We start from the raw sequence: 72,089 nt of genomic DNA, 5'->3' as shown, positions 1-72,089 counted from the left end.
AACATCCTCAAAGAAGGAGTAGACTACCTGAATGTTCTCTTCTTAATTCTTCTCCACCCAGGGGATCAATTCCAACAACGCCAGTCTCAACATAGCTTCATACATGCACTTGTGTACTTGAACTACACATATAATCTTCTAGTACTGATGATATTGATCCTTCTACTATCATGTCTGCTTCAATGCAAAGGTCATGAAGGCCAATGTCATGAAAGCGTTTTCCAAGAATGGACATGAAATTGCAAATGGTGTGAAAGGTGCCCATTCAAAGACTGATTCTGTTGTATGTTTTTTTATGCTATCACACGATCTCAGTTGCTTTTGCATAGAGTGCTTGATCCATGACCACTACAATTTTCACCAAATGTGGTGATTCTCTTATCAGCTCTGACTGTTTCAAAATTTCAGAAACAGTTGTCAACTCAGTTACAGGGGCATTAAAGGTGGGAAAGTAGCCAATGGAATCCTGTGATACACTAACTAGGACGCTAGTACTGATGTTAAATCCTGTCCAACTTGGTGTTCTCTGTGCAAGGCTCACTTCTTGTCTTGTCACAACCCAGATTATGTTATTTTATGCAAGCTTCAACTGGGCAACACACTTCGGCATGACTTCGGTACTTGTCATCAATGGCTGATGCCCAACTTGTTCATCAGAAACATACATGAACAATTCTTCAGAACTTGTGGTGGTCAATATTCTTTTTTTTTGTTTCTCAATGCTTGGAGAGTAGCTTTACAATGTTGTGGTCGAAACAACATGGGCTGCACAGCTATACCGTTGACTTGACGAGTTGTCCCCTTACCACTAATAGTCTCTTCCAGCCTATCAGTGTTATCCCATGCTAAGTTAGTAAAGACATGAGGCTGAATGTTGGTTGGAAGAACAATTTGCTCATTTAAGTTCACAGCAAGTTTCTGAAGACACAAGGCAGTATAATTTTCTTCCAGTTGTGAGTATGAAATCCCATGACCAAGTCTGTTTAGAGTGCGAATTATTTCAACATTGACTGTCAGCGTTTCTACTGCTTATGTCAGCAACAATTGCTTTGGGGGGGTTTCTGCTGGCCATTTGTGACTGCATATAAAATGTGCTGACTGAATGATTGCATAAAGCAACCCTTTTGGACGGCTTTGTGTTTTCTGGATCTACAATCAGAAGTCCTAATAGGAACCGTTTAAGGTACTCAGGCACTGTAAATGAATCGTTATCAACGTCTGATGGATGATATGGTCATGGTGTTGATATCAAGTTTGTTACTAATCATTGTTCTTATGTGCGATGATATTTGATCAATGATCTTGTTCATGTCTGCTGCCTTAACCATTAAAAACTGATAATTCTCTTTTCAAATTCTGGTTTTCTCTTACAACATCCTGCAGCATGACACTATCAGGTTGGGCCAACAATTCTCCTTGGTTGATAGGGAATATGTGGAGGCTGTCACGGAAACCAGAGTCCAATTTTATTATAATATGCTTCTTGGTTGAGTCATCTATTTCCTGTATTCCTTTGCATGTCATGAGGGGTTCAAGCCTTTCCGTGAGAGTTATCACATGTATTACCTCTTTGTTAGGAATAACCACAGTTCTAATGTAATGACATAGTTTATCATATGCTTAGGGCCCTATTTATACTTTTTGGCGCACAACTGCGCCAACGCAGTTGTGCGTCAAAAAATCTAACGCCGGCTAATGCCATTCTGAAGCGCCATGCGGGCGCCGTATTTATTCAATGACGTTAGCCGGCGTTAGCCGGCGGCGCTGCCTGGTGTGCGTAAAAAAAAATGACTTACACCAAGCAGCGCCGGCGTAGGGGAATATGGAGCTTGGCCGTCAAAAACTGGGGTAAGTCAGGCTGAGGCAAAATTTTCGCCTCAACCCGATTTGCGCCATTTTTTTTTACTCCCAACCCCCATTGAAATGACTCCTGTCTTAGCAAAGACAGGAGTCATGCCCCCTTGCCCAATGGCCATGCCCAGGGGACTTATGTCCCCTGGGCATGGTCATTGGGCATAGTGGCATGTAGGGGGGCACAAATCAGGCCCCCCTATGCCACAAAAAAAAAAAAATACTTACCTGAACTTATCTTAAGTTCCCTGTGATGGGTCCCTCCATCCTTGGGCGGCCTCCTGGCAAGGGTGGCAGGGGGTGTCCCTGGGGGCATGGGAGGGCACCTCTGGGCTCCTTCTGAGCCCACAGGTCCCTTAACGCCTGCCCTGACCAGGCGCTAAAAAACGACGCAAAAGCGGCTGGACGTCATTTTTTTGGACCTGCCCACTCCCGGGTGTCATTTTTGCCCGGGAGTATAAATACGGCGCACATGCCTCGGAGTCATTTTTTAGACGGGAACACCTACCTTGCATATCATTAACGCAAGGAAGGTGTCCACGCTAAAAAATGACGCAAACTCCATGAACTTTGGCGCTAGATGCGTCTAACGCCAAAGTATAAATATGGAGTTCGTTTTGCGTCGAATTTGCGTTAAAAAAAACAACGCAAATCCGGCGCAAACAGAGTATAAATATGCCCCTTAATTTCTCAGATTTTTGTAGTGCTAGATGCATTATCTTCCTCCTTTGCTTTAACCGTTGTATAGATCCTATAACAAGATGCATGATAATGGGCTTCTGCAGCCACTATGTTCCTACTACAAACTGCTAAGATATTTAAAGCAAAATTAAAGGATGCACACTCTTTAAGCCATTTATCAACTCTAAGCTCCATGGCCTTGATTAATTTCTCACACGTTGATGTTCCTTTATAGCATTTTATCTTTCCACAAAATACACATTCTTCAGCAGACATGTTTGACTTTAATGATGTTCTTCTGTTAAAGCATTTACTGGTGCACTCACTCTTTCCAGCATCATCACTGACACTTGCTTCAGCTTTTCGTTTAATAATCTGTAAATCTCTCTTCATAGTAAACAGGCTGCTGTACTTCTTGTGGTAAAATATTTGGGGAACCCTGTTGCTTTTCACATTTCTCGCAATGTCTAACAGTGGAATGTGATTCCTTACTAGAGCTGCCTCCAACAAAGTTTTCCATGATGAGTAGTCCTGCTGGCTTGTCAGTGTAACTCCATGTTGGACATTTGACCATAAATGAATTATACACTGGGGATCAGAGGGACAGGGTATGCTTGTTTCAGCTTTCAGTCTTCTTCATGATGCTGCATGGTCATTCATCACTAGCACTGGAAAAAGAAAATAATTAAAAAATGTATACATTTTTCTTGGTGTATTTAATATAACCATAATTACTATTATATTTATCAATTTACATAACCACATTTACTATAATTATAGTTTTGTAATTTTTTATAATAAAATTCAAAATAATACAATTATGAAAAAATTCCATTTACATCAAGGTATTTTGGTAGTGGAGTGGTAACCCATAAAAGGCAAAGAGTTAGGACTTGCTATCACATATTTTCATTTTCCATCACTGGTTCCATACTTTGCCAATAAATCATATTAGAGCCCACACCCTCCAAGTGGTACCAATAAAATGGTTGGCTCAAGGCCAAATAGCTCTCCAGCACTGATGTTAAGTTACTTAACTTCAGTAGTGCCTTTTCTGGTTGAGACTGTCTAGCCGTAGATTCCTCACCTATTGAATATTCCTCAGGTGTCAGAACTGATCTGGAAATTTTTCAGCAGTTCTTCAGTGCGCCTTCAGGTGGTGCCATTCTCCAATTCTAACCAGAGAGGAGCCGTCCAAACCCCTTTCTAAGATGGCCGACATACTGGCAGTGAACTATTTGATGTTTTGCTAATCATTCGGACTTCATCAAGTCCGTTTTTCATTTTTATGAAGCCACGCCGTCGAAACGCGGAAGCAATTAGCTTCCATACCGCGTTTAAAATGTGTCGATCGAGCACCGGCTCTCTGTCTTCAGGGCGAGCACGACTGTGGGTAGGTGTCTCGAATTGAGGACGCCTATATAAAAGTAAGTGTGGGGAATCGTACTTCAAGGAGAGCGTTCGACAGAGACTAGCTCTGCAATTTTTCACTATGCTGAATATACCTCCATTGAATGGGACTGCTTTATCTTTAATGATGGTTGGTTGGAAATATGCTTTGATTTAAGATCTATCAGTATTATTAACTTGGTGATACAGTTACTCTACCAGACATTTGTTAAAGATAAGGAGGAATTTTTACATACGGCTATTTCTACAGATATTAGATTGATTACAAATGATGATGTCAGGATCATGTTATTTAATGGTGCTTAGCATGTTGACTTATTCCGGCATCAATACCTTTTGTTATAGGGGTTACTCTACTGCATATTTTGTCCCCTATTCAAGTTTTAAATGTTTCTCAATGTGCTAACAACATTTCACCCCTGCCAGAAGCTATAGGCTGGATCGTGCTACTCCCTAAGGGGCCCCCCAAAAGCAGAGGGCGGGTAAGCAAATGTTCTTTTATGTGTGTGACACCACTTGATGCACAGATTCACATTGGGGGTGAAGGTCATACAACCGTGCTCTCAGAATTGTTTGCATTATATCCTTTGTTTTCTAGGGCGACCTTTTTGTTTACGAGACAGTTCACAGAAATGCTGTAAGTGACTGCTATTTATCTCTCATACACGTAATTAGATAGTGTTTTCTTTTGTACACAGCCAGGAGAAGTCTAGTTTGCTGTAGGTCCTGATGAAGCGTTAGAGGATCTTTCACGACCAATATTACGCAAAACATGTTGACCATACCCTAGGGGACCGGTGACAATTTCCCAGTACTCCAGGCTTTCTAAAGTGGTTGAGCATCATTCTCATTCCCCAATTTATTATGTTTTTAATCTTGATCGTAACCCCTCTGGATAGATATTAAAACAGAACAAGTTCAGGGGTTTCTAATCAATCTTAATTTTATCACTCTCCTGCCATTCAGAGTGTCTGACCTTCATAAATCAACGGCAGCCACCACATATCAAAAAGATCTCCGGCAAAGAGCCCCCGAAAGGGGAGCCCGTCAGACATTGCACCAGCCGGTCTGACGAGGAGCTTCCCGATGATGAAGCATGACACCCTTTCGGGTGTGTGAGGGTTTTTAGCTCCTAAACTTTAACTGTTCACCCTAGAGTTAGGAACAGTGTACTTTTGTTATTGATTGCACGTATTGGGAGTATGTACACTGGACCTTTAATCCTCCCGATCCCTCTTTTTGTTGATATTTCTGCACAGTTTCTACTGTGGGATTAGCTATTAATACTCACCCAGTGTCTTCGACACTATGGATACTTTCCAGGGTTTGAGTTTTGACGATGAAATGGTTGCAGCAATCCTGCAAACGCCGTCAATTCTAACTAATGACGGGTCAGCTCCAACGGGTAGTCTAAAAGAAGACTGGGACAAATTGTCCACCTTGAAGCGTGATCTTATAAAAACTGTTATGCACGGGACTATAATGACCGAATATCTAAGAGCTAACATCGCTCCCAATGGCCTTTTAGTGTCTAACATACCCAGGATTTTCCTGCAAGATCTTGCATTTAGGAAAGACTGGGCACAGATAGCGTGGAAATGCACCAGAGACTGGTTAGTACTTATCATCAATACTTCCAGACGGTTGGCAGACTCTATTACCATCCAGATCAACTCCTTAGAAGGTACATTAAGAACCACCGTCACTCTGGCAGCATTTAAGACCCGGCTAGCCGAGATTAACACTGAACTAAACGAAACAAAAATTTTCCTAACAAATCAAAAGATTACCAAACTCCAAAAAGATATCTCCAGATTTAGTCGGGATAAAATCTATCCCTATACCCTTGAGGATTTTGAGACAGATGGCCAGTCACGTTCATCAGACGATTCCCAATCCTCTTACAAAAAACCACGCAAAACCAGCAACAGTTCTTCTTCTGATGGATGGAGTACGGATGATAACTCACCCACTCCACCATTCTACAATTATTCTCCTTACCCTGTCAACCATCATGTACCCTGGCAACCTCCCTACCCCTTCTACCAACCCCGCCCCTTTATGCCATTCAATCCTTTTTTAGGCAGAGGCCGGGGCAGAGGGAGAGGCAGGAGAAGAGGCAGAGGCAGGCGTGTTCAATGGGCCACAGAAGAACCCCAGATGATCACCAGAAGCCAGGGGAAAAATCAACCGGCGAGAACCTAGTAGTAAATCTTTCTACTAAACAACTCTCTGCGACAGAAACCAGGGTGCTCAATCGAGGTCTTGGCTTTGTCCCCACACCGACTGAAGACCTTTTTAGGTTGAACTGTGAACTATCACAATTGTTCCGTAAAATTAGATTACACTTTTACTTTTCAGATACACCATCTGACAATATTCAGACTGATTCGGGACTTAGGCCAAAATCCACATTCACCCCACCATCTACTACTATTCCTTGTGAGGTGTTAGCCTTTGAGAAAGCGGTCCTAGCAGACATAGCCACAATACACCCCAAGTGCCCTTTTATTAATATCCCTACAATTGAACGACAAGCCTTAAAGACATTGAGTGAAGATACAACCATCGTCATCAAACAGGCTGATAAGGGAGGGGCAATAGTGATTATGAACTCTGGAGACTATCGACATGAGTGCTTACGACTACTAAGTGATGATACTTACTATGCCAAGATCTCTAGGGACCCTACCCCTAGATTACAATCACAGATCAAGTCTATGATTCTTGAAGCAACCAATAATACATGGATTTCTCCCAAAGAAGCAGCCTTTCTGGATACTCTTCACCCTAAGGTCCCATACTTGTATTGCCTTCCTAAGATTCATAAAGGCACTTCACCACCACCGGGACGACCAATAGTGTCAGGCATTGGGTCTCTATTAGAACCACTGTCTATATTTTGCGATCATTTCCTACAGCCTTTGGTTAAAAAATCGTCAACTTATATACAGGATACCAAGGATGTATTAAATTTGATCGACTTGATTAATGACACGGTCTATGTCCACGGTTTGATTACCTTGGATGTGGAAGCACTGTATACAAACATCCCACAGGATGCGACCTTACGGGTAGTTGAAACTACACTTCTAGCAAATAGTGAAAATCTTACATCACCAGTCTCTTTTATCATGCAATGTGCTAATCTAGCAATGACTGAGAATTTTTTCCAGTTTGAAGACGATTTTTACCATCAGATAAGAGGTACATGCATGGGTAGCACCTTTGCTCCCAGCTTGGCATGTTTATACATGTACAACTTTGAGAAACAATTTATTTTGCCACCTACAAACCCGTTTTTTGCCAACATCAAACTATGGCGACGCTACATCGACGACATTTTTATTGTATGGCATGGTCCCCTAGAGACTGTTTCAACTTTTACAGAATGGGTTAATACACTCAACCCTTTCTTGAGATTTACATCGACAATGTCAACCACTGAGATTAGCTTTTTGGATTTACTAATCACTATCCAGAATGGCAAACTAACTACGAGTACATACCAAAAACCAACGGACCGTAACAGCCTCCTGACATACGACAGCCATCATCCAAATTCATTACGTGATAACTTACCATTTGGCCAATTCTTGCGACTAAGACGTAATTGTAGTTCAACACACACCTACAATACACAGGCTAATGACCTTCAAACCAAATTATTGGCACGTAATTACCCCCGGGAAATCATCAATCGAGCCCGGAAAAGAGCAAGGAATAATAATCGTGAGGCTTTACTCGAACCTAACACCAGGGATACCAACAAATCAATGACATGTGTGACTACTTTCACCCCTCTGTCCAATAAAATCAAGAGATTTATTTTGAAAAGATGGTCAATACTTGGCAGTAGTGGCTGTAATATTCCTAGAACACTCTTTGCCTTTAAACGATCACAGAATATCAAGGACTTGATAATTCATACTCGCCCTAGGAATACCACCCAGACCCAGACAACACTCTGGAATCTTCCTCCAGTATCAGGACATTATCCATGTGGACAATGCAACGTCTGTCCTTTGACACACCACACTAAGACACTTGATCTGGTACCCATCGGCCGATGGAACCTGACAAAACATACTAATTGCAATACAAAAAATTGTGTGTACATGATAACATGTCCATGCGGCCTACGATATATAGGAATGACCACCAGACCTGTCAAGATAAGGATCAATGAACATAGAAGTAACATCAGATGTGGCCGAATAACTACTAAATTATGTGCCCACTTTCTTGAGAAACCCCACCATCCAGACGATTTGCGCTGGGTAGTGTTGGAATCCCCCAAGTTTATCAACGACTCCTCCCAATCATTGTTCAGACTTGAACAACGCTGGGTGTTTAAATTACATACTAACATCATTGGGTTGAATGATGACATCCCCTGGGTATCTTTGTCTCGTTAAGAGCATGGATCACTGATTCGTTTGTACTAAATTAGGCGAATCCACCTATAACCATTTTTATGACCCCCAACGATGGGTATTTTTACGAACTTCCTGGTTTTTTGAACTAAAATAGCAATGAATCTCCTTCCTTTATCGCTAGTCTATAACTTGCCTGATACACCACTTTTTATCTGGTGCCATTATCTCATATGCTGGCAATGTATCATTTTTAAATTAACTCATTTTTGACGTTTGACACAATAAATATTTTACCAAGCGTTCTTCGTTTGTACTCTCCAATTCTAACCAGAGAGGAGCCGTCCAAACCCCTTTCTAAGATGGCCGACATACTGGCAGTGAACTATTTGATGTTTTGCTAATCATTCGGACTTCATCAAGTCCGTTTTTCATTTTTATGAAGCCACGCCGTCGAAACGCAGAAGCAATTAGCTTCCATACCGCGTTTAAAATGTGCCGATCGAGCACCGGCGCTCTGTCTTCAGGGTGAGCACGACTGTGGGTAGGTGTCTCGAATTGAGGACGCCTATATAAAAGTAAGTGTGGGGAATCGTACTTCAAGGAGAGCGTTCGACAGAGACTAGCTCTGCAATTTTTCACTATGCTGAATATACCTCCATTGAATGGGACTGCTTTATCTTTAATGATGGTTGGTTGGAAATATGCTTTGATTTAAGATCTATCAGTATTATTAACTTGGTGATACAGTTACTCTACCAGACATTTGTTAAAGATAAGGAGGAATTTTTACATACGGCTATTTCTACAGATATTAGATTGATTACAAATGATGATGTCAGGATCATGTTATTTAATGGTGCTTAGCATGTTGACTTATTCCGGCATCAATACCTTTTGTTATAGGGGTTACTCTACTGCATATTTTGTCCCCTATTCAAGTTTTAAATGTTTCTCAATGTGCTAACAACATTTCACCCCTGCCAGAAGCTATAGGCTGGATCGTGCTACTCCCTAAGGGGCCCCCCAAAAGCAGAGGGCGGGTAAGCAAATGTTCTTTTATGTGTTTGACACCACTTGATGCACAGATTTACATTGGGGGTGAAGGTCATACAACCGTGCTCTCAGAATTGTTTGCATTATATCCTTTGTTTTCTAGGGCGACCTTTTTGTTTACGAGACAGTTCACAGAAATGCTGTAAGTGACTGCTATTTATCTCTCATACACGTAATTAGATAGTGTTTTCTTTTGTACACAGCCAGGAGAAGTCTAGTTTGCTGTAGGTCCTGATGAAGCGTTAGAGGATCTTTCACGACCAATATTACGCAAAACATGTTGACCATACCCTAGGGGACAGGTGACAATTTCCCAGTACTCCAGGCTTTCTAAAGTGGTTGAGCATCATTCTCATTCCCCACTTTATTATGTTTTTAATCTTGATCGTAACCCCTCTGGATAGATATTAAAACAGAACAAGTTCAGGGGTTTCTAATCAATCTTAATTTTATCACTCTCCTGCCATTCAGAGTGTCTGACCTTCATAAATCAACGGCAGCCACCACATATCAAAAAGATCTCCGGCAAAGAGCCCCCGAAAGGGGAGCCCGTCAGACATTGCACCAGCCGGTCTGACGAGGAGCTTCCCGATGATGAAGCATGACACCCTTTCGGGTGTGTGAGGGTTTTTAGCTCCTAAACTTTAACTGTTCACCCTAGAGTTAGGAACAGTGTACTTTTGTTATTGATGGCCATTCGGCTCTGCGCAGACGCTGTTCTCTCCAGAAATGATGTGCAGAGCCTGTACAGGCGCCATCACTACGCGCTGACTACAGTTAATTTCTATGCTGTCCTTGCCCCCAGGTCAAATTGTTGTGACCAGTGTGCAGGTTCTTAGACTTGGGATCTTATTAATGGCTAGAGTATAATCACAGAATGGGGAGGATTGGTGAGGAATCTGCAGCTAGATAGAATCTGTACTAGAAAGAGCTTTATCGATTGTAAGTAACTTGTTCTTCTGATACAGACTTCTAGCCACAGATTCCTCACCTTTGGAATAGATACCAAAGCAGTACCTATTTGTAGACAGGTCTGTGAATGGACTCAAACAAGAAAATCCTACAGACCTGAGCAGGCCAAACGCCCCTTTTGTTGAACCTGAATGTCCAGACAATATTGCTTCATAAACATATGGAGGAAAGCCCAAGTAGCTGCCTAGCATATGTCTAAGCCAGGGACTGCGCATGCTAAGGCAATGGTAGCAGCTTTGGCCCTAGTAGAAAGAGCATGCAGTCCTTCCAGAGACTGCTTTTATGACAAATGCATAGACAATCTTTGTAGGAAGCTGGTTCTGTAAATACTATACCAAAGTAAGGTACAGTGTGCACAGAGTCCAGTGGATCCCCAGAGGCATTACAGAGCTAAAGTAGATGATACTAATGCTTTCTTTTGTGGTAGTGTGGTCGAGAGATTAGGCTTAACAAAGGGTAGTGCTAAGCATTTTTTTGTACACTGTAAGGAAATGGCTCCCTGTTGCAGTTACCCCCCACTTTTTGCCTGATACTGATGCTGACTTGACTGAGAAGTGTGCTGGGACCCTGCTAACCAGGCCCCAGCACCAGTGTTCTTTCACCTAAAATGTACCATTGTTTCCACAATTGGCACACCCCTGGCACACAGATAGGTCCCTTGAAAAAGGTACCAGTGGTACCAAGTGCCCTGTGACCAGGGAAGGTCCCTAAGGGCTGCAGCATATGTTGTGCCACCCTAAGGGACCCCTCACCTAACACATGCAAACTGCCATTTCAGATTGTGTGTGTTGGTGGGGAGAAAAAGGCAAAGTCGACATGGCATCCCCCTCAGGATGCCATGCACACAAAATACTGCCTGTGGCATAGGTAAGTCACCCCTCTAGCAGGCCTTACATCCCCAGGGTGCACTATACCACAGGTGAGGGCAAAGCTGCATGAGCAATATGCCCCTACAGTGTCTAAGTCTATTCTTAGACATTGTACGTACAGTTGTGGCCATATTAAGTATATGTTCTGGGAGTTTGTCAAAAACGAACTCCACAGCTCCCTAATGGCTACACTGAATACTGGGAAGTTTGATATCAAACTTCTCAGAATAATAAACCCACACTGATGCCAGTGTTGGATTTATCAAAAAATGCACACAGAGGGCATCTTAGAGATGCCCCCTGTATTTTACCCAATTGTTCAGTGCAGTACTGACTGGTCTGTGCCAGCCTGCTTCTGAGAGAAGAGTTTCTGACCCCATGTGGTGAGGGCCTTTGTGCTCTCTGAGGACAGAAACAAAAGCCTGCTCTGGGTGGAGGTGCTTCACACCTCCCCCTTGCAGGAACTGTAACACCTAGCAGTGAGCCTAAAAAAGGCTCAGGCTTTGTGTTACAATGCCCCAGGGCACTCCAGCTAGTGGAGTTGCCCGCCCCCTGGACACAGCCCCCACTTTTGGCGGCAAGTCCAGGGGAGATAATTAGAAAAACAAGGAGGAGTCACCCACCAGTCAGGACAGCCCCTAAGGTGTCCTGAGCTGAGGTGAGCCCTGCCTTTAGAAATCCTCCATCTTGATTTTGGAGGATTCACCCAATAGGAATAGGGATGTGCCCCCCTCCCCTCAGGGAGGAGGAACAAAGAGGGTGTAGCCACCCTCAAGGACAGTAGCCAGAGACTTTCCACTCTGCACCCGATGCCCCCGGCTCGACCTGTGTAAAACTAACACTACAGGGAGGACTCCCCGGGGACTGCAAGCCTGTGAGTAGCCAGAGTTAACCCCCCTGGCCCCCCACAGCGACGCCTGCAGAGGGAATCCAGAGGCTCCCCCTGACCGCGACTGCCTGCTTCAAGGAACCCGACGCCTGGTAAAGACACTGCACCGCAGTCCCCAGGACCTGAAGGAACCGAACTCCAGTGCAGAAGCGACCCCCAGGTGGCCCTTTTCCTAGCCCAGGTGGTGGCTACCCCGAGGAGCCCCTCCCCCGCCTGCATCGCTGAAGAGACCCCTGGGTCTCCCATTGAAACCTATTGCAAACCTGACGCCTGTTTGCACACTGCACCCGGCTGCCCCTGTGCCGCTGAGGGTGTACTTTTTATGCCTGCTTGTGTCCCCCCCGGTGCCCTACAAAACCCCCCCTGGTCTGCCCTCCGAAGTCGCGGGTACTTACCTGCTGGCAGACTGGAACTGGGGCACCCCTATTTCCACTGAAGCCTATGTTTTGGGCACCACTTTGACCTCTGCACCTGACCGGCCCTGAGCTGCTGCTATGGTAATTTTGGGGTTGCCTTGAACCCCCAACAGTGGGCTACCTTGGACCCAACTTTGAACCCTGTAAGTGCTTTACTTACCTGTGAACCTAGCAAATACTTACCTCCCCTAGGAACTGTTGATTTTTGCAGTGTCCAATTTTAAAATAGCTTATTGCCATTTTTGCCAAGACTGTACATGCTATTGTGATGATTCAAAGCTACTGAGATACCTGAGTGAAATACCTTTCATTTAAAGTGTTGTTTGTAAATCTTGAACCTGTGGTTCTTAAAATAAACTAAGAAAATATATTTTTCTATATAAAAACCTATTGGCCTGGAATTGTCTTTGAGTGTGTGTTCCTCATTTATTGCCTGTGGGTGTACAACAAATGCTTAACACTACCCTCTGATAAGCCTACTGCTCGACCACACTACCACAAAATAGAGCATTAGAATTATCTCTTTTTGTCACTTTCTTACCTCTAAGGGGAACCCTTGGACTCTGTGCACACTATTTCTTACTTTGAAATAGTATATACAGAGCCAACTTCCTACATACACACAGTCAAAAAATGAGGCATACACTCAATTACTAACTCCAGGTCAATGTTTTTATGTATCAAAAATAAACTTTGTTACTTTATTTCTAAAACCAAAAGGATCTTTGTTGCAGGTAAGTACAGTTTCAAGAATGTATCACTTTCAATATCAAATTCACTTTGTTTTGAATTCACATATGAAACAGTTTACAGGTAACACTTTTCAGTTTCAAAAATGGACACAGTGCAATTTCTCATAGAAAGCAATACAATCCTAGGGGAGGAAAAGTAACCTTACAATTCACAGGTAAGTACTTGACTTATGATCCCAGTTTTGGGGGGTTAAGGTGTCCACAGGGCAAAGTCTAGATAGACTGCAATAGTGCACCGCCAGCAACACAGGCCGGCCAGGTGCAGAGGTCAAACTTGGTGTCAGGCACCCAATCGAATGCTATGGAGACAGCGGACACTAAAAAAGATAGTGCTTCCAAGTAAGAACCCGTCACTTCAGGGCACAGACCTGGGGGGTTTAGATCAGCACCGAGGAGGCCACAAGTCAGCACCAAACACATATCCTCAGCGGCACAGGGGTGGCCGGGTGCAGGGTGCAAACACAGCTATGTTTTTCAATGAGGAAACCCCTGAGGTCAAAAAGATGCTGCAGGCATCATCCGGGGAGTCGACTGAAGAAAACCAACAGCTAGACAGGTATGTAGAGAGCCTACTGAACGTTGCTTGACCATCGGTTTGGGTTCCCCAAGGCCAGGAGGCTGCGGGTGCAGGGGTACCTTTAGGCGTCAGAAAATCTTTGCCGGTCAGGGAGGTCCTCTGGATTTAGCCTGCAGACGTCGTCGTGTTGATCAGGAGGGGTTAACCCAGGGTTGACTCAAGGTTGGAATCACCTGAGGACCTTCTCTGGGCCGGTGGGCAACCTGGACATGGGCTGTGGGCATTGGGTGCAGAGTGGGCAGGTCTTGAGGATCCAGGAAGGTTCTGGAGTCCTTTTGGAGGTTTCTTTGTGGACAGGGCCGCTATCCTCTGGAGATCTTGGTCCTTGGGCAGGCAGGCAGGCAGGCAGTCCTCTGGGAGTTTGTAGAGGTCGCTGGTCCTGCAGGATGAGTCGTCTTCTTGTAGCAGGTTTCTTGAAGCTGCAGACAGGCCAGTAGGGCTGGGACCAAGTAAATTGTCTGACATCTTCTCTGCTGGTGTGGTTTTTCAGTCCTTCTTCTTCTTCTTTGGTTGCCAGGCATCTGTAAAACAAGGTTCAAGGGTGCCCCTACATACTAGATTTAGGGGTATTACAGGGGTCAGAGGACAGTAGCCAATGGCCAGTGTTCCAGAGTCTGGCTACACCCCTCCTGTACCTACTCCCTTTGGGGAGGGCACATTCCTAGCCTTATTGGCTAACAACCTTGAAAGCAAGATGGAGGGTTCTGCTAGGAGGGGTTTACCTCAGCTCTGGGAACCCCAGGGGTGGTCTTAGCTAGGATGGACACTCCTCCTTGTGTTTATTAATTTTCCCCACAGGACCTGCTGCCAACAGTAGGGCTTGGTCCGGGGGGTGGGCATCTTCCACTAGCTGGAGTGCCCTGGGGCAATGTAACATGGGGCAGTGTAACATGAGGCAGGAGCCTTTGAGGCTCACAGCCAAGTTTTGCAGTTTCTGCAGGGTGGAGGTATGAGGCACCTCCACCCAGAGCAGGCTTTGTTCCTGGCCCTGGAGAGTACAAAGGCTCTCACCTAATGGGGTCAGAAACTTGTCTGTTAGAGGCAGGCTGGCACAGACTGGCCAGCCTTACACCAAGAGTTTGGGTAAAATGCAGGGGGCATCTCTAAGATGCCCTCTGTGTGCATTTTTCAATAAACCCAGCACTGGCATCAGTGTGAGTTTATTGAGCTGATAATGTTGATACCAAACTTTCCAATCTTCAGTGAAGCCATCATGGAGCTGTGGAGTTTATAAAGACAAACTCCCAGCCCATATACTCAATATGGCCACACTGCACTTACAATGTCCAAGAATGGATTTAGACACTGTAGGTGCATTTTGCTCATGCAGCTATGCCTTCGTCTGTGGTATAGCACACCGTGCCTTAGGGCTGTAAGGCCTAATAGAGGGGTGACTTACCTATGCTCCAGGCAGTGGTTTGTGGTCATGACACCCAAAAGATGGAAGCCATGTCAACTTTACCATTTTCTCCGCACCAACACACACAATCTGCAGTGGAGGTGTACATATGTTTGGTGAGTGGTCCCTTCGGGTGGGACAATACATGCTGCAGCCCTTAGAGACCCTCCCTGGGCATAAGGACCTTGGTACCACTGGCACCTTTTACAAGCGACTTAGCTGTGGCAGGGGTGTGCCAATTGTGGAAGCAATGGTACAAGTTTAGGGAAAGGACAGAGGTGCTGGGGCCTGGTTAGCAGGATCCCAGCACATACACAGTCAAGTTAGCATCAGATATCAGGCAAAAAGCATGTGTGTGGGGGGGGGGGGGAGAGGGGCACTGGGAGTACTGCAACTAGAGACCAGTTTCCTACAATTTTAATCCAGAGCATGATGCAGTGGGAGATGGTTCTCTGCTCTGCATTGCCTTTTATCTCTCGAGAGACCTCACAAAGAGCAGACTGTCCACCCGGTGTTCTTTTGTATGATCAGTGTAAAAGCAGAGCAGTCTTTTGGAATCAAAGCATTCGAGCTCCTCCTCCTCCTCCTCCTTAGAGGGGTGAAGTGGAGCATAGGATGCCAGGGGAGTGAGTCTGCCCAACTTGGAACAGTGTCACACTTTTTCTTACAAATGATGCCCACAGCTGCAGAACCAGTTTGTCTGGGAAGAATGTATGGTGGATTGACACAAAGAGCCTGATGCTCACTCACATGCCGTGATGGGGTGATGGCGCAGAGGAAGACCTTCTTAATGGTAAGGAACCCTAAGGGACAACTGTGAAGAGGCTCAAATGGAGTGCACATCAAGTGAGGACCAGATTAACATCTCCCTGGGACATTAAGAAGGGGAAACATTTGTTGTAGTGTTTGCAAAAATCACTTCACAAATGATGACAAACATAGAGGGTTAATCCAGGAACAGTAAAAATGGCAAAAGGTCTGAAAGATAACCCTTAACAGTGACCAAAGCAAAGCTTTGCCAGGCAAGAGACAAAAGAAAGAGAACATAGGAGCTTGGTCAGGAGGAGTTCATTCTGGTGAGTGCCCTACGAAACCACAATTTTGTCCCAACAACAACCTTATACTGTTTTTGTTGAGAGGTGCCTGCCTGTCAAGATGACTTGAACCAAACTGGAGGAAGGCTTAAAGTGCTTAGCAGTCGTCACTCAAACTCCAAGTATGAACGTGGAGATTGTGAAGGCTCAGGTGCAGAACCCAGCTCTAGGAAGCTGGCCCGGTGTGTGATGAGCACCTATGGTGTTATCACCTTATACTAGGTCCAGGGATCCCCTACTAGTGAAGTGTGGGCAGTATCTAGAAAGCCAGGGCTCTCTAGAGGTAGCTGTGGAGGAGCAGCCAAGACTTATCTAGGAGACATGCAAAGCTTATGCAATACCACTATAGTCACACAGCACTTACACACATGAAAGAATCACACAGTGTTGCAAAAATAAAGGTACTTTATTATGATAACACAAATACTAAAATATTGTATAGGCAATACCCCAACTGGAGGTAAGTAAACACACTAATATATTCACATTTGCAATCAGAAAATAGCATAGAAGGCAATAGACATTGGTAAAAGCAACAGCAAACAGTGAGGCCCTGTGGGGGACCAAACCATATACTAAGAAAGTGGAATGTGAAAGGGAGTCCCCCACCCAAGGAAGTTGAATCAAAAGGAGTGAGCTGGAGGAACTAGGAACCCCAAAAGGCAAGTAACAGGGTGCCCCCCAGCGACCAGGAGAGGATAGGGAAATACCTGTTTTTTCCCAAAACCAACAGGAGAACTTTGGAAAAGGATTGTGCAAGACCCAGACAAGACTGGAAGAACTCAAAGGTAAATCCTGAAAGAAGAGGACCTACAAAGGAAGGGGACAAAGTCCAGTTCGTGATGGAGTGTCTGTTTGTGGCAGGAGTCATTACCCACCCTTCTGTAGATGCAGGACCAGGTCGACGGTGAACGAAGAAAGTCAGCAGTGCAGCACAGGAGCAGAAGAGGAGTTCTGGAAGTGATGCAAGTGATGTCCCACATCGGCAGACATGATGCAGTCAGTCAGTGGTGCTGGAAACCCACCAACAAGCCTTGGCAAATGCAAGAGTTGCAGATGAAGAGTTGCAGAGCTGCTGGAAACCAGGAAGGTCGAGGGGGACTCAACCCACAGAGGGAGTCCCAGGTGACCCTCAGCAGTGAGTAAAGTTGAAGTCGAGGATAAAGCCCCCACAGGGAACTCACAGCTAGCAGGCACATGAGTCGCAGTGAGGCCCACTCAGCACACCTGGAGAGGAGTCCCACATCGCTGGAACAGCAGGCAGGAGACTGTGCTTTGCAGGGAAGAGTGCTGGATGCCGGGTCTACACCGAGCTTGAAGATCCCTTGGAAGAAGAGCCAACAAGCCTTGGTAGTTGCAATAATCGCGGTGCACAGGGGTTCTGTCCTGCAAGGAGAGGCAAGGGCTTACCGTCCCCTTAGTTGGATAGCTGGTAAAGAGCACTGAGGGGTCCTCTCCAGGCCACCACCTGTGTTGCAGGACCCACACAGTTTTGCAGGAGAGAAGATCCGGGCATCCGGATGTCGTTGCAGTTGGTGCTTGCAGATTCCTTTTTGCTTCTTGTGCGGGCTGAATACTCATTGCCCTCAGAGGATGCACAACCAGGAAAGTGTTGCAGTTACTTGTAGGAGCCAAAGAAACAATGTTGCAAAGCGGAGTCGTTGCTGGAGTTGCATGTTGTTGGTTCCTACAGGTTCCAGTTGCAGTCCTGGTAGCCAGAGGATGAAGTAAATGATGCAGAGAAGACCTGCTGGAATCTTGCATGTCGAATCTGAGGAACAACCCAAGAGAGAGACCCTAAGTATCCCAGGAAGGGGGATTGCTCACTTAGCAGGGTGACCACCTATCAGGAGGGGACTGCGACGTGAACTGGCCACTCAGATGCTCCCAGGGGCCTCTGCTCTCCTTGGATTCAAGATGGCATAATCATGTGGCCACCTGGAGGAGCTCTTGGCACCACATCTGGGGTGGTGAATGACAGGGGAGTGGTCACTTCCCTTTCCACTGTCCAGTGTTGTGCCAGAGCAGGGACTGGGGGTCCCTGGACTGGTGCAAACCAGTTTATGCAAGGAGGGCACCAAATGTGCCCTTCAAAGCATACTGGCGGCTTGGGGAGGCTAACCCTCCCAAGCCATTTAACACCTATTTCAAAGGGAGAGGGGGTGTTGCATCCCACTACCAAAGGAAATCCTTTGTTCTGAATTCCTGGGCTTGAGCTGGTCAAGCAGCAGGAGGGCAGAAACCTGTCTGTAGGATTGCAGCTGCATGGGCTGCCCGAGAAAAACCCTGCAAACTGGTAGGAGCAAAGCTGGGGGTCCTCTAAGGAGCCCCCTGAGTGCATGGAATCATACAACCAATACTGGCAACAGTATTGGGGTATGATTCTGACATGTTTGATAACAAACATGCCTAGGTTTGGAGTTACCATTATGTAGCTGGACACAGGAACCTGTGTCCAGTACCCGAGTAAAATGGCTTCCCTGCACTTACAAAGTCCAGGAAAATGGACCTGGAGGCTGTAGGGGCACCTCTGTTCATGAAAGGGTGCCCTCACACACAGCCCTCTGGGCTAGGAGGGCCTGCTATAGGGGTGACTTACAGTGACCTGGTGCAGTGACCTGTAGTGAAAGGGTGCATGCACCTTTTCACGCAGGCTACAATGGCAAGCCTGCAGACACATTTTGCATGGGCTCTCATTGGTGGCATAATACATGCTGCAGCCCATGGGGAGCCCACTGGTGCCCCTATGCCCTGGGTATCTAGGTACCATATACAAAGTGTAGGAGAATGGCTCCTTGTTGCAGTTACCCCCATACTTTTTGCCTGATATTGATGCTGACTTGACTGAGAAGTGTGCTGGGACCCTGCTAACCAGGCCCCAACATCAGTGTTTCTTCACAAAAAATGTACCATTGTTTCCACAATTGGCACACCCCTGGCACACATATAAGTCCCTTGTAAAAGGTACCAGTGGTGCCAAGGGCCCTGTGACCAAGGAAGGTCCCTAAGGGCTGCAGCATGTGTTGTGCCACCCTGAGGGACCCCTCACCTAACACATGCACACTGCCATTGCAGATTGTGGTGTTCATTCTAACCCTGGCGGTAAAAACCGCCAGGGCGAATGACCGCGGTAGCACCGCCAACAGGCTGGCGGTGCACCGCTGGGCATTCTGACCGCGGCGGTTCAGCCGCGGCCAGAAACGGAAAGTCGGCGGTGTACCGCCGATTTCCCGCTGCCCTTGAGAATCCTCCATGGTGGCGGAGCGCGCTCCGCCGCCATGGGGATTCTGACACCCCCTACCGCCATCCTGTTCCTGGCGGGTCTCCGGCCAGGAACAGGATGGCGGTAGAGGGTGCCGCGGGGCCCCCGTAAGAGGGCCCCAAAAAGAATTTCAGTGTCTGCCTAGCAGACACTGAAATTCGCGACGGGTGCTACTGCACCCGTCGCACTCCAGCAACTCCACCGGCTCCATTCGGAGCCGGCTTCATCGTTGCTGGGTCTTTCCCGCTGTGCTGGCGGGCGGCCTTTTGGCGGTCGCCCGCCAGCACAGCGGGAAAGCCAGAATGGCCGCCGCGGTCTTGTGACCGCGGTGCGGTCATATGGCGGTAACCGCATGGCGGGCGTTAGAATCACCGCCTGTGTGTGTTGGTGGGGAGAAAAAGGCAAAGTCGACATGGCATCCCCCTCAGGATGCCATGCACACAAAATACTGCCTGTGGCATAGGTAAGTCACCCCTCTAGCAGGCCTTAAAGTTCTAAGGCAGGGTGCACTATACCACTGGTGAGGGCATAGCTGCATGAGCAATATGCCCCTACAGTGTCTAAGTCTATTCTATTCAGCGTGGCCATATTAAGTATATGGTCTGGGAGTTTGTCAAAATGGCCTCCACAGTTCCATAATGGCTACACTGAACACTGGGAAGTTTGGTAACAAACTTCTCAGAATAATAAACCCACACTGATGGCAGTGCTGGATTTATTAAAAAATGCACACAGAGGGCATCTTAGAGATGCCCCCTGTATTTTACCCAATCCTTCAGTGCCGGTCTGACTGGTCTGTGACAGCCTGCCACTGACAGACGAGTTTCTGACACCCCTGGGGTGAAAGCCCATGTGCTCTGAGGCCAGAAACAAAGCCTGCACTGGGTGGAGGTGCTTCACACCTCCCCCTGCATGAAATGTAACACCTAGCAGTGAGCCTCAAAGGCTCAGGCTTGGTGTTACAATGCCCCAGGGCACTCCAGCTAGTGGAGATGCCCGTCCCACGGACACAGCCCCCACTTTTGGCGGCATGTCCGGGGAGCTAATGAGAAAAACAAGGAGGACTCTCCCCCTCAGCCAGGTCCACCCCAAAGGTGACTAGAGATGATGTGACCCCCTCCTTAGAAAATCCTCCATCTTGCTTTTGAGTATTTAGCCCAATAGGATTAGGGATGTGCCCCTCTCCTCATAGGGAGGAGGAACAAGGAGGGTGTTGCCACCCTCAGAGACAGTAGCCATTGTTTACTGGCCTCCAGCGCTAAACACACCCCTAAATGTAGTATTTAGGGGCGACTCTGAACCCAGGAAATCAGATTCCTGATGACCTAACAAGAAGAAGGACTGCTGACCTGAAAACCCAGCAGAGAAGGAGGAGACGACAACTGCTTTGCCCCCAGCCCTACCGGCCTGTCTCCTGATTCAAAGAACCTGCAACAGCTACGCATCTTGCGGGCCCAGCGACCTCTGCCAACTTGGAGGACTGCACTGCAACTCCAAAGGACAAAGACACTCCCGTGGACAGCGGCTCTGTGCAAACAACAAGAAGAAACCATCTTTAAAGGGACTCTCACCTCACTCCAGAAGCGTGAGTCCCCACCACTCTGCACCCGATGCCCCTGGCCCATGACCAGAGAAACCAACGCCGCAGAGGACACCCCATGTGACTCCAACAACGTGTCCACCCTAAACCATCCTCTCGGCGCCCCCACGACGATGCCTGCAGAGGGAATCCAGAGGATCCCCCTGACCACGACTGCCCGGTATCAAAGAAACCTGACACCTGGAGAAACACTGCACCGAAGCCCCCAGGCCTGTGAAGAACCAACCACTGGTGCAGCATTGACCAGCAGGCAGCCCTTACCCTTGCCCAGTCGGCGGCTGGCCCTGCATTATCTGAGTGACTCCTGGGTCCCTCCATTGATGCACAATGCACCCGGCCTCCCCTGTGCCGCTGAGGGTGTATTTTGTGTGCCTACTGGGGACCCCCCCCCCCAGTGCTCTACAAAATCCCCCTGGTCTGCTCCCCGAGGACGTAGGTACTTACCTGCTAGCTGACTGGAACCGGAGCACCCCTAGTCTCCATAGGTGCCTATGTTATTTGGGCCCCTCTTTGACTTCTGCACCTGACCGGCCCTGTGTTGTTGGTGCTGGGTATTTGGGGTTGACTTGAACACCCAATGGTGGGCTGCCTATGCCCCAGAGACTGAACTTGTAAGTGCTTTACTTACCTCAAAAACTAACCTGTTGTTACCTCCCCCAGGAACTGTTGAATTTTGCAGTGTCCACTTTTAAAATAGTTTATTGCCATTTTATGCCAAACTGTGTACATTACTGTTTTTATTCAAAGTCCTATCTTTATATTTTCCTTACTTTCAGAATTTCCTGGCATCAGCTTGGAATCAGGAACTTTTGCAGAGCAATAACCTTGCGCGTGCCCTCGGGTGGCGTTGTTTGGATGCGCGTAGCGTGGTTAGCATCGTTGGAGATGTCTGTGACGTCACAGTCGCCTATAAAGGCACTACCCAGGTATGCGCAAGTCAGTTCCTTTTCCACTAACTTCCACTCCAGAAAGCTCAGAACTATGGAAAGAAATGACTATTTGTGCCAAAAAATTAGGCATGTGAAAGGGACAACCCCTAACCCTAGCATGAGTGTCCTTGCTAGTATGCCTACGTCACTGCCTGACAGGTCCAGGACTGGAACGCCCTGTGCTAATGCAGTGGTAGCAGCCTTGCCCCTGGTGGAATGAGCTCTCAAGCACTCAGGGGACTGCTTCTTGGACAGCGCATAGCAGACCTTAATGCAGAGAACAACCCACCGCAAAATGGTTTGTTTATGCACTGCCCAACTTTTGTTTGCTCCCATGTACCCCACAAAGAGTTGGTCACCCACCCGGAACTCTTTTGTGCCGTCAAGGTAGAACGACAATGCTCTTTTTGTGTTCAGCAGGCGTAGTCGCTCCTCTTCTGTTGAGGGATGCGGTGGAGCAAAGGTGGGCAGGATGATGTTCTGACCCAGGTGAAATAGGGTCACCACCTAAGGACCACCTTATCTGGGAACATGGTGAGATATGGAGGTTTAGATGAGAGAGACAGCATCTCACTCACCCGCCTGGCAGATGTTATTGCCAATAAGAAGGCTGTCTTGATGGTGAGAAGCCAGAGGGAACAGTTGTGTAAGGACTCAAAGGGAGCACACATGAGAAATGTGAGGACTAGAATTAAGTCATACTGAGGCACAATAAAGGGCATAGGAGGATACATATGTACAAGCCCTTTGAGAAATCTATGTACAATAGGGGATTGGAATAATTAAGGCTGATCGGGCAGCCGAAGGAACGGTGATTAGGCACAAAGATAGTGCCTAGTGAAGAGCCCTGCTGGGCAAGGGATAAGACAAACTAGAAGAATGTCAGAGAGAGAAGCAGAAAGAGGATCAACCGATCTTTCTGTACAATAATATACAAAGTGTTTCCAGTAGCAGGCGTATAATGTCTTTGTGGAGGGACGCCTGGTTGCCAAAATAACTTTACAGACTGTAGCTGCTCAATCTCAATGCATGAAGGCGCAAAGTTGACAGGTTCTGGTGGGGAACTGTCCCCTGCTGCTATGACAGACAATCTTCCTGAAGGGACAGCCTGGTTGGAGGATTGATGCTGATTTTCAGAAGCTCAGGATTCCAGACTCTCTGTGCCCAGTCCAGAGCAATCAGGATTACATGGGCCCGGTTGTTCTTGATTTTCTTGAGAACTCTGGGCAGAGGTGGTAAGGGCAGAAAGGTGTACAGGAGGCCTGAGCGCCACATGCTTTGAAAAGCATTACCGAGGGAGTGCCGCCTTGGAAACTCCAAAGCGCAATTCTGCTGACATTGTGCATTCTCTGCGGGGGCTAACAGATCTAACCAAGGCTCTCCCCACTGATGAATGAGTCCTTGTGCCACCTCCGGATGGAGACACCACTCATGATCCGATAGGCATCATCAATGGCTGAGTTTGTCTGCCTTGGCGTTCAGAGAACCTGCCAGGAGTTGAACCACCAGGGTTATGCCTTGCTGTTCCAGCCATGTCCAGAGACACAAGGCCTCTTGACAAAGGGTCTATGACCCCACACCGCCCTGCTTGTTGCAGTACCACATTGCGGTGGTTTTGTCCGTGAACATCTGCACCATCTTCCCTTTGACAACAGCGAGAAATGCCTTCAATGCCAGTCGGATTGCCAGGAGCTCCAGTAAGTTGATATGGAGTTGAGATTCCGTGGGAAATCAGAGGCCTCTTATCTCCACCTCTCCAAGATGGCCTCCCCATCCCGGAAGTGACACATTTGTCACTACTGTCCACTCTGGTTGGGGAAGGGAGAGGGGTCTGCCTCTGACCCAGTAGCGTTTCACTAACCACCCCTGCAGATCTTTTGCAGTTCCCTCCAAGAACTGAACTGTGTCAGTGAGATTTCCCTAATGCTGTGCCTACTGCAGAGCCCTCATATGTCATCTGGAATTTTTTACTAAGAGGATGCAGGAGGCCATGAGGCCTAGCAACATCTGAGTCTGTATCACCAAAATCCACACTAGAGGCTGAAAAATCGAAATCATAACCTGAATATCCAGGACTCCCTGCTCGGGAGGATCGGCCTGAAACTGCACTGTGTACGGAACAGCTCAGATGAAAGGGAGCGTCTGAGAGGGAGTCAGGTTTGAATTCAACATGTTTATAGTGATCCCCAGCAAATGAAGCAGGTTCGCCGTAGTCTGAAGGCAGGTGACAACAGCCTGGGGCAAAGGAACTTTCAACCGCCAGACATCGAGGTAGGAGAAGACTGAAACCCCTTGCCTGGACAGATGAGCTGCGACCACTGGTGAACACCCAAGTGGCGCTGGCGAGGCCGAAAGGGAGCACGATAAACTGAAATTGCTCATGGCCTACCTTGAACCGCACGTAATGCCTGTGGACAGGGAGGATGGGGATATGGAAATACGCATACTGCAAGTCCAACGCTACCATCCAGTCTCCTTGGTCTAGAGCAGATAAGACCTGAGCCAGAGTGAGCATTTTCAATTTCTCCTTTTTGAGGAAGAGATTGACATGCCGCAAACCCAGAACAGGGCGAAGCCCTTTGTTCTTTTTGGGTTTCAGAAGGAGCTGGAATAACAACCACTGCCTACTTCTGATTTCGGGACCCTTTCTATGGCTCCCTTGGCCAAGAGAGCCACAACTTCTTGGCAGAGCAAAGCCAAGTGATCTTCCATCAGCTGTTCTTTTGAGGGAGGCACTGGGGAAGGGAAAGACTGAATGTGGAGGGAATAGCCCCTCTGTATGATCTGCAAGACCCGTTTGTCCAATGTTATGGACCACCAGTGAGGGAGATGAAATTGAATCCTCCCTCCAACTGGACATACATTGTCTTGCAAAATTACACTATGAGGGCTTGGACGTTGTGGAGGTGGGGGACTGGGTGGTGGACGACTTCTTGCCAGACTCTCTGGGTCTCAAAGCACCACGACCACATCCGCATGCAAGATGTTGGCTGGATGAGGACGGTGGCTGGTCTGTGGATGGGATAGTACTGCGCCCCTTCCGAAGTCTCCAAAGGGGCGATAGACAGACTGTTGGCGAGGGGTCACCCTGAGCCCCAAGGTCTTGGCTGTAGCCCAGGAGTCCTTGAAGTGCTAAAGCGCAGAGTCTGCCTTTTCCCCAAAAAAGTGGGTACCATCAAAGGGCATGACCATAAGGTTTACCTGGACATCTCCCGAAAAGCCAGAGGTGTTGAAGGGCCATTGTAGAGGAAATCGCCATGCCCAGCGAATCTGTTGTGTCCAAACCACACATGATAATAAACTTGGCTGCATCTCTCCATTCTTTGACAGCTTGTGAGACAATGGCTTGCACGACCGGAGGCAGCACGTGTATGGGAAAAACAGCTAAATAGGCAGGAAGTGTTTACTGACCTCAATGCCAGGCTGGAGGAAGAAAACATCTTCTTCCTTAAGTGGTCCAGCCTCTTAGATTCCCTATCCGGTGGAGCGGAAGGGAACGTGCCATTGGAAGTGGATGTTTGGGCCACCAAGCTCTCTGGGGTGGGGAGCTGCATGAGGAACCTAGGATCGTCTGGAGCCGGGTGATGGAGGCAACCAGTTGTCCTGTTTACAGGCACCCCTATGCTGGGCTTGGACCATGTCCCCAGGAGGACATCAGTGAGGACCTCATTACAGGACAGCATTGGTTCTGACGTGGAAACCCCCAGCTGAAGCACCTCTGTCAGTAGGTTAGTCCTGACCAGCACCGTAGGCAGATCTAGGTCCAGGACCTTTGCTGCCTTACGCACCACCATTGCAAATGATGATCCCTCCTCCCTAGCCACAGTAGGAGGTTAGAGCATGCCAGTATCTGGAGAGGTGTCCAGTCCACTGGTCTCTCCTAGCTCCTCCTACCAGTCCAGGGGTTCTAATTGGGACTCTAGAGGGTTCTGAGTTCCCTCCTATTCCTCACCAGTGCTTGGCTGTTCGTCAAAACGCTCAGGCAATGATCTGGCACATGTGGGCGTGGTTGGTGCCAGAATCTGCATTGTGCAACACCATTCCGGCTCAGGGTCATCGGTAATAAGAATGGGGCTCATGTCACCAGTCGGTGCTGGTGGCACCAGGAGCATCGACGTCGTGAGCGTCGGAGGAAGTCGACTGTGTGAACCTGGTGTAGTTCGGGAGGCTCAGAGTCGGCCCAGGCAACGGTTCGCACAAGCATGCCTGGAACATCAACGTTCCCGACTCACCCTGTTGGCCAATGGGCAAGGTGAAGTCGAAATCCACTTGGGCTTCTTTTGTGCCTGTTCCCTAAGTGCCCGGAGGACCTAAAGTGGGATAAAAAGGAGTTGGGGCTCCTGGAGCGGTCCTGCAACCTCCTCCTCGACCAGGACTGTGACCTCCAAGGAGTCTCACCCGCTGACGTCGACTGCTGGGCCACCATTAGCTTCAGGGACTGCTTCGTCAAAGCTTTCGGAGCCATGGGCCAACAGTCAAAATATGACAGAGTCGTGGTATCAGTCTAGGCACCAGAGACATACCTGGTGGGGGCTCATACGTGACATGGCACGGTGGCAGGCGCCACACAGCTTGAACCAAGTCTTCTTCAATGTTATACTGCACAGATTTAAAAAGTCTTGACAAAAAGGTCGAAAAAGGCCTGTCAAAAAAAACAGAGTAGCTCTGTTCCTGATCTGCGCTTTAACCTTACTATGTGACTGTGATGTCACAGACAGCTCCAACGACGCTGACTATGCCATGCGGATCTGAATGACGCCAACTGACATCGTGGCAATGATATTGCTCTGCAAAAGTTCCGGAATGCAACCTGACGCCAGGAAATTCTAAAGGTAAGGAATCTGCAGCAGGAAGTCTCCATCAGATAACTGAAAACAACTAATGAGCAAATCAGAATTTGTCCATAAGAGACAAACATCTTCCTAGGTTAACAGAGTGTCTTTTTAACTCATCACAGCTGTGGTGCCTGCAAACTTAGACAGAACAAAATTACAAATTCAAGACTGAAGCACCCGCCACAGCATTTTCATAACCTTCCTAAAAGAATGCCAATGTAACAAAATATATGTGGGCAGTACTATCATACCTGTGCGAACCCGAATACAAAAACACTAACGGAACATCATGAATAGGCTCTCTTCTAACAGAACATTTCCAACAACATCACCGCAATCATAAAAACGTCACCTTTTTAGGTCGAGCCTAGGCAGCGCACATGCACTGTCTCTCCACACGTTGTAATCTACATCTGTCGGCTTCCGACACTACCATCACTTTCATTCATTCTTTGTCCTGTCTTTCAAATCTTCCTAAGTCACCCTAATATATGTATTTAATCAGTTCTAAATGGACTGTCCCCAGTGCTTAATTTGTGCTTGTTGTTTCCGGTGCGGAGTACCAGCACTTATTTTTTAGGGCTGGGGCTTATTCTTCTGCCTCAAGCATTTGCTGTGTGCAAAAGACACAAATGGGAAAGACGGAGAAAGAGAAAAACGGAAAAGCGTCACAAAGGGAGGAAGTAGAAAGCTACAAGAGGGAGCTGAAGGAGCAGGGAGTGGCTGTAAATAAATTAAAGGGGCCCGAGATGGCTTCAGGATTACACTGCCTCAGTATTTCATGTTCGCACATTTAATTGCAGCAGCCGCGTGTTTAAGAGGAGGGCTTTGAGCACTGGCACGTTTTTATTTACAAATTAAGCACTGACTGTCCCCATAAGGGCCTGGGTCTGTACTGACTTGCATAAAGTAGGCCTTTGTCTGGAGTGGCACGGTGGTCGAAAAACAAAGAAATGCAATGCAGCCCAAGTGACTGCTAGTGGCTGACATTAATTCAAGCATTCAATACATCACTTTGTTGTTGTAGCAGAGACACCATACATAGTGCTCATGTAGATCAGTGACGGACATCTGCCCTGGATATGTTCCCTGCACTGTACCAAAAACAATTTGGAGACATAGGGCCTGACTACGACTTCGGTGGAGGGGATTACTCCGTCCCAAATGTGACGAATATCCTGCCCGCCGAATTATGAGTCCATTTTATCCTATGGAACTCGTAATTCGGTGGGTGGGATATCCGTCACATTTGGGACAGAGTAATCCCCTCCGATGAAGTCATAATCAGGCCCATAATCTTTTCACCACAGGGTTGAAGAGAGAAGCTCCAAAACCATGTCGAAAGGTGGGGAACAAAAGGAACTTACACCAGGGCGGGCGCTTTTTGGCTCCAGTGATGTCACCATGACTCTAATTCCAGTATTGTATTGGCTCTAATGCCCCCAAGCGAGGAATCTGCAGGTAGAAGTATCCATCAAAAACTTAGTATCCCAGCACACGTAAAAAATAAAATGACATCACTGGTACCTTCATGGAGACACTTCCTGACTTGCGGTGAGGACACGAGGCTGGCAGTTCTGAAGCTGTAGCTGCCACAGTGCCACCAGCACAGAAAAATGTCTATGTTCAGTATTCTATGAGAAGAGAGATCTACATCAGGGGCGGTGCCTCAGTGAGGGCACTGGTGCATCGCCCCACAGATTATTTTATTTTGGGCCCTACGCCCCCCAATAAGAAGTGCATAAGCTAAAAGAATTAAACTTTTTATATATACAAAACGTTCAGCAGCATGATGCTGCTGTGAGCACTAAAACTTCACTTGTCGATGACTCGATTCCAATTCGAGCAAGGAGCGCTCCGAGGCAGCGGCGGGCCTGAGAGGGTGGGGCTTAGTTTCAAAGCAACAATGTTGCCACAGTCTCTGGACTGTGAGAAACTAAGAAGATTCCCGAGCCACCATCGCCCTTGGTGCGCATGTGGAGTTGGACGGGGGCTTTCCTCTGGCCAACCCAACATGCGCACTAGTTCTCAGAGTAGCAAGAGGCTATAGTGCACATTAGTGAGCTAGGGGTGACGAAGAAGGCGCGGCCTCCGGTCTCAGAAATGAGCATTGAAGTCCACTGACTCAACAAATCCTGGTGCTGCAGCAACAGCAGGACTAGCACCAGGATTGGTTGGCTAACACACTGTTGTTGCCCGGCAGGCAGGGGCCTGGAGTGCAAATGCAATCCACAACATATGGACAGTGCACGTGATGAGATTGGGGTTGGAGGAAACTCTCCCCTAAAGTATTTTTCTTGGTCATTTGGGGCAGTGCAAGCACGCCACCACCAGTGATGAGAGATAGGCTGGTCGGCATGCAGCATTGTGGAAAATAAACAGCACACAGGTAAGTAAACAAAGTTTATCAATTTAAAAAAAATAGTTGGTGGTGTGTTTCAGCTTGTGAAACCAATGAAATGAGTAATATTACCAACATGACAACGCATGACTACTTTGAAACTGTCCTGCTGAGTCTTAAAGACAGGCGACTCAGGAGAGTTTCAAAGTAGTCATGCGTTGTCGTCATAAACATCATAAAATATCCTAAAGCCATCTCTCGGGCCTCTCATCCATTTGCAGCTATTTGACTCCCTGCCCACTCCGCTCACTTTTGCCGCTTTCTGCTTTCTCCGCTTGTGACGCTTTTTTATTTTGTTTTTGCTGTAAATGCTTGAGGCAGATAAGTGCCTGTGTTTACTTTGTCCTTGGGACAAGTAGGCACAACCCTCTGCAGCACAAACCCTTTGGCTGCCTGTTTACAGAGAGTGGAACTCTCTGCAGTTGAGGTAATGTGTTTCCAAAAGATAATGCTGTTCGAACTTGTATTAATGGTTCATTATTTGAAAGCCTTCATTATTAGGGTGAGTGCTGTAAATAAATGTTTTAAGGTCACACTTCACTACTGACGTTGGTTCCAGTACAAAAAAAACAAACGTGTATACACATGTTTGAAAAGTTTAGGCTATGAGGCTAAGTATAATGCTCCCAGAATGCTCTCTGATTAGATGCAAATGAAGTGTCATTTAGTAAAATGTGTTGATGCATGCTAGTATTTCCCAAAAATATTTCTAATGGAAAATCAGTGTAACCATTTTCAACACGAATATGGGAAGCATGAAAATAAACAAACACTGACAAAGCCAACTGGTCTGACATATTTTTATAAGTCTTTTAGTTTCATCAATGCGTGTCTTGTTTTGACATGGCTTTTGTAACACTTTATTGTTGTGGGAGCTACCAGGCCCTCAACATTGTAACAAACACTGGCAAAAAAAAACCAAAAAGTTTTTGAACTCTAAAAGCACACGTTGCCACCAGTGGCATAACAAAGGCCCCGCAGCCGCCCTCCAGGGGGCCCCTTCAGCACAGCACCTGCGCTGAGTGAGTCTGGAGAGGGTGCTCCTCCATGTTCTTTGTAAAGGGGCACCCTCCAGTTTCGTTACGTCACTGATTGCCACTGTAGTTACTGACACTGAACAAAACTACTTTGTGTGCCAATATGCTCCTTGTGGAAGAGCAGAATGCGATCACTCACAGTAAAGCCAGCCGAAAGAGAGAGAAATAGAAGTTTAATAAAAACAAAATGTCTTTGTTAACACCAGACCTAATTAGGGACCAAGACCCACATGTAGGTAGCTTTTTGCATGTCGCAAACAGCGACTTTCGCTGCTTGCGACGTGCAAAAAGCACATTGCGATGCACAAACCCAGTTTTGCGATTCAGTACCCTGGTTACCGAATCGCAAAACGGGTTTGCGACTCGCAATTAGGAAGGGGTGTTCGTTTCTTAATTGCGACTCGCAGTGCAATGTAGGATTGCTTTGTGACCGCGGGCGCAAACCAATCGCAGTTTGCACCCATTTCAAATGGGTGCTAACACTTTCGCAAAAGGGAAGGGGTCCCCATGGGACCCCTTCCCCATTGTGAATGTCACTGTAAAAAAAAATTCAGAGCAGGACCACTGCCTGCTCTGAAAAAATGAAACGAAAACGTTTCATTTTTCATTTTTGTAATGCATCTCGTTTTCCTTTAACCCCTTAGCTGCCAGGCCTTTTCCCCCTCCTGTGCCGAGCCTTTTTTTGGCTATTTGGAGCAGTTCGCGCTTAGGCCCTCATAACTTTTTGTTCACGTAAGCTACCCACGCCAAATTTGCGTCCTTTTTTTCCAACATCCTAGGGATTCTAGAGGTACCCAGACTTTGTGGGTTCCCCAGAAGGAGGCCAAGAAATTAGCCAAAAAACGGTGAAAATTTCTTTTTTTTAAAAAAAATTGGAAAAATGGGCTGCAGAAGGCGGCTTGTGGTTTTTTCCCTGAAAAGGGCATCAACAAAGGGTTTGCGGTGATAAAATCACCAGCTTCCCAGCTTTCAGGAACAGGCAGACTTGAATCAGAAAACCCAATTTTTCAACACAATTTTGGCATTTTACTGGGACATACCCCATTTTTACGATTTTTTGTGCTTTCAGCCTCCTTCCAGTCAGTGACAGAAATGGGCATGAAACCAATGCTGGATCCCAGAAACCGCAACATTTCTGAAAAGTAGACAAAATTCTGAATTCAGCAAGGGGTAATTTGTGTAGATCCTACAAGGGTTTCCTACAGAAAATAACAACTGAAAAAGAAAAATATTGAAATTGAGGTGAAAAAAACATAAATTTTTCTCTAAGTTTTACTCTGTAATTTTTTCCTGCAATGTCAGATTTTCGAAAGCAATATACCGTTACGTCTGCTGGACTCTTCTGGTTGCGGGGATATATAGGGCTTGTAGGTTCATAAAGAACTCTAGGTACCCAGAGCCAATAAATGACCTGCACCCTGCAGTGGGTTTGCATTCTATGCCGGGTATACAGCAATTCATTTGCTGAAATATAAAGAGTAAAAAAATAGCTATCAAGAAAACCTTTGTATTTCCAAAATGGGCACAAGATAAGGTGTTGAGAAGCAGTGGTTATTTGCACATCTCTGAATTCCAGGGTGCCCATACTAGCATGTGAATTACAGGGCATTTCTCAAATAGATGTCTTTTTTACACACTGTCTTACATTTGGAAGGGAAAAATGTAGAGAAAGACAAGGGGCAATAACACTTGTTTTGCTATTCTATGTTCCCCCAAGTCTCCCGATAAAAATGATACCTCACTTGTGTGGGTAGGCCTAGCGCCCGCGACAGGATACGCCCCAAAACACAACGTGGACACATCGCAGAAAACAGACCTGTTTTTAGCAAAGTGCCTACCTGTAGATTTTGGCCTGTAGCTCAGCCGCCAACTAGGGAAACCTACCAAACCTGTGCATTTCTGAAAACTAGAGACCTAGGGGAATCCAAGATGGGGTGACTTGTGTGGCTGGGACCAGGTTCTGTTACCCAGAATCCTTTGCAAACCTCAAAATTTGGCTAAAAAAACACATGTTCCTCACATTTCTGTGGCAGAAAGTTCTGGAATCTGAGAGGAGCCACACATTTCCTTCCACCCAGCGTTCCCCCACGTCTCCCGATAAAAATGATACCTCACTTGTGTGGGTAGGCCTAGCACCCGCGACAGGAAACGCCCCAAAGCGCAACGTGGACACATCACAGAAAACAGACCTGTTTTTAGCAAAGTGCCTACCTGTAGATTTTGGCCTGTAGCTCAGCCGCCAACTAGGGAAACCTACCAAACCTGTGCATTTCTGAAAACTAGAGACCTAGGGGAATCCAAGATGGGGTGACTTGTGTGGCTGGGACCAGGTTCTGTTACCCAGAATCCTTTGCAAACCTCAAAATTTGGCTAAAAAAACACATGTTCCTCATATTTCTGTGGCAGAAAGTTCTGGAATCTGAGAGGAGCCACACATTTCCTTCCACCCAGCGTTCCCCCACGTCTCCCGATAAAAATGATACCTCACTTGTGTGGGTAGGCCTAGCACCCGCGACAGGAAACGCCCCAAAGCGCAACGTGGACACATCACAGAAAACAGACCTGTTTTTAGCAAAGTGCCTACCTGTAGATTTTGGCCTGTAGCTCAGCCGCCACCTAGGGAAACCTACCAAACCTGTGCATTTCTGAAAACTAGAGACCTAGGGGAATCCAAGATGGGGTGACTTGTGTGGCTGGGACCAGGTTCTGTTACCCAGAATCCTTTGCAAACCTCAAAATGTGGCTAAAAAAACACATGTTCCTCACATTTCTGTGGCAGAAAGTTCTGGAATCTGAGAGGAGCCACAAATTTCTTTCCACCCAGCGTTCCCCCACGTCTCCCGATAAAAATGATACCTCACTTGTGTGGGTAGGCCTAGCGCCCATGACAGGATACGCCCCAAAGCGCAACGTGGACACAACCAAATTTTTGAAGGAAAACAGAGGTGTTTTTTGCAAAGTGCCTACCTGTAGATTTTGGCCTGTAGCTCAGCCGCCACCTAGGGAAACCTACCAAACCTGTGCATTTCTGAAAACTAGAGACCTGGGGGAATCCAAGATGGGGTAACTTGTGTGTCTGGGACCAGGTTCTGTTACCCAGAATCCTTTGCAAACCTCAAAATGTGGCTAAAAAAACACATGTTCCTCACATTTCTGTGGCAGAAAGTTCTGGAATCTGAGAGGAGCCACAAATTTCCTTCCACCCAGCGTTCCCCCACGTCTCCCGATAAAAATGATACCTCACTTGTGTGGGTAGGCCTAGCGCCCGCGACAGGAAACGCCCCAAAGCGCAACGTGGACACATCACAGAATATAGACCTGTTTTTAGCAAAGTGCCTACCTGTGGATTTTGGCCTGTAGCTCAGCCGCCACCTAGGGAAACCTACCAAACCTGTGCATTTCTGAAAACTAGAGACCTAGGGGAATCCAAGATGGGGTGACTTGTGTGGCTGGGACCAGGTTCTGTTACCCAGAATCCTTTGCAAACCTCAAAATTTGGCTAAAAAAACACATGTTCCTCACATTTCTGTGGCAGAAAGTTCTGGAATCTGAGAGGAGCCACAAATTTCCTTCCACCCAGCGTTCCCCCACGTCTCCCGATAAAAATGATACCTCACTTGTGTGGGTAGGCCTAGCGCCCACGACAGGAAACGCCCCAAAGCGCAACGTGGACACAACCAAATTTTTGAAGGAAAACAGAGGTGTTTTTTGCAAAGTGCCTACCTGTAGATTTTGGCCTGTAGCTCAGCCGCCACCTAGGGAAACCTACCAAACCTGTGCATTTCTGAAAACTAGAGACCTGGGGGAATCCAAGATGGGGTGACTTGTGTGTCTGGGACCAGGTTCTGTTACCCAGAATCCTTTGCAAACCTCAAAATGTGGCTAAAAAAACACATGTTCCTCACATTTCTGTGGCAGAAAGTTCTGGAATCTGAGAGGAGCCACAAATTTCCTTCCACCCAGCGTTCCCCCACGTCTCCCGATAAAAATGATACCTCACTTGTGTGGGTAGGCCTAGCGCCCGCGACAGGAAACGCCCCAAAGCGCAACGTGGACACATCACAGAAAATAGACCTGTTTTTAGCAAAGTGCCTACCTGTGGATTTTGGCCTGTAGCTCAGCCGCCACCTAGGGAAACCTACCAAACCTGTGCATTTCTGAAAACTAGAGACCTAGGGGAATCCAAGATGGGGTGACTTGTGTGGCTGGGACCAGGTTCTGTTACCCAGAATCCTTTGCAAACCTCAAAATTTGGCTAAAGAAAACCCATGTTCCTCACATTTCTGTGGCAGAAAGTTCTGGAATCTGAGAGGAGCCACAAATTTCCATCCACCCAGCGTTCCCCCACGTCTCCCGATAAAAATGATACCTCACTTGTGTGGGTAGGCCTAGCGCCCGCAACAGGAAACGCCCCAAAGCGCAACGTGGACATATCACAGAAAATATACCTGTTTTTAGCAAAGTGCCTACCTGTGGATTTTGGCCTGTAGCTCAGCCGCCACCTAGGGAAACCTACCAAACCTGTGCATTTCTGAAAACTAGAGACCTAGGGGAATCCAAGATGGGGTGACTTGTGTGGCTGGGACCAGGTTCTGTTACCCAGAATCCTTTGCAAACCTCAAAATTTGGCTAACAAAAACACATGTTCCTCACATTTCTGTGGCAGAAAGTTCTGGAATCTGAGAGGAGCCACAAATTTCCTTCCACCCAGCGTTCCCCCACGTCTCCCGATAAAAATGATACCTCACTTGTGTGGGTAGGCCTAGCGCCCACGACAGGAAACGCCCCAAAGCGCAACGTGGACACAACCAAATTTTTGAAGGAAAACAGAGGTGTTTTTTGCAAAGTGCCTACCTGTAGATTTTGGCCTGTAGCTCAGCCGCCACCTAGGGAAACCTACCAAACCTGTGCATTTCTGAAAACTAGAGACCTAGGGGAATCCAGGATGGGGTGACTTGTGTGGCTGGGACCAGGTTCTGTTACCCAGAATCCTATGCAAACCTCAAAATGTGGCTAAAAAAGCAGATGTCCCTCACATTTCTGTGGCAGAAAGTTCTGGAATCTGAGAGGAGCCACAAATTTCCTTCCACCCAGCATTCCCCCACGTCTCCCGATAAAAATAATACCTCACTTGTGTGGGTAGGCCTAGCGCCCGCGACAGGAAACGCCCCAAAGCGCAACGTGGACACATCACAGAAAACAGACCTGTTTTTAGCAAAGTGCCTACCTGTGGATTTTGGCCTGTAGCTCAGCCGCCACCTAGGGAAACCTACCAAACCTGTGCATTTCTGAAAACTAGAGACCTAGGGGAATCCAAGATGGGGTGACTTGTGTGGCTGGGACCAGGTTCTGTTACCCAGAATCCTTTGCAAACCTCAAAATTTGGCTAACAAAACACATGTTCCTCACATTTCTTTGGCAGAAAGTTCTGGAATCTGAGAGGAGCCACAAATTTCCTTCCACCCAGCGTTCCCCCACGTCTCCCGATAAAAATGATACCTCACTTGTGTGGGTAGGCCTAGCGCCCACGACAGGAAACGCCCCAAAGCGCAACGTGGACACAACCAGATTTTTTAAGGAAAACAGAGGTGTTTTTTGCAAAGTGCCTACCTGTAGTTTTTGGCCTGTAGCTCAGCTGCCACCTAGGGAAACCTACCAAACCTGTGCGTTTCTGAAAACTAGAGACCTAGGGGAATCCAAGATGGGGTGACTTGTGTGGCTCGGACCAGGTTCTGTTACCCAGAATCCTTTGCAAACCTCAAAATTTGGCTAAAACAAACACATGTTCCTCACATTTCTGTGGCAGAAAGTTCTACAATCTGAGAGGAGCCACAAATTTCCTTCCACCCAGCGTTCCCCCATGTCTCCCGATAAAAATGATACCTCACTTGTGTGGGTAGGCCTAGCGCCCGCGACAGGAAACGCCCCAAAGCGCAACGTGGACACATCACAGAAAATAGACCTGTTTTTAGCTAAGTGCCTACCTGTAGATTTTGGCCTCTAGCTCAGCCGCCACCTAGGGAAACCTACCAAACCTGTGCATTTCTGAAAACTAGAGACCTAGGGGAATCCAAGATGGGGTGATTTGTGTGGCTCGGACCAGGTTCTGTTACCCAGAATCCTTTGCAAACCTCAAAATTTGGCTAAAAAAACACATGTTCCTCACATTTCTGTGGCAGAAAGTTCTGGAATCCGAGAGGAGCCACAAATTTCCTTCCACCCAGCGTTCCCCCACGTCTCCCGATAAAAATGATACCTCACTTGTGTGGGTAGGCCTAGCGCCCACGAAAGGAAATGGCCCAAAACACAACGTGGACACATCACATTTTTTCATAGAAAACAGTGCCTACGTGTGGATTTTGGCCTCTAGCTCAGCCGGCACCTGGGGAAACCTAGCAAACCAGCGCATTTTTGAAAACTAGAGACCTAGGGGAATCCAAGATGGGGTGATTTGCGGGGCTCTGACCAGGTTCTGTTACCCAGAATCCTTTGCAAACATCAAAATCTGGCCAAAAAACACTTTTTCCTCTCATTTCGGTGACAGAAAGTTCTGGAATCTGAGAGGAGCCACAAATTTCCTTCCACCCAGCGTTCCCCTAAGTCTCTCCATAAAAATGGTACCTCACTTGTGTGGGTAGGCCTAGCGCCCACGAAAGGAAATGGCCCAAAACACAACGTGGACACAACATATTTTTTCACAGAAAACAGAGGTGTTTTTTGCAAAGTGCCTACATGTGGATTTTGGCCTCTAGCTCAGCCGGCCCCAGGGGGGGGGGGGGGAAATGCCCTAAAATAAATTTGACCCCCCCACCCCCCCAAATCCCCCCTGCCCAGGTGCGACCCTTGCCTACGGGGTCGCTACCCCTGCGTGACATTGGCGCCAAAAAACAAATTCCCGGTGCCTGGTGGTTTCTGCCCCCTTGGGGGCAGATTGACCTAAAATCGACCAATCTGCCCCCAAAGGGGGCAGAAATGCTCTAAATACAGTTTGCCCCCCAGGGAAGCGACCCTTGTCTGATGGGTCGCTCCCCATCTCTAAAAAAACAAACAAACAAAAAACAAAAAAAAACAAAAAAACATTTGCCCTTGCGCCTAGAGGTTTCTGCCCCCCCTGGGGCAGATCGGCCTAATAATAGGCCGATCTGCCCCCAGGGGGGGGCAGAAATGGCCTAAAATAAATTTGCACCCCCCCACCTCGGAGCGACCCTTGCCTACTGGGTCGCTCCCCCTGCGGGACATTGGCGCCAAAAAACGAATCCCCGGTGCTTAGTGGTTGCAGATTGACCTAAAATCGACCAATCTGCCCCCAAGGGGGGCAGAAATGGTCTAAACACAGTTTGCCCCCCAGGGGAGCGACCCTTGTCTGATGGGTCGCTCCCCAGCTCTAAAAAAACAAACAAACTAAAAAAAAAACACTAAAAAAAAAATTGCCCTGGCAACAAGAGGTTTCTGCCCCCCCTGGGGGCAGATCGGCCTAATAATAGGCCGATCTGCCTCCAGGGGGGGCAGAAATGGCCTAAAATAAATTTGACCCCGAACACCCCCCCCCGTTCCCCCCCCCCCGGAGCGACCCTTGCCTACGGGGTCGCTCCCCCTGCGTGACATTGGCGCCAAAAAACAAATCCCCGGTGCCTAGTGGTTTCTGCCCCCTTGGGGCAGATTGACCTAAAATCGACCAATCTGCCCCCAAGGGGGGCAGAAATGGTCTAAACACAATTTTCCCCCCAGGGGAGCGACCCTTGCCTGATGGGTCGCTCCCCATCTCTAAAAAAAAACCAAACCAAAAAAAAAAACACAAAAAAAAAAATTGCCCTGGCAACAAGAGGTTTCTGCCCCCCCTGGGGGCAGATCGGCCTAATAATAGGCCGATCTGCACCCAGGGGGGGCAGAAATGGCCTAAAATAAATTTGCCCCCGAACACCCCCCCGTCCCCCCCCCCCCCCCCCCCGGAGCGACCCTTGCCTACGGGGTCGCTCCCCCTGCGTGACATTGGCGCCAAAAAACAAATCCCCGGTGCCTAGTGGTTTCTGCCCCCTTGAGGCAGATTGACCTAAAATCGACCAATCTGCCCCCAAGGGGGGCAGAAATGGTCTAAACACAATTTTCCCTCCCCCCAGGGGAGCGACCCTTGCCTGATGGGTCGCTCCCCATCTCTAAAAAAAACCAAACAAACAAAAAAAAACACAAACAAAAAATTTGCCCTGGCAACAAGAGGTTTCTGCCCCCAGGGGGGGCAGAAATGGCCTAAAATATATTTGCCCCCTGAACACCCCCCCCCCCCCCCCGGAGCGACCATTGCCTACGGGGTCGCTCCCCCTGCGTGACATTGGCGCCAAAAAACAAATCCCGGTGCCTAGTGGTTTCTGCCCCCTTGGGGCAGATTGACCTAAAATCGACCAATCTGCCCCCAAGGGGGGCAGAAATGGTCTAAACACAGTTTGCCCCCCAGGGGAGCGACCCTTGTCTGATGGGTCGCTCCCCATCTCTAAAAAAACAAACAAACTAAAAAAAAAAACACTAAAAAGAATTTGCCCTGGCAACAAGAGGTTTCTGCCCCCCCCTGGGGGCAGATCGGCCTAATAATAGGCCGATCTGCCCCCAGGGGGGCAGAAATGGCCTAAAATAAATTTGCCCCCCGAACACCCCCCCGTTCCCCCCCCCCCCCCCGGAGCGACCCTTGCCTACGGGGTCGCTCCCCCTGCGCGACATTGGCGCCAAAAAACAAATCCCCGGTGCCTAGTGGTTTCTGCCCCCTTGGGGCAGATTGACCTAAAATCGACCAATCTGCCCCCAAGGGGGGCAGAAATGGTCTAAACACAATTTGCCCCCCAGCCAGGGGAGCGACCCTTGCCTGATGGGTCGCTCCCCATCTATAAAAAAAAAAAAAAAAAAATTTGCTCTGGCAACAAGAGGTTTCTGCCCCCCCTGGGGGCAGAAATGGCCTAAAATAAATTTGCCCCCTGAACCCCCCCCCCCCCCCCGGAGCGACCATTGCCTACGGGGTCGCTCCCCCTGCGTGACATTGGCGCCAAAAAACAAATCCCGGTGCCTAGTGGTTTCTGCCCCCTTGGGGCAGATTGACCTAAAATCGACCAATCTGCCCCCAAGGGGGGCAGAAATGGTCTAAACACAATTTGCCCCCCAGGGGAGCGACCCTTGCCTGATGGGTCGCTCCCCATCTCTAAAAAAAACAAAAAAAAATTGCCCTGGCGCCTACAGGTTTCTGCCCCCCCCTGGGGGCAGATCAGCCTAATAATAGGCCGATCTGCCCCCAGGGGGGGCAGAAATGGCCTAAAATAATTTTGCCCCCGAACACCCACCCCCCCCCACCCCCCGGAGCGACCCTTGCCTACGGGGTCGCTCCCCTTGCGTGACATTGGCGCCAAAAAACAAATCCCCGGTGCCTAGTGGTTTCTGCCCCCTTGGGGCAGATTGACCTAAAATCAACCAATCTGCCCCCAAGGGGGGCATAAATGGTCTAAATACAATTTGCCCCCCAGGGGAGCGACCCTTGCCTGATGGGTTGCTGCCCATCTCTAAAAAAAAAAAAAAAAAAAAAAAAAATTTGCCCTGGCGCCTAGAGGTTTCTGCCCCCCCTGGGGGTAGATCGGCCTAATACCAATAGGGCGATCTGCCCCCAGGGGGGGCAGAGATGGCCTAAAATAATTTGCCCCCACCCCCCGGGGAGCGACCCTTGACTACAAGGTCGCTCCCCTTGTGTGACGGCGCAAAAAAAAGATCCCTGGTGCCTAGTGGTTTCTGCCCCCCTTGGGGGCAGATTGACCTAAAATCGGCCGATCTGCCCCCAAAGCGGGCAGAAATGGCCTAAATACATTTTGCCCCTCCAGGGGAGCGACCCTTGTCCAAGGGGGTCGCTCCCCATCTGTAAAACAAAAAAACAAAAAAATCCCTGGTGCCTAGTGGTTTCTGCCCCCCTTGGGGGCAGATCAGCTGAATCAAAATAGGCTGATCTACCCCCCCCAGGGGGGCAGAAATGGCCTAAAATAATCCCCACCCCCAGGGAGCGACCCTTGCCTAAGGGGTCGCTCCCCTTGCGTGAAATTCACGCAAAAAAAAAACTCCCTGGTGTCTAATGGTTTCTGCCCCTCTTGGGGGCAGATTGGCCTCATCAAAATAGGCCAATCTGCCCCCAAGGGGGGCAGAAATGGCCTAAATATAATTTGCCCCCTAGGGGAGCGACCCTTGCCTAAGGGGTCGCTCCCCACCTAAAAAAAAAAGAAAACATAACAAAAAGAAAAAAAAAAAAAAGATCCCTGGTGCCTAGAGGTTTCTGCCCCCCCTGGGGGCAGATCGGCCTAATAATAGGCCGATCTGTCCCCAGGGGGGGCAGAAAAGGCCTTCCCAAAAAAATGCCCCCCCTGGGAGCGACCCTTGCCAAAGGGGTCGCTCCCGTTGCGTGAAATTCGCGCGCGAAAACAAACTCCCTGGTGTCTAATGGTTTCTGCCCCCCTTGGGGGCAGATTGGCCTCATCAAAATAGGCCAATCTGCCCCCAAGGGGAGCAGAAATGGCCTAAATATATATTGCCCCGTAGGGGAGCGACCCTTGCCTAAGGGATCGCTCCCCACCTAAAAAAAAAAGAAATCATCAAAAAAAAAAAAAAAAAAGGTCCCTGGTGCCTAGAGGTTTCTGCCCCCCCGGGGGCAGATCGGCCTAATAATAGGCCAATCTGCCCCCAGGGGGGGCAGAAAAGGCCTTCCTAAAAAAATGCCCCCCCGGGAGCGACCCTTGCCCAAGGGGTCGCTCCCTTTTGCCAATTTCACTGAAAAAAAAAAAAAATCCCTGTTGTCTAGTGGGGTTTCAAAAGCCGGATTGCAAGCAATCCGGCTTTTGAAACCTGTGAGAGACTTCAAAGGGAAGGAAATACATTTCCTTCCCTTTGAAGCCTCTCGGGCCTCCCCCATGGGATTGAAAAAGAAATGCAAAAGCATTTCTTTTTCAATCGCGCTGGAAGCTCTGCTTCCAGCGCGATGGGGGAGACCCTGTGACTAATCAGCGTGCGCTCGTGCGCTGACGTCACAGGGGGAGTTGGGGGGGTCGGGAGTGGGAGGGGAAGGGCTTCCCCTTCCATCCCTGACTTGGGTGGGTGGGGGGGAACCCCACAGAGGGAGCGAGAGCGCTCCCTCTGGGCTCTGTGCACAGGACGTAATGGTTACGTCCTGGGCACAGCAGCACTGTGCCTCAGGACGTAACCATGACGTCCTGGGCACAGAAGGGGTTAAGGAAGCAGCCACAGACATGGTGGTCTGCTGTCTCAAGCAGGCCACCATCCCTGTGAGGGCCGCTATTCGCAAGGGGGTCGCAAATTGCGACCCACCTCATGATTATTTACTAGGTGGGCATTTGCGAAGCGCTTGCGAATCACAGATGGTGTCAGGGACACCATCCTACATTCGGATTTGCGACTCGCAAATTGCAAGTCACTCTGACTCGCAATTTGCGGGTCGCAAATCTGAACCTACCTACATGTGGCCCCAAATTCTTAAAGTCACAAAAGTGCACCCATGGTATATGTCGTACCCCTATAAAACATTTGTGAACTGTATTTTAGCATGGGTAAATAAGCATGTGTAGATTTGCTCATGTGAAAATCTATTGAGCATTTGCAAGTTCATTTTCCCTCCGGCCACTTTCTTCCCAACCCTGGCAGAAGTTCTAATTCTGCAATTGTCAGGAGTAAATGTCCAACCTTTCTTATTATGGGAAAATATTAGAGAGAAGCTGGTGAAAATCTTTAAAACATGCAGGTTAGTAGGTTTGCAGACTCAAAGGCATTCTAGCCCTGGAACTATTGCTTACTGCTTCCTCCAGCCCCAGTATGCAGATCTGCAGAAAGGTGGCAAAATAAGGAAACTGCTACAGAAGGGATTGAAACTGCAAGTATTCAAGCCCTACTATGGTAGTAGCCTTCGCATAATAAGAGAGGCTATTATCAGAGCTCTTACATAATGAGATTGCTGCCATAATTTGTCGCCACACTACATGGCACCAAAGGGACAAGTAGATCTATTTACAGGACAAGTAGATTTGAGAAGCAACCTGTCCCCTGGACAAGTAGATATTTTAATAAATTCCACACCCCTGGTAAGAATGTGTACTTTCTACGAACCCTAAAGACTAAACTTCTACCAAGTTTATCGTCAATGTACCAGACTGTATCCTTGACTGAAGCACAGAGCGAGCAAGAATGTATTGTTTGAGAACTTCAGTGCTGAAGTAAGCTAAACAGTGTGATAGAAGAAAATAAAACAAGACCGTGAAACTGGTTATTGTAAAATAACAGTGCGAGGCTAAATAAAATGCATCTAGGACAAAGTGCACAGAGGCCTAATACTTTAAGCAAACGCGCAGAAATCTACATTAAAAATGGCTACACTACACCCTCCCCTTGTCGGTAGAAAGTGGTTTAAGCTGAAGCTAAAAATGCCCTATGCTAAAAGATAATTAAAACACTACAGAATTTCAACAAGTCAGGAGGACACCAAAGCACATTAATCCTCAATTTAGAAATAAGCATGCGGCTAAGAGCCAAATCCATGTGACAGTGTTAATTTAGAACAGATCCAATTTAAGCAGTGGTCATGGAAAGCAGGAGGTTCTCTACTTCGGCAGGTGACAAGACCGGAAAATCCACGCCAAAGACTATCAAGGAGCAGGTGTGTTCCAAAGCCCCAGTGTCCACCAAGGCGGCATCCCGTACAGAGTCCGTGAACGAGTTAATATCAACTTCCTCCAGGAAGGGTATCTCATAATCAGCCTCACGAAGCAAACGCAGCCGCAGCGCACATGTCTGGGAATGAGCCCTCATCAGGAACATCAAAAGATCAGCATCAACCACTGGGGGGCGTTGCTGTGAGAGACAGACGTCTAGTGCATGTTCAAAAAAGCACCAACAGCACCGAAACACGGGCTGCACACAATCCAAAACCGGTCTGAATGACAGAGACCAGTCACACCCCAAATGTTCCGGGAGTGTTGCTCCAAAGTGCTGCATCATGTGTTTACGACACAGCTACGCTGATGGGAGCGCCCACATTCGTCCTTTTTGCGGTGGGACAGCCATTGCGGAAAAACAACAGCAACAGCAAAATGCCGGCTAATAAAGCCAAGGTTATCGGAAATCCCCCCAAAATGCTTCCGAAAATTGAATGAATAGCCGAAGGTATTAAACCAAATATGGAAGAGAAGGTGTGAACGAAACCAACACCAACGGCTTTGAAAAAATGTGCAAATCCAGCCGTGCTGGACGCATTAAATATACGTCCCACGAGTTCACCAAAGTGGCTTGGAAAGTTTGTATTTAACAGGGACTATATTTCTGCTGATGACCTTGCCACCTGAAGTGCGTAGGTCTCGCGTGCAGATGTAAGGGCCACATGCTTCTGAAACAATAAAGCCTTTAGTCTACTTAAGTTGTCAAAATTCACCTTGGAAGTAGCAATGTGAGGCCAGATATCCGCTACCTCCCTTAATTTAGTGGGGGGAAACAACACATTCCCGCAGCAAGTAACAACCTTAGTGACCGAAACAATGTAAACTATTCCGGCCCGCATGCCACAACAGACTTCACTATTAAGGAGGACGTAGCTGCCGTCTGAAAGCACCTGGAATGTGCATTTAATCAAGGGGACTGGAACTCCCTTCAGATAGCATGCCAAATTCGCAACCAAGGCATTATATGCCCCATGCAAGGACAGCTGCTTACAAATCATCGAATGGCTGACTGAAATCTCACATTCACTGCCGCTAAGAAAGACCTCTTTCATGCCATTGAGGCATTTGTACAAGAAGGGAAGCTCCCAAACCTCATGGATGTAACTATCTCCCAACTTTTCATATCTGCCTACCGGAACATGTTTCAAACAAGAAGTGAATTGTAACGTAGAAATAGGCAGATTAATAACCCCGTGTATCAACCACTCAGCAGACAGTATTTCGGCCACGGTAAAAGGCAATCTTTCTAATTTCTCAATGTTGAGCATGACATAAGTCGCCTCCTTCTTAGCCATTAGTTGTTGTTGTCGCGTTAAATTAAAGGAAAAAAATATCTCCCTGGCACTGATGTGCTGCCATGTGACGCGACCCGCCTTCAATGTCTGAAGGGTCCAACCCAACTGCATAATGGACCGAGTCTGACTTTGTCCATGATATAAAGAAGACATATCAGATCGTATAATGTCTATAGCAGAAGAAACAATGTTGTTAATCGTATATATTCGGTCGGACAAGGTGTGAATTCCATTATCCACAATAGCTAATGCCTTTTTCAAATTTTCCTGATCTATTTGCCTTAACCGGGCTGCAGCCTCCTGTTGGGAAAGTTTCCATATTTCATTGTACACTTCGTACAAGAAACGCTTCCTACGTGGTGTCTTCGGGCCTGACAAGAAATCTAGCAAGTCAGTGTTATTAGACAGGAGAGTGAGATGTGTCTTGACTGCATCTAGTGAGGATGATCTTAACCATTGTTGGCACAATTTCCCCACACTATATGTAGTAATTATGTCAGCATGTTCTGGTGATATATAGCGAGGGTCTTCCCGACTCGCCCTGAAACCCCCCGATGAGGTGACAAAACGTTGATGACACCCGTTGGTGTCTATAGGCCACAATAACCACCCGCCCGGACGGGTCAATGAAGTGCTAAATGGACCCAGTCTGTAAGCTCACTAAAAGTGGCATTTATGTATTTCTGCCAGTTATTAATTTTTGCAGGGACAGGTATACTAGGCATGTTCAATTCTCTAATCATTGCTAAGCCCAAACAGCTAGTCTGTTGTACTGTTTCATTTAAAACAATAATTTGGACGGGAATGAGACATGCTCTAAACAGTGTTTCTCTACCCTTTACCTGCCAATGTTTTGTTCCCCAAACACTTTTCAAATCAACATTATTCGACCAATATTCATAACCTTCAATCGACAGTCGGGAAACAAAGGAATCTGAGTATATGAATTTCGTATTAGTCAACAACATTTTCTTATCTTTAGACAGAGTTAACTTAAAATAATATGACTTAGCATTCATTTGATGATGCCCAGAAAAATATGTAAATTTGTCAGAATAAGTTTTGGAACTCCCTTGCGGGGGAGTTGGGCAATGTTCCCATTGCGTATAGTCAAATATCGTTTTAGGACTACTTGCTTTATGTATAAAATGGTGCCCATAATAATTATAGCAAAACATGTCACCATAATTGTCTTTAAACTGGTAAACATCTTCATTTTCATAGACAGTATAATATTGTAATTCAGTCATCATGGAATCAACTGTCTTCACATCCCAATCATCAGATACAATGCTAGTATTACGATATCATTCATAGATAACTTTAGGACATACGGTATTTGAATTATCTCAGTGGGACCGTATATATCAAACATCACTTTATCCCACACAATCCCATCCGTAATTGGCACTGCAGAAATATTCTCTAAGGACAAGTCTCTTCGAACCTTATGTGATGAAAAATGTGGCTTCAACACCTCCTCCACCTGTTCAACCGCTGATCTCTCTGGAAGAAAATGACCATGTATCAACAGAAAAAAGGTAATGACAAACCCTATCCAGAGAAAAAATGCAGACAGTCAATAAGAGCCACAGATAGTTCCAAGGAAAAACAAAATACGTATCTTTAAGCCAACACATCAGCTTACGTGGACCAGGGTCAGTAGTTGAAGAGGCAAACGAGTCCGATAGACCATCATTGTTGTTGGCAAAGTACCCAGAGGCAGTTCGTGCAAAAGGCGTCGCCGTATTCAATGGAGGTGTTTGTGTTTCTCGCAGTGGTACACTGTAGATAGCACCGGCCACAACGTCAGTAGTCATGGTGACTCGATCAAATGTTTCTAAATTATTTTTTGTCAGTGGAACTAAAGCGAGATCATCATCCACCCTCCCCAAGCTCGGAGAGGCAACAGTGTTGGTATAGATAACTTGGAGCGGAACATCTTCCCCAGTAGTGAGAGGGATTCAGGAACTACTGGATGTTCCTCTTGGTCTGCTGTGCAGAATCGGCCACATGTTGTAACTTGACACTGTCAATAGAAACAAAGCGATTTTCTTTGGCACCCGGCAACGGTGGTAAAATAACAGTCCTCGTTCCGTGTATCCCCAACACAGGGACTGGTGCTCGATAGGAAGGGCCAAATTCTTTTTTCTCTGTGACCTTTTCACGCACAAGATCCCCAACTCTGGGAATCCAACCAGTAGGTGTTACTGGCACATCCTTAATTCCTGTGGAGGCAGCACTTTTAGAAGAGTTATCTTCACGGAACTGTTGAAGTTCCTGCAAAACAATGACACGATCATTTATGTAAAAAGGCGTTTCCGCTGCCTCCACACCAGGACCATCAAGATCCGGAACAAACATTTGTGTTCCGAACAGGCACTCATATGAATTACGACCCCCCCAGGGACCTTCTAGGCAAGTTATTTAGTGCTCTCTGAACTCCATACAGGTGGGTTAGCCAACTATGACCCGTACCTAAGAGTCTTGCTGTTAAGGATTGCTTTAAATCGTGGTTTAATCGCTCCACAACAGAATTTCCCTTGGGATGAAATGGAGACGAGAACTGGAGCTGGACCCCCAACGAAGCCATGGTGTCCCTGAATGCCCTTGAGGCGAAAGCAGGGCCCTGGTCCGAATGGAATGCCGCAACTGCATATGTACCGACAAAGACGCGCAAATCTTTAATAACAGTCCGAGCGTCAGCCGAGCGCTGTGGCCACACCCACACAAATCTGGAGCAAGAATCAACAGCGACTAGTATATATTTGTATGCACTATCTGGTGTGAGTGGACCGCAATGATCCAAGTACACACATTGTAGTTGTCTGTTCGATATTAAGAGGGGTGTCCGGCGGGCGCTTAGCTGTTGAAACTTTAATTTGTTGACAGATGTCACAACAAACGACATACTGCTTCGTCTCTTTATAGAGACCAGGCCACCAGTAACGGGCCTGTAGTAGCAAAATTGTGGCTGCCACGCCAGCATGTGCAGATGCCACTCCCTCATGCGCTGCATTAATCAATTGTGGTCTTACAACTTTATTGGGGATCTCGCGTATGCCTACACTAGGTATCCTAACCTCAGCGTTGAGCATACTTCCCATGAAGTATTGATATTTGTTAGGAAATCCTTTAGGATAGGGCGTGCCATCAACCATAGCTGTTATGGCAGCCAGAATCTCTGTGTCTGGTTTGGAACTCGAACGAGTCACTGCGGCCACAGTGGCAACTACCACTGCCGACTTCGCGGCTTCATCAGCCAAAGTATTCCCAGCAACGTGTATTCCAACGTGCTGGTGTCCAAGAGTATGTACAACATGGACTTTGGGTAGCGTCTCCTTCAGGTCTGCTACCTTCCCCCACAGTAGTCTGTGTTTTATGGTGATGCCTTTCGAATCTCTGAACCCATTCAAGTGCCAGTAATGTAGGTATTCATTAAAAGACTGGACGCAATAATATGAATCACAAACAATCAGTGTAAACTGTGTCGGATCCGTATGTTCTAATGCCATCAGCAGAGCCTTCAGCTCAGCCAACTGTGCCGTACAATCCCCTACGGTCTGTGTATAAGTATGTTGGGGGCATAATTTCTCCCCCTCCAAATGGCCGCTCACTACTGCACATGCAGCAGAATATTGGTGTTTTGTCCCCACCGCCGGCTGCGCAGAGCCATCGGTGTACATGACTACTTGATATTGATCAATAGGCAACGTGTCAGCGGGAACTGGATTTTCAACTTCATATTGCAGAAATTCCTGAGTTTGTAACTTGGGGTCAAAAATATAATCTACATCAGTGGCTGTTAAAGACGTAGCCCATTGTATCCATCGCGGGTGTAGTGCTTTTGCGTTAGGAACGCTCGCTTTTGTAACAGCCTCCAAGGCCGGAATAGGGGAAACAACTATAATGCGTTTACCCTGGGCAAGAGGTCGTTCCTTAATAACAGCCATCTGTACAGCAGTGAGAATTTTCTCTGTTGGTGCGAATCGTTGTTCAGCAACCGAATACAAGTGGGACTTGTATCCAATCAGGACTGTCTCACCTTCATTAAATGTGACATACGTAAACCCAATGGCCCCAGCTATCTCCCTGATGACCAAATGCGTCTTATTGTCCCGTGTATGTAAATGTTTTGCAGCTAGGAGATCTGCTTGTAACTCCCGAAGAGTATGTGTATGTTCAATTGTCCCGAATTTGCTTGAAAAATCAGGACGGATTAATTTGTATAAAGGTTTTATGCGTGTAGCATAATCAGGAATGTATGTTCTGCCAAAATTTAGAAAGCCCAACAATGATTGGAGTTTCTTAATCGTATTAGGTGGTTGCAATTGTGCACACTTTTCTAAAAATTGTGGCGCTAGGCTCTTACCTTCATTCGACAGCTCATATCCCAGGAATATGACGTTGAGGAAGGCAATTTTAGATTTTTTATAGTTAAATTCGTAGCCAATTTTGGCAAACCCTACAACAATGCGGGCTACCAGTCTCAAATGTAGTAACTCATCATCCGTGAGATATATATCATCTACATATGACAATGCTTCAGGGTCCAACTCGTGTAAAATTGCAGTCACAAGAGCTGCAAACAGTCCCGGGCTATTCTTATACCCCTGAGGCAAACAACAGATTTTTTTCTGGGAGCCCAACGCGCTAAAGCTTGTCAAATCCCTGCTTTCGGGTGCTATATTCTGGCAGAAGAAACCATTTGACATGTCTAAAGTCGTTTTATATTTTTTCCGTACAATGTTGTTCATCAGTGCGGCCCTATGTGAATTTTGAATAGCATATGTAATTGTATGTCCGTTCAAATGTCTGTAGTCTAAGACTATTCTATATGAATGGTCCGGTTTAGCTACAGGGAATAAGGGATTATTCATCGGTGAGACACAGGGTTCAATCACTCCCTGGTATTCCAGTTGTGTAAGTATTTCCCTCACCGGTGCCCATGCTTCATGTTTTATTGGATACTGCGGTTGTGGCTGAGGTTCACCTTTAAATGGAATTACATGATATGGGGAATCCCTATCCCACCCTATGTGATTTCTATATAAGGCAGGTGCTTGTCCTAGAGCCAATTTGATGCAATATGACTCTGCGAGTTCCCCTGGAACAAGTGGTGAGAACGAAGGTTTAATAACCTCCTCCCCAACTGGGCAGGTGCGAACAAAGTCAGGCGGCCAATCCTGTTCAGCCAGCAAAATCTCATATAGCTTGACTATACGATCCCAAAAGATTGCATTTATAGTGCGTTCAATGTCTCCTTCCAATTGTAAAGTCACTGTATACACCGGGTTCAGAGACACGCATATCTGCTGTTTCAACTTGTATGAAGTCATCAGTTGCTTTCACCTCCAGATTCTCTAGAAGATTCCGGCGAACTATTGTGACCTCTGCCGCGCTGTCTAGCCGTGCCCATGTCTTGTTCAAGAGAACTCTCTTCCTGTGTGGCATGTCTAACTGAGACTGCCGTTTTCTTTTTAAACTGTTGTTTTTGTTGTATCGGTTTCTCTTCCTTCTTGACAGAAACCTCCGAAGAGCGTTGTGATTCCTGTCTTGGTTTCACGTACTCTGTTCTCCGCTCTGACCACCCACCTCTCTCATTTCTCTTTTCCGATGAGTCCTGAAAGGAACGAGATTGGCGTGTATCAGTATATTGATATCTATCAGGCGTCTTCAAATTATCCCTATTTCTGAGATTATACCTATTCTGCAAGGGTCTCCGTACGCGAAGATTCTCCCCTTTCTTTTTTAGGTGTCTGTTGTTTTTTCTCCCAGCGCTTCTTATTACCCTCAGGTTGTTGTTTAGCATTGTCTTTACTAATTTTTCCTTGAAACTGTGGTTTTTGTGGTCTAGCCCCTAGGCTATCTCGACCGATACTGGAATATGTTTCCGCTATTATTTTAGGCAGTTCCCGCTCCTGATCTAGTTGCGGGACGTCACGAAGACGCATACGCACCGCAAGTGCAACTGCCTCCCCTTTAAGATTACTTAGTATTATTGAGGAAACCGTGGCAAAGTTGCCCATCAGTTGCATTCCTAAATCTAAGGCTGGGGCAGCCCCTTACTCATCTTGAACCTGTTTAAGCACTTCCGGTAGGTTGGCCAAGGTCGGCGTACCGTGTGCCATTGTATAGAGCGCGGCAAACACCGTGCCCCATATATTACAATGTTCCACTGTGGGAACCATGCCAAATGGTAAACACATAGTTAATATTCTATGCTTGTCCCGAGGTCCCGTATGGGGAAATATCGCCTCCAGCGTATTAATTTTCTGTGCCAGCCAAAATGGAGTCCCCTCCCGTTTTGCTGGAACTTTACCCATGATAGACTGTACAGTCGCCGGGTTTATACCTGGAGCTACTGCATGTGGTTGTGCTGGAGCAGCACGCGCTGGGTTTGTATTTAGTGTATGCATCAAAAATTGTACTAAGCGTCTATACAGTATGTAGCCGTTAAGTCTGTATATAAACGACGAACTTCAGCCACCGGAATATTTGCAACCGCAGGATGTGGTGTATATGTGGCCAATAAAGGCCAGGTCGGACCCTCATTACTCAGTGGACCTAACCTTACTGGCAATATTGTATGGGGTAGGGCGCCATCAAGCCAATTATGATGTTCTTGATAAGATAGAGGTATCTCTAGGTATGCGTACGCCCTGTACTGGCCAGGCGCGTTCGCAACCGTATATGTGTGAAATGCTTTTGTATTCCCATCAACTGCTGGGAATGTGACACAGGAGTAGAAAAGTTCTGTTCTATAGGCTGCATGGGCGGCCACCACAAACGTGATTGGACCACCCTGGATCGTAAGACCATGTGCAAGCAAATGTGCTGTGAGCGGCTGTCTCATATTAAGAGCTATTTGTATTACCTGGGGATTCGCCATTGAGAAAAACAGCAATGGTTCAGAGAAGGCACAGCAAAACAGGGTCTTTCCTTTTAAGGTTCAAGCTTGAACAACCATCCGCTATATTTAGGGTTACCTATATCGCAGTGGTGGAAGTCCTCTGTGCCACGGATGTCTCTGTTAAAGGGACTGAGGGATCATTATCATATATGAGACCGAGAGAGACTGGTGGACCCGAAAATTAGAGCCAGACCAATCTAATGAGACTACTGGATTTTTGGGCGGCAAGATCAATCACAGTGTGGGGAACTAAGTCTAACCCACGGTGAAGGACCCTTGTCACCCCAAATCCGGGTTGAGCTCCGGCTAACTAGCAGTACCTCATCTCTCACAAAGGGAAGAGACAATTGGGCAGCCGAGCGCATGACATCTTAGTGCTTCCCAGGGAAGTCGTGGTCACTCAGATCCCAAACAGTTCTCTCATACACAGTGTGGTCTCATATATAAATGACAAAGGCAGTTTGAGTTTTAAAGATTGGTTTAATAAAACGACTGCATTTTAGATAACAAGGCGTGAGCCGCAATAACCAGAACCATACAACACAGTAGGATTGAAATAGTAACGAGGAGAGTGAAGCATAAAAATAACGCTATCATGGTGCAACTAGATTACGTTCTCTCTTCTAAGTTCTATTTTGAGCACAGCATGTTCAGCTCTAAGCCTGCCTTTCAGGTTCCCCCGGGAGGACATCGACCCTCATACCTGAGCAAAGGCCTGTGATCGGGATCATCATCTGCAACAGGGCAGTCAGCATCTAGTTGTGGGTTCCTGGTCGGAATCTCCCTCTCACGTGTACCAGGACTAGGAAGTGTTTTTATAACTAACACGCCGGTGTTCTAAGAAACCTCCCTACGTAAGAATGTGTACTTTCTACAAACCCTAAAGACTAAACTTCTACCACGTCTATCGGCAATGTACCAGACTGTATCCTTGACTGAAGCACAGAGCGAGCAAGAATGTATTGTTTGAGAACTTCAGTGCTGAAGTAAGCTAAACAGTGTGATAGAAGAAAATAAAACAAGACCGTGAAACTGGTTATTGTAAAATAACAGTGCAAGGCTAAATAAAATGCATCTAGGACAAAGTGCACAGAGGACTAATACTTTAAGCAAACGCGCAGAAAGCTACATTAAAAATGGCTACACTACACTATCTTTTCAGTTATTCTGCCAGAAGTGCTGTGCTTGTATACCTACCATTGTACTTCTGCAATCTGGGTACTTCTACTGCATGACCTTTTTGCATCCAAAATCTAATGCTTCTCTTTATTTTGCTTGTTAAACATTTGAGTTTAGTAAAGCTAGTGGACTATACCATCTTTGTACTTCTTTGCTGAACATTTGAGCTTCAAAAGGCAGTCTCCAATGGAATCTTGGTATTTCCTTTGTTAAACCGTTTGTGCTTCTAAAAACTAGTGTTAAAAGAATCCTTAGAATTTTTCATTTTGACATTTTGTGCTTCTGAAAGCCAGTGTGCTATACTAGTTTTGTATTTTTTTTAGGATTAAACCCTTGTGCTTCGGAAAATTACACTGCAGTGCCATCTTTGCATTTTAATGTCATGTCTGCAGTCCTGTATGCGTGCAAACATTTGCCAGACTGTCCTGAGAGTGGACTCCTGAGTGCTGGTGCGTACACAACAACACACTGTAGATACTGGTGGCACATGCCTGATTGCTAATAAAAGTGGTACAGCCAGACCCAGTCTCCATGCAGGCACCTGCTATGAGTGTGGCCCACTGTCTTGACTTCAGGTGTTTATCACCATAGTGCTGGTCAAGGTGAAGGAAATACAGTATACCATGTGCAAGTGGCACGTATGAAAATATTCTGACATGTTTTAAACTTTTTTATTTGCATGCTGCAGCATAACAAAGAAGAGTGCAGCACTGATGTTAGTCTCAAAGGTAAGTAAGTTCAATAATAAAAATCACCCCTAACGGTAAGCAATTGAAGCACTAGGCCACAAGGCCCTGTAAAAATGCTTGCAGGTGCCGCTCGCATATTAATTACATTTTCAGAATGGACTTTGGCTGTCATGTTGATTTAATTTACCAACAGTTTAATTACAGCTAAGCCCTCACCCTTTGGGTTATCTTTATGGCTTGAAAAATTAGTCTACATAAACTGGTGTGCAGAAAGCAGGCTCTTGGAAATACAAGCAGTAAAATTGAAGCAGCCATTTGTCAGGAGATAAAAAAAAAGCATTTGCAATGCACTAGGGTCTCATATTTGTCGGAGTTACAGCTGTTCACAGTTGTAAACTCCTAACCAGATTTTTCTTGCATAAAAAAAAAAAAAAACAGCACGACCGCGCTGCTACAGTTCACACTAATAAAAGTATTGTCAAAAGTGCAATTAACTGAGTAACAAGGTCGCTAGTTTGCGAAGCGCTGGACTTCTGTCCAGCGAGATCACGCTGAGAAAACAGAGAAAAAGTAGTCCACAAACTCAGCGAGTCTCGCATGTTTTCTGAACTTGGTCGCTGCGCTCGAGGAGGGTTAACCACTGGAAAAGGCATGATGTATGCGTGCCTTCCACAAATCAAAAGAAGCGGATTCGAACAGGCAAGCCAACTTGCCAATGAAAGACACTGACGTGACGTCGACAGGGCTCCGAGCCCTTTTCTAATCCCTAAAGCGTCTCGCTAGCGATACGCATGCACGAGTGCATGTGACGCAGGCTCAACACTAAAAACATAGGGCCTGGTAGTAACACATTCAATGTAGTCTGTTATTCTAGTGTGATGTAATCATTGAGAAAGGAAATCCCTGGAGGCTCCACTTGCCTTTGATGCACTGCAGTCCTGGGAACAGGCCACTGCAGCCAGCCTTCAGGGAGTTTGCAGGCATGTTAAGAAGATTCAGAAACCAAACGTCTGGAAATTGGGCTTCAGTCGCATTTGAGATTTACCTAAAAGTGCTTCATTTGTTCTTCCCTAACTGCTGATATATTTTGAACTATTTGTACAGTTTACTAGCAGGTATTCACATTTATTGAGATAGAAATCTGTGCGCATAATACAGCCTTTCTCTTCACACTCCCTGTTCCACTGCCACTGTGCCACAGCAAGATCGTGCACAGTTCACATAAAAAAATACTCTAATTTTTAAAATATTAGTAGGATGAATAGTAACCAGCACTTTTGCCAATGCTTACCATTGATTTGTAGACATTAAAACTAGGGATCCAAATAATTGAAGGGAATCACTTTTCACCTACAATGACTTTCACAGGCATCACAGTATGCATTAACTTTGCTTAATTTATGTTTGGTTGCCAGTACCACTACTAATTGTTATATTTATATTTTTCTCTTTTTAGCATCTAGTAAAGCCTGACAAACGTTACTTATTTTTGGGAAAACAAGAGGGTACCAAACCTAACCTAATTTGCTGCTCTTGCACCACTACAACACAACCCCAGTGTTGAAGGGAAGGAAACTGATGCTATATTATTTGTACATGGTAGTTAAGGGGTAGGTTTGTGTAGCGGTCTACATGGTGGTGGGGAGGTAGGGTGACTGGGGTCACATCAGTATCAGTTTGAGACATGGAACTGTGTATCAATATTGAAAGATTGAAATGCTGGGAGGTCCATTAAACACAATGAATTGGCTCAGGTATAATAATGTCTTGTGTAAGTCTTTTGACCCAACATTCCAATGGTTGACTTTCTGCTTCTCCCTTTTTAATTTAGATTCTAGCCTCATGGAATGTAATAATAGCGAGGCTCTGGCTATACGGGTGTTAAAGGCCCTCTCCCTTGCCTTGCTGTATTAGGCCCCCACCTGTGGCTAAAGATACATCTATGGTTCAGGGCCTACATAAAACCAGTGTGGCCCACAGAGACAACAAGAGATGAGGCTATATATTTATTTGTCATGTTGTGCAAAGGGGAGCTGGTTGAGCTATAATTCACAAAATATGTTTTTGTACACAAAAAGGAGTTATGTTTGTACCACATCTTATACATTATACTTTAACTATTGACAAGTAACCTTTGTATTGGTAAGATTGACACCATGAATACAGTAGAGCAGCTAGTTGCAAAGCCATTCATTGGACTGAGATATGAAGAAAAAAATAATTGTAAAACACTTAGGACATGACAGGCCAGACCTAAAACTGCAACAAAGTGCCCAAGACAGAGGTAAGACATACAAAAGTATATTTTCAAACATCTGGTACACAAAAGTTGATTGGCTTACGGGGAGTACTTCAACAAATTCTCCGTTCTGCTTCCCCTGCTTGCTCTTTGGTCATGACAATATTTGGACAAAAAAAAAGGTGTAAAAGACTTGAAGTACTTGTCAGATAAAATAAAGAAGCATGCACACTCAAGAAACCATATGGAAAACCGGACATGACTGGGAATGTTGGGAGACACACGAATTCAAGCCCACATAAGCAACGCATACTGTCAAACAATAAAGAAACAGAATGAAGCATTCAATGGGAATAGACTTGCACTGTCAAAAACAATTCATTGTATTTGTTTCTGTGGTGCTTTTAAACTGGCCTTACGAGGGCATGGCGAATCTGAAAGTTCCTCAAATCAAGGTATATTCAGAGGCATGGTAGACTTGATAGCAAACAGACAGTGAAATGGAAGCACATTTAACAAGTGCTACAGTCTTTAATAGCACTTCTAAAACAATACAAAATGAACGCCTTGAATGTATGCTAGAGATTATAAGAGGCTATATTGTCCAACAGTTGATAAACACAGTATTTGTGGATATTCAGGCTGGGGACACCACTGATGTGGCCACTAAGACACAGTCTTAATCTTTCGGAACCTTGACAACAGTAAAGTCGTGGAGAGGTTCTGCTGTTTCACACATCTAAGAGACTCTAGTGTAGAAATCATGACTTCAGCTATACTTCGTGAACTGAACTTGATTTGTCCTGAGCTGCCTTAAAAACAAAAACTTAGTGTGCAAAGCTATGATGGTGCTTCAGAAAGGAATGGAATCTTTGGTGGAGTACAAAAAAAAATTAGAGATGTGTACCCTAATGTCCATTATATGCACTGTTATAGCCACCAGCTTAACTGATTATGCAACAAGCAGTAGCAAAGATCTCTGAGGCACACATTTTTTGGGGGGATGTAGGAGGCATGGCAGCATTCTTCTCACGCTCCCCCAAAAGATCGGAAGTACTTCAGGAAATTGTGGCCAGAAGGCTTCCAAAGGGATCCCCAACTCGCTGGAACTTTCACGTACGTACAACCTAATATTCCAGTATAAGTTTGATCTTGAGAAATGTTTCGACACTTTAGAAGCCAGTGCTGACTTTGAATCCCAGAGTCGTAATGACGCACTTAGCTTTTCTAGAACACTACAAGACAGAGAGTTTCAGTTCTTTATGTTTTTTTATTTCATGAAATAATGCTTCTGGTCGACATATTATACAACCAGTTACAAAAACGTGAAATACATACTGTCTTTGTGCAAAGAGCTACTCGTCAGTTTGTCACCAGCAAGAACAAAATTAGAGATGGGATTGACAGTTTAGACAGCAGACTGCCAGACAATTCTACTTTCTCAAACCGCAGGAAAAACATCAGCAGTCAGATCCAAATTGCAAAGGAGATATGTGACACTATAGTTGTGCATGCAAAGGAATGCTTTTCTTTTACAAAGCAATTGGTGAGTGCCACATTACTGCAAAGTGATCAGTTTGCAAACTATGATAGTTCCTTCCATGAGCAAGCACTGAATGAGGCTTTGGAATCCTATGCTCAACAAAGACGATCTCAGAACTGAGTTGACTGTCAGTGCTGTCTCGTGTACAGTCTGCTTGCATTTCCTCAGTACATTTCACTTCTAAAGATATAACAATAAATTGGGAAATCTGTGTGGTACTCAGCAGTGTTATCTCAAAGTCTGTTATGATGTTCTGTGGTCTGTTTATAGTGAATAAGGAGCTACCAACAACATTATCATGTGAAATATCTCCATTGATGTCATAACTACACTTCCACAATTGCCTTATTCACCTTCTTGCATTCTCAAATTTACTTAAAAATGCACCATTTGCCCACTCCTTTTTCAAAATTTTCTTGAAGGGAGAACCCCCCTAGAACTCTCCTTATGACACCCAGACTCGCTCCCTACGCTCGCTTGCGACAGGTCACTCATCACAAACTTACGCCCTACCAGCTGCCACTGGATGCACTGGAAATCTATTCGGGTAGAGTGAAACAAACAAATCCACTGCAAAGAGCAACTTGAAAATTGGAAAAAAATATGAAAATCAACAAGTTACTTACCTTCAGTAATGCCTTATCTAGTAGAGACTCTATCCAACCGCAGATTCCTTTACTTTAGAATATTCCACAGGAATCATCTGGAATCTTTTGGTGAGCAGTAACCTTGCATTTCGGTATATGGTGGTGTTTGGCTCCGCGTGGTATTGTCCGCATCGGAATATGACATGCCTGGTGCCTATATAGGCGCCACCCCACAGCGTTGATGTCCGTTTCTTTTTCGACTTTCCACATCAGAAGCACAGAGCCACAGGGAACTCTGACGACTGGTGTGAAAAGCTACAGCCCTTAAAGGGGCTAACCCGCAGCACTATAATCCATTCCCAGAGTGGGGAGTATCAGTAAGGAATCTACAGCTAGGTAAGAGTCTCTACCAGATAAGGCATTACCAAAGGTAAGAAACTTCTGACAGAAACTTCTAGCTGCAGATTCCTTATGTTAGAAAAGATACCCAAGCAACACCTCTCCGGAAATGAGGCTGCACTACGAATTTAGACTAAAACATCCTGTAAGTCTGAACAGACAAAATCACGCAGACCTGACTGTCTAGGTAGTGTGCAAAGAAACCCATGTTGCTACAGGACGTATATGGAGGACAGGAACTGTAGAAGCTAACTCTGGTCGCAGCTTTGGTTCTGCAAGAGTGAGCGCACCATCCCGCAGGGGGTGCTTTTTGGCCAATGCATAACAGATTTTGATGCAGATACCTATCCATCATGAGATGACCCACTTTTGCACTGCCTTCCCTTTCTTGGCTCAGAGTTGATTGCCTACCCGTAAATCACGATCAAGGTAAAACAATGTTCTTTTTGGGTCCAGACGGTGGAGTCTCTCCTCTTCTTTAGAGATGTAGGTGGAGTGTAAAAGGAAGGCAGAGTGATGGACTCACCTACATGGAAAGGAGTTACTACCTTCAGTAAGAAGGACGCTCTAGTTCAAAGGACCAATTTGTCTCGGTAGAGGATAAGGTATGGAGGGTTTATTCCAGAAGGCCTTTGATGCCATTGATTGGTCCTTCCTAGATGCAGTGCTGCAGAGGGCAGGATTGGGCCCCCACTTTTGCACTTGTTGGTCTCCTCCATGCCAGCCCAACCGTCCAAGTCTGGGTTAACAGGACACTCCCATCACACTTCCTGACTTGTAGAGGCACCCGGCAGGATTGCCCCCTCTCTCTTCCTACTTGCCTTGGCAATTGTGCCCTTGGCATGCCTCATTTGGTGCAATGGTCTGGATCGGGAGTAGTCCAGGGATTGGAGGTTGTGGGGTGGGGGCGGTGTGGTGGGGCGTTGAGTAGCAGCGAATAGCACTCTATGCTGATGACATTTTGGTGTTTTTGGCAGACCTGCAGGTTCACGCTGCCTGGAAAACCTACGATTATACAGAGAAGTCTATGGGTCAATGAATCCAAAACATTAATGTGATACCTATTGCTGGGAACAGGTACAGCTGTTTCTGGTGATACACCACGTCATCAAATATTTTGCCATCTTCATTCCGCACCTCCCAGATTTATCCTTAATCTCACCCCCACTGGTCATCATTATGAACAAGGGATCTGCAGCAGTTGGGGTGTCTGCCATTGAATGATTTGGGGGAGTGGCCCTTTTTAAAATGGTAGTTTTACCACACTTATGGTGCATTTGTTTTATCTTTCCTCACCCTACACCCTAGAAGGTGGTTCCAGGCTCTGGCTTTGAGGGTTGCCTCCTTTGAATGGACAGTTGCCCTCATGTAGACTTTGTCAACAGTATTTCCCCTACAGTGGAAGAACAGGAATGCCAGACCTCTATGGCTATTACACGGCTGCTCAGCTTGTCATGATTAATGACTGGTTCGGCATGGGGGCAAGGAGGGGGGTGGGTACAATCCGAACAACCAGGTGGAATTGGCTTTGCTGGGCCCGGATGGGCTACTGGGCTTGCTCTACGGGACCCCAATTCCACAGCCCTCTCCGATTGTATGTGAGTGGTACTACTGTGCTGGACTGCAGCGCTCTGATTTATATGCTGGGAGCGCAGACTCACCGGGATGACCGCACTGTGACAGGGGACCTGGTTACACCACAAATTTGGGCTGGACAAATTTGCGAAGTGGGACTGAATTGGCATCACTCACCTTGGCCATGTCTGGCTAGGAGGTGGCATGCAGGTGTTCCAAGAACTGCAGGAACAATACCGGCTCTCCTGCACCCAATTCCACCGCTACCTGCAGTTGTGACACGCCCTGTCAGCTAATATTCTCCCTGATACACAGGTTTTGGAATTCAGCCCCCTCAAGGCCAAGCCATTGATGGGGAGGCTGTGCAAGGGAGCCATCTCCTGAATTTACCATTCTCTCATTGTCAATGCTTTAGACCTCTTCCCTGGCCTGCATGGGAGGCCTTGGTGGGGTGCTCGAGGATAATAAGTGGCGTGAGGCCAGATTAGCCCCCAGAAAGTTGGCTATCTCTGCGTGACTCTGACTGGTCCAGCGTAACAACAGTTGTGGATTAGATCTAAGGGAGCACACATCAGAAATGGACGAACCAGGTTGAGATCCCACTGGGGCATAATCAAAGGTGCTGGAGGGAACATATCCTGACAACCTATTAAGGAACCTACGTACAAACAGGGGATTTTGGGAAAAAAAAGAGATGGCTGTTCTGAAAACTGCAGAAATGCCGAAATGGGAGAAGGATAACTTTAAATGTGCTCAAAGTAGAGCCCTGCTGGGCCAAGAAGGGAATGAACAAAAGAACCTGAGAAAGGGGGTGCAGCTAGATGGTTAATACGTTTATCTGTACAACATGCAACAAACTTGCTTCAACAGCAGGCGTATACCGTCTTGGTGCAGGGACGCCTGTCGGCCAAGATAACAGTTCAGACTTCGGGTGGAAGGTCAAAAGCTGTCAACTGTTGCCAGTCAATCTCCAAGCATGAAGGTAAAGCGTTTTTAGGGTCAGAACCCTGCCCTTATGCTGTGTCAGAAGATCCTCCCAAAGAGGCAGCCTGATCGGATGACCAATGCTCGTGCTCAACTGATGGGATTACAGCATCTATGTGCCTAATCCGGAGCCACAAGAATGACTTGGACCTAATCTTCTCGAGAGCACAGGGCAGGACTAGTTACCCGAAAGGTGTACAGGAGGGTGAAGCTCCACTCAAGATGAAAAGTGCCTTTGAGCGAGTGCTACCTTGGAAACTCCAGCGCGAAGTACTGCTGACATTGCACGCTCTCGGCAAAGATGAACTGATCTAACCAAGTTTCTCCCCACTTTTGAAAGAGACCTTGCAGGGTTTGGACCAGGCCCCAAGTAGGAAATCAGTAAGGGCTTCATTAAATGGGAGTACCAGTTCTCTGAGGGCAACTCCTGGGTGAAGCCCCTCTGTCAGGACGTTTGTCTAGACTTACAGTGAGAGTAGCTTAAGGTCCAAGACCTTAGCCCCCTTCTGCACCACCACTGTAATTGAGGCACCCTCCTCTGTAGCCACGGTGTGGTAGGTAGGGGCCACTAGGGGAATGTACTTCATGTATTAAGATTAAAAGGGGGTTAGACAAGGGTGCATGTTGGCCCCATTTCTTTTTAGTTTTTATATTAATGAGTTCGAAAAATATTTGATTGTAGTGGCTGCAGATGCACCTAGGGTGGGGTCACGCCATTTGCTGGTCCTAATGTATGCAAATGATTGCATATTAATGGCACAAACGGGAATGGGACTTAAAAAATTATTCAACTGTTTTGTGGGATTCATGAGGCTTTTAAGTATCTACAACTCCTCCAGACGGATCTAGTTTGTATTACTGTGCCGTGGCGTAGCAAATATTTATTAAGTGAATGCTTTTATGGTTGTTTTAAACCGAATACAGTATTATTGGATTGGATTACGGAGCAAGGTCCTAGGCCACAGCAGCAGGTCACCTTGGGGAGCTCTGGTGCATCTGGGTACAGAGGTCTGTTACAGTGTTGGGTGTCCTGTTCAAATCTATGGGCATCAGTCGACAATTGACAGGGGATATGTCAATTTCTAGGCTTTGTTCCAAATATATTTGTAAGCAGGGCATTATAAGACATATATGCCTCAGTCTCTACTTCTCCTAGAAGTCACCGTGTGTGGTGGAAGATTCGGTTTACTATGAGTTTGGGGTTTAATTGGCATCAACACTTCTTTATTTCCAGTTTGTGAATATTCAGTCTACGTTTGGTGTGAGCGTATCTGTGGTTTGGAATTTTATCACAGTGCAGTATTCTGCAAAACTGAACTTTCTTCTTCCCAGTGAACTATAACATTCTAGCCTTCTGCTCCAGTTGTCTCTCCTACTGTGTTATATAGTGTTTTAGGCCCTCATTATGAGCCGCCCACCAAGATCTGACTGCCGGGCGGCCGCACCCCCGCCACGGTCATTATGAGATCCCCGCTGCGCCGGCGGGCGGAAACCTGGTTTCCGCCAGTCAGCCCAGCGGGGATCTCTGCCGCAACATAGGAGCCGGCTCCAAATGGAGCCCACGGTGTTGCGGCCGTGCGACGGGTGCAGTTGCACCCGTCGCGCTTTTCACTGTCTGCATAGCAGACAGTGAAAAGCTGCATGGGGCTCCCAGGGGCCCCACGACTCCCCGTACCACCAGCCTTTTACTGGCGGTTCAAACCGCCAGTAAAAGGCTGGCGGTTGGGGACTCGTAATCTATCACCGCTGAGGCAAATTTGGCGGGAAACCGCCGGCCCTGGCGGTGCGACCGCGGCGCTACCGCTGCGGTCGTAATCCCCTCTGAAGCACCGCCAGCCTGTTGGCGGTGCTTCAGCCAAAACAGCCCTGGCGGTCTTGGACCGCCAGGGTTGTAATGAGGACCTAAGAGTCCAATCTGAGCCACTATGTAATTCCGTATCCTACTTGTGGTTTACAATGTTATGATTCTGCGAGGTGCAGCTCCAGCTGAATACCGAACTGTTGAAAGTGGCAAAGTATTCTCTTTGTGAGGACAAAGATAGTGCCATTGACTTGTTCTGCTATACCCTTTTAAATGGAAGCACTGCCTTTCTTGATGAAAGGCCTGTCCATGCAATGAGATGTCTAGATGATAGCTTGGATTCTGAAAATCCTGTGTCACCATGAATACTGTCTTAAGAAGTTGAGTCTATACATCTCGATTTTGGATCGAGTGCTAAGGATAGTTTGCAGCACGTGTGGCTGCATCCCTGCTGTAATTGTTACTGGCCTTTGAAACATTTGCACATCTTCTTGTAGATGTTAAACAGCTTAAGTTGCTATCTCCAAAAGTGTGCGTGTAGCTAGATAGAAAACAAAACACATTATTCTACTTTAAGGCCACACAACCAAGTGCAGAATTGTACTTTTCATTTGATTGTCCCTGCAGGTCAATGGAACAGGCCCCCCTTTACTGTGGCAGAGCAAGCTTTGACCACCGAAGTTTCAGGAGAAGGATGTGTGGATAAGTAAGTTGAATCTGTAGGTACCATTTTGTATTTCATTGCATCATTCCTAGCTACTGTAGAAGCTGATGGTGGCCTCAACCCAATCCTGGATCATTCTATCAGCGATTGTCTCACTGAAAGGTAACATACTTTCCAATGTCTGCTTTTTCTCAGCATGGGAAGACACAGACACTGAAATAGAACGATTAGGCACAGATCCGATGATGAAACAGGTTTTGGGACAAGAAATGGCAGAAGTGGTGTTGTAACTAGCATAGATGGAGGCGGAGATGTAGTCAATGGAGCAGAGTCACGACCACTGGCATTGATATGGTATTCACAGGCATCAATCATAACAAGTTCCAAATGCCACAGTAGGAGCATTACTGGTGCTACCACCAAACTGACAACAGCCTCATTTAAGTCCTGCCTTTCTTTAATGGAAGAACCTAGCATGGGAAACTTGATCAGTTGCAGCACCAGAGTCGGTTCAGAATAAGAGGTGGATTAGTCAGGTGACTTCTGTCGCTTCTTGCCATACCTGGAGGGACTGTTCTTATTCTCTTTGTGGTTTCTCTTATGCTTCTTGTGGTGCTGAGAAGTTTAATGACTTGAGGAAGAGGCCCCTCTCTTCTAACAGCCAACCGGGAATTAATTTTGTAAGAGGTCAACATTAGTTTGTTCTCCACTGGCTTGGGATTTATCAAGCTTGGATTTAGCATTTTGTATCACAGTTTGAGTTGGTGACAGACATTGGTGGCAATGAGACACACTCCACATTTTCCAAAAGGAATGACAAAATTGTTGAAGGAAATAAGGGAAAATTTGCCAACGGCTCCGTATTCTGCATCTGTGAAGGAACCTATGCTTGTGAAATCAGTTACACCCTATATACATCACTCAGCCTCATCACTCAATGACAGCTATGACTGCAAAAGGATCAACCTAGCACCAGTAATGAACATCACCCAGAGAATTACCGTATCCAGTATGACACCAGGCACTAAGGATCACTTATGAAGTCTGCAGGAGTAGGTATTTATTTGAAATATTATTTTCCAATGGTTACGTCCACCAGCACAGTGCTCCCCAAAAGGGGAGGGGGGTGGAGAGAGTTATTTTAGGCCATTTCTGCCCCCCCCGGGCAGATCGGCCTATTATTATTAGGCCGATCTGTCCCCGGGGGCAGAAACCTCTAGGCGCCAGGGCTGAAAAAAAAAATCGTTTTTTAAAATTTTATTTTTTAGAAGTGGAGAGCGACCCAGGGAGGGGGCAAATTTATTTTAGGTTGTTTCTGCCCACCTGGGGGCAGAGCGGCCTATTGTTATTAGGCCAATCTGCCCCCAGGGGGGCAGAAACCTCTAGGCGCCAGGGCTCTTTTTGTTTTTTTTTAAGAGGTAGGGAGCGACCCCTTAGGCAAGAGGTGCTCCCCTGGGGGGCAAATTGTATTTAGACCATTTCTGTCCCCCTTAGGGGCAGATCGGCCGATTTTTGTTAGGCCAGTCTGCCCCCAAGGGGGCCAGAATCCACTAGGCACAGGGGATTTTTTTTTTTTGCGACAATTGCACGCAAGTGGAGTGACCCCTTAGGTAAGGGTCGCTCCCCCGGGGTGAGGGGGGGGGGGCAAAATAATTTTAGGCCATTTCTGCTCCCCCTGGGGGCAGATCGGCCAAGTGTTATTAGGCCGATCTAAAACCGGTAGGCGCCAGGGATCATTTTTTGTGTTTTTTTTTTTTTAGAGGTGAAGAGTGACCCTTGAGGCAAGGGTCGCTCCCCGGGGGGGCAAATTTATTTTAGGCCATTTCTGCCCCCCCGGGGGCAGCTCGGTCTATTGTTATTAGGCTGATCTGCCCCTGGGTGGCAGAAACCTCTAGGCGCCGGGGATAATTTTTTTTTATTTTTTTATTTTTTTTAAGAGGTGGATAGCGACCCTTTAGGCAAGGGTCGCTCCCATGGGGTACAATTTGTATTTAGACCATTTCTGCCCCCCTTGGGGGCAGATCGTCCGATTTTTGTTAGGGGGCAGAAACCACTAGGCACCGAGGATTTTTTTTTTTTGCCCAAATTTCACACAAGCGGAGTGACCCCTTAGGCAAGCGTCACTCCCTTGGAGGGGGGGGTTTGGGGGACATTTATTTTAGGCCATTTCTGCCCCCCCCGGTGGCAGATCGCCTATTGTTATTAGGCCGATCTGCCCCCAGGAGGCGCTAGGGATCATTTTTTGTTTGTTTTTGGTTTTGTTTTTTAGAGGTGGAAAGCGACCCCTTAGGCAAGGGTCGCTCCCCCTGGGGGGTGGGTGGGGGGGGGGGGGCAAATTTATTTCAAGCCATTTCTGCTCCCCTTGCAGGCAGATCGGCATATTTCTATTAGGCCGATCTGCCCCCTGGAGGGGGGGGAGGGGGGAGGGCAGAAACCACTTAGGCACCAGGGATTGGTGTGTGTGTGTGTGTATGTGCGTTTTCTTTAGGGGGGCATCCCCTTGGGTAAGGGTCACTCCCCATTGGGGCACATTACTGGAAGGCCCATCTGCCCCAAGGGGGGGGGTGGAGGGGGGGGCAGAAAGGCCACCAGAGAACAGGGAAGTTTTTTCCAAAATAAGAAGGTTGGGGTATGGACATACCCCCACCCCAAATAAATGGGGCCAAAGTTGTTCTGTCCACCAGTGGGCAGATGGGGCAATTACCCCTGATCCACACCCCGGGGGCAGAAAGCCTACTAGATACCAGGGAATTAAAAAAAAAAATAGTGGGGTGGTGGCTACCAACCAGTATGGGCCTAGTTATGCCCCCACCCCAACTGAAGGGGGTAATAGACTTTCAGCTCTCCCCCGCACACTAAAACATCTTATCCCACAGCAAGCAAAAGGACATTTGATTATTTTGTTTTTGGGTTTACATTTGGCCCATGAGGGCTTGGCTAACTCTCAAAATCGTCCCACTTGGAATGGTGAGGGCTGCACTTTATGGTCTTTGGGATGCTGCCATGTAGAAAAATCCACAAGACCTAGACACATCTGAAAACTAAACATCTGGGTGATTCCAGGGTGGTGTGTTTCACATGCACCCTGCACCATTTTCTTACCCACAATGCTCGGCAAACCTCTAACTTTGCTGGAAATCACACGTTTTCCCCACATTTTTGTGATGGAACCTTCTGGAATGTGCAGGAATCCACAAAATTCCTACCACCTAGCATTGTCTTACCTATGCTAAGAAAAATTCTGCTGCAATTAGCCTAAAAATGTTTTTTTCCAAACTGCCCTTTTGGACCTGCTTTGGTTCCCCCCCTAATGTCAACATGTTTCTGGCTCCTCCCTGTCACAAGCACTTGGCCCACCTACACAAATGAGGTATCATTTTTACCAGGAGACTGAGGGGAACGTTGGGTGGTATGACATTTCTCCTGGTGTGGTGATCCCACACAGAAATGTGGAGAAAATGTGATTTTTTATTAGCTAAATTCGAGGTTTGCTGAGGATTCTGGGTAAGAAAACATTGGGGTATCCACACAAGTCACACCTCCCTGGACTCCCTCAGGTGTATAGTTTTCAGAAATGTCTGGGTTTGGTAGGTTTCCCTAGATGGCTGCTGAGCCCAGGACCGAAAACGCAGGTGCCTCCCCCTCCCCCCCACAAAAACAGGTAGTTTAGTATTTGATAATTTTGATGTGTTCAAATAGTGTTTTGGGGCATTTCCTTTTGTGGGCAGTAGGCCTACCCACAAAAGTGAGGTACCATTTTTAGCGGAAGACTTGGGGAAACGCTGGGTGGAAGGATATTTGTGGCTCCTCTCAGATTCCAGAACTTTCTGTCACGGAAATGAGAGGAAAAGGTGTTTTTTGGGCCAAATTTCGATGTTTGCAAAGGATTCTGGGTAACAGAACCTGGTCAGAGCCCCACATTCACCCCATCTTGGATTCCCCTAGGTGTCTAGTTTTCCAAAATGTGAAGGTTTGCTAAGTTTCCCTAGGTGCCGGCTGAGCTAGAGGCCATAATCCACAGCTAGGCACTTTGCAAAAAACAGCTCTGTTTTCTTTGTTAAAATGTGATGTGTCCACGTTGTGTTTTGGGGCATTTCCTGCCACGGGCGCTAGGCCTACCTATACAAGTGAGGTACCATTTTTATTGGGAGACTTCGGGGAGTGCTGGGTGGAAGGAATTTTGTGGCTCCTCTCAGATTCCAGAACTTTCTGTCACCGAAATGAGAGGAGAAAGTGTTTTTTGGCAAAAGTTTGAGGTTTGCAAAGGATTCTGGGTAACAGGACCTGGTCACAGCCCCACAGGTCACTCCATCTTTGATTCCCCCAGGTGTCTAGTTTTCAAAACTGCGCAGGTTTGCTAGGTTTCCCTAGGTGCCAGCTCAGCTAGAAGCCAAAATCCACAGCTAGGCACTTTGCAAAAAACAGCTGTTTTCTGTGTGAAAATGCGATATGTCCACGTTGTGTTTTGGGGCATTTCCTCTTGTGAGCATTAGGCCCACCCACGCAAGTGAGGTACCATTTTTATCAGGAGACTTGGGAGAACACAGAATAGCAAAACAAGTGTTATTGCCCCTTGTCTCCCTCTACATTTTTTCCTTCCAAATATAAGACAGTGTGTAAAAAAGATGCCTATTTTAGAAATGCCCTGTAATTCACATGCTAGTACGGGCATCTGGAATTCAGAGATGTACAAATAACCACTGCTTCTCAACACCTTAACTTATGGCCATTTCGCAAATACAAAGGCTTTCTTGATACCTATTTTTCACTTTTTATATTTCAGCACATTAATTGCTGTATACCCGGTATAGAATGAAAACCTATTGCAAGGTGCAGCTCATTTATTGGCTCTGGGTACCTAGGGTTCTTGATGAACCTACAAGCCCTATATATCCCCGCAACCAGAAGAGTCCAGCAGATGTAATGGTATATTGCTTTCAAAAATCTGACATTGCAGGAAAAAGTTACAGAGTAAAATGTGGAGAAAAATGGCTGTTTTATTCACCTCAATTTCAATATTCTTTTATTTCAGCTTATATTTTCTGTAGGAAACGCTTGTAGGATCTACACAAATGATCCCTTGCTGAATTCAGGATTTTGTCTACTTTTCAGAAATGTTTAGCTGTCTGGGATCCAGCACTGGTTTCTCACCCATTTCTGTCACTAACTGGAAGGAGGCTGAAAGCACAAAAAATAGTAAAAATGGGGTATGTCCCAGTAAAATGTCAAAATAGTTTTGAAAAATTGGGTTTTCTAATTCAAGTCTGACCGTCCTTGAAGGTGGGAAGATGGTGAGTTTACCACAGCAAACCCTTGGTTGATGCCATTTTCAGGGAAACAAACCACAAGCCTTATTCTGCAGCCCTTGTTCCCCTATTTGTTTTTTTTAAACAAAATTTTTGCTGTATTTTGGGTAATTTCTTGGTCTCCTTCAGGGGAAACCACAAAGTCTGGGTACCTCTGGAATCCGTAGGATGTTGGGAAAAAAAAGGACGCAAATTTGGCATGGGTAGTTTATGTGGAGAAAAAGTTATGAGGGCCTAAGCGCGAACTGCCCCAAATAGCCAAAAAAAGGCTCGACACAGGAGGGAAAAAGGCCTGGCAGCGAAGGGGTTAACTACAGTCGGTTTAGTGGAATGTAGGTCCACGTTAATTGCCCTATATTAGAGCAATAGCTATTTAAATTTATAGAAATTTTATTTTTTCAAATTAATATCTTAACATCCTGTTTGGTAATGTTCTTTCTGACAAATTCCACAGATTCATTTTATGAACTTCCTTCTCAAGAAGTTCTGCAAACTTTTTCCAGGCTATCAACAGGTAGCATCATATGTCATCTATGGAGCTGTGTAACAGCACTGGAAGTAACTTCAATAGCACAAGTTTAGAAGCACATGAATTCGTGATGTCAGTCTCACTCAATTTTTCCAGGCCTTTCCACAGAGGCAAAGGAACAGAGGGTGGGGGGGGAAGCAGAAAAAAAATAACCTAACGCCTATCCCCAGGAGAGGAGGCCTGAGGGTGATAAATATACATCAGAAAGAGCCTTACATAAGGTACGTAACTGGTTCTATTGGTATTTGTTCCTAAAGATTCCTTAAATAATCCAATACACAAACAACTCTCAGGGAATAGGAAATACCAACTTTTACTCAAATGAACTGAACTTTTACAAAACTGGTATAGATACAACTGGACTCCATTTACCTTAAACTCTGTTGTGATTATATTCTGTCTGGGTTTTTACTCACCACAGAACCCATCACTACAAATGTCCTGTTATATGTTTATGAGCTAATGAAAATGTCACTTACCCAGTGTACATCTGTTCGTGGCATCAGTCGCTGAGATTCACATGGTATGCATGAGCTCGCCATCTGGTGTTGGGTCGGAGTGTTACAAGTTGTTTTTCTTCGAAGAAGTGTTTTCGAGTCACGGGACCGAGTGACTCCTCCTTCTGTGCTCATTGCGCATGGGCGTCGAATCCATCTTCGATTGTTTTCCCCGCAGAGGGTGAGGTAGGAGTTGTACTATAGTAATAGTGCCCGCGCAATGAAAAATGTAAGTATGTACCTATTAAAGGATTAAATAATATCTATACAAATGTACAAAATTGAAGGTAACTTCTGAACTGCTACAGGCTTCCGGGGAGGTGGGTGGGTCCATGTGAATCTCAGCGACTGATGCCACGAACAGATGTACACTGGGTAAGTGACATTTTCAGTTCGATGGCATCTGTCGCTGTAGATACACATGGTATGCATAGACTAGTAAGCAGTTAGTTCCCCATAAGCGGTGGTTTAGCCTGTAGGAGTAGAAGTTTTTGAAATAGAGTTCTTAATACAGCTTGACCTACTGTAGCTTGTTGTGCGGATAGCACATCTATACAGTAGTGTTTGGTGAATGTGTGAGGCGTAGACCAAGTGGCTGCCTTACATATTTCCTGCATTGGGATGTTTCCTAAAAAGGCCATTGAAGCACCTTTTTTCCTTGTTGAATGTGCCCTGGGAGTAATGTGCAGTTGTCTTTTTGCTTTAAGGTAGCAGATTTGGATGCATTTAACTATCCATCTGGCTATACCTTGTTTTGATATTGGGTTACCTGCATGAGGTTTTTGGAATGCAATAAATAGCTGTTTAGTTTTTCTGATGTTTTTTGTTCTGTCAATGTAGTACATTAATGCTCTTTTGACATCTAATGTATGTAGTGCTCTTTCAGCCACAGAATCTGGCTGTGGGAAAAAAACTGGTAGTTCTACCGTTTGATTTAGATGGAACGGTGAAATAACTTTTGGTAAAAATTTTTGATTAGGTCGTAGGACGACCTTATTTTTATGTATTTGTATAAAAGGCTCTTGTGTTGTGAACGCTTGAATTTCACTTACTCTTCTTAGAGATGTAATGGCGATGAGAAAGGCAACATCAATCGCGACCCTACAGAAAGACTCCAGACACAAATCAGAACTATGATTGAAGAAGCCAGAAATAATTTGTGGATCTCTCCCAGGGAAGCAGTTTTTTTGGATACACAGCATCCCCAGATACCCTATTTCTACTGTCTTCCAAAAATTCACAAACAAAGGAACCCTCCACCTGGACGTCCCATAGTATCAGGATTGGGCTCAATTTTAGAACCACTTTCCATTTTTTGCGATAATTTTTTACAACCTTTAGTAAGAAATTCTTCCACTTATTTGAAGGACACAAAAGAGGTGCTCAACCTGATCGAAACCATCAATGACGGGGAGAATACACAAGCGATTATCACACTTGACGTAGAGGCTCTCTATACCAATATTCCTCAAGAAGCTACTTTGCTTGTCATAGAGACTGCCCTATACGAAATATCACCAACTTTGTCTTCCCCTGCAGCTTTCATTCTACAGTGTGCTAGATTAGCCCTGACTGAAAATTTCTTTCTCTTTGAGGACCAATTTTACCATCAAATTCAAGGTACCTCCATGGGGAGCACTTTTGCTCCTAGTCTAGCATGTCTTTACATGTATGACTTTGAGAAGAAACATATATTGTTGCCCACGAATCCTTTTTTCAACTCTATAAGACTGTGGCGCCGATATATAGACGATATTTTAATTCTTTGGCAAGGTCCCATTATGAAGGCAAGGGAACTAGTAACCTGGATCAATTCCCTTGACCCCTTTTTGAAATTCACAGCCACAGTGTCTGACCATCAATTACCATTTTTAGATCTGATGATCTCTATAAACAATGGGAAACTTCAGACTAGTGTATATCACAAACCCACGGATCGTAACTCGTTGCTCCTCTATCAGAGCCACCACTCAAAAGCTTTGCGGGACAATTTACCCTTTGGACAATTTCTACGATTAAGACGGAATTGCAGTTCACTCACTGAATTTGACCGACAATCTGAATCTCTTCAACAAAAACTTTGCGAACGGAATTATCCATCCAAGATCGTCAACCAAGCCCGGAAAAGAGCCAGGAATAACAATAGAGAAGCACTACTGATGCCCAGAGGACAGTGCCCCCAGGCTAGGTTGACTTGTGTGTCTACTTATACTCCATTGTCAAACTCCATTAAGAAGCTGATTAATAAGCGATGGTCCATCCTTACTAGTGGAGGCCACCACTTACCGAAACCTCTCTTCGCTTTCAGACGAACTGCCAACATTAGAGACTTAGTGGTACACACACGTCCACGCATCTCACATAATTCGTCCAATCAAACAACTCTATGGGACCTCCCACCTGTTTTGGGACATTATCCGTGTGGTCACTGTAATGTCTGTGGTCTCACAAAACATTTGAAACAACTTGTTTTTGATTCGATTGGCCCATGGTATCTCAACAAACATACCAACTGCAACACAAAAAATTGTATATACATGATCACTTGCCCATGTGATCTTCGATACATTGGCATGACATCAAGACCTGTCAAGACTCGCATCAACGAACACAGAAGTAACATTAGGTGCAAGAAGCTCACCACTAAGTTAAGTGTTCATTTTCTGGAGGCACATCACTCTCCAGATGACCTATGGTGGGTGGTAATTGAAGCTCCATTTATCCGCCCCAATGATCCCAGAGCACTCTT

Source organism: Pleurodeles waltl, chromosome 11 (assembly GCF_031143425.1).
Source record: "Pleurodeles waltl isolate 20211129_DDA chromosome 11, aPleWal1.hap1.20221129, whole genome shotgun sequence".
In the NCBI taxonomy this organism is placed as follows: Eukaryota; Metazoa; Chordata; class Amphibia; order Caudata; family Salamandridae; genus Pleurodeles; species Pleurodeles waltl.
The sequence above is the reverse complement of the archived record's forward strand: the minus strand, read 5'-3'. Positions refer to the sequence as shown.